Genomic DNA, 72,089 nt, shown 5'->3' with positions numbered 1-72,089 from the left:
ACCTTGATCATCAGTAGTACGCAAATAGGCCACTGAGCCATACGCTCTTTCTGATGCATCGCAAAATACGTGGAGTTCCCGGATGACACTCGGGTAATCAGCACAGGCCGGGGCATAAGGTCGAGGAAAGTGCATCTGAAGGAGATTAGGAATCTCTCGTATCCATGCTAGCCACTTCTCTCTTAGCTGTAAAGGGTTTATTGGATCGTCCCAGCCCAAATTCTGCTTCCAGAGGTCTTGGATGAGAACCTTAGCCCGGGTGGTGAACGGGATGATGTACCCCAGTGGGTCGTACTGGCTGGCCACGGTTTTGTATACGTTCCTCATAGTAGGCTCTAGGGACTCGGTTGATCGCAAGTTATAACCTAGGGTGTCATTGAGACAGTCCCACCGTAGGCCCAGAGTGGGTTCTTGTAGGTCTGTACGAGCTTTTGTCAACCACAGTTCACTGTTAGCAGACCTTGCTTCGGCGGGAAGGTGTTCGATGACAGACGGTACGTTGCAGGCCCACTGTCTCAGGTCGAAGCCTCCCTCAGACAGTAATTGACGAAGTCCATCAACTACCTCCTTAGCTTCATCAGCGTTTGAAGTGCTGTACAGGCAGTTATCAACATAGAAGGAATTCTCCACTATGTTAACCAGACTGGCCTGGTCGTTCTGCTGGATTTGAGCACTGCGCTGGAGGGCGTAAATGGCGCAACACGGGCTGCATGTAGTTCCAAACGGAAGCACCTGCCATTCATATATCTCAGGCTCCTGGTCTCTGCTCATGTTCCTCCAAAGAAACCGTAACAATGGTTTGTCCCTGGGCAACAAGCGTACCTGATGGAACATGGCTTTTATGTCCCCACTCACAGCCACTGTGTGTTGTCGGAACCGCAGGAGCACACCTAACAGCGAGGATCCCAGCATCGGCCCAGGAAGCAGCTGACTGTTCAATGACTGGCCCTGGTGTTGGAATGAACAGTTAAAGACGATCCTGTTCTTGCCATTATGTTGCACAATATGGTGCGGGATAAACCAGGACTCTGAGGTATTGTGTGCTTCTTCTGTGGTTATTTTGGCTACATACCCAGCAGATTCCAACTTGCGGATTTCAGTACAGTAGGCTTTTGCTAGTTCTGGATCTCGTGCCAATCTGCGCTCTGTACTGCGAAGACAAGGAAGAACAGCGTTCTTGTCGGTATGGAATATTGTCATGGGCAGGCGTCGGAGCAATGGTGTGGCATAACGTTGAACACCATCTACGTTTACACTGGTGGTGGCGTTTTGGAGCATAGCAAGAGCGTCTTTGTCTTGCTTGGACCTGGTGACCATCTTCTCATTGTATGGGAAGGTGTCTAGCTGCCAGAGACGTTCGACGTGCCGAACCAAATCATCATGAAGTGGAGTGGTGTTGATATTAAGGCACTGCTGATAACACCGTGAGGGCTGCTTGGGGCTCATTGGACCCTGAAGAGACCACCCCAGCTGTGTTCTGATGGCTATTGGACCTCCGTCTGGTCCTCTGCATACAGGCTGTATCGGCGTTAAGAGGTGCGGCATGTCAGAACCAATGAGGAGTAGTGGTTTGACTCTGTCAACAGGAAGAAGAGGAAGATCTCTCAGATGACGATAAGCTCGTTGGAGTGCAGCCACTGGGTAGTTATGATCTGCAAGACTCAAACCGGGCGCAGTAAAGGCATTGGAAATAGTGAACCTCTGCATGGGTTTGGTGACCGCTGAAACCTCAAAGGAAACGGACGAACCGTTAAGTTCTGCATGAGATTGCTGAACAGTCTGTAAATGAAGTAACTCTGGAGTGCAGAAAAGCTTGAGCTGCTGCACGACTGGGGAAAGCACGAGTGTTCTCTCTGATCCATCATCAAGAACCGCATATGCCTCCATCGTGTGATGTCCATTGTGCAGGAGGACCTTGACGACCTTCAGCATGACTCTGGGTGTACGGTTCGGTCTGTCCAAGTAAACTCGGGTCGATGGGAGGCTAACAGTGAGGACAGCACTGGTGGTGTCTTTGATAGAATCGTGTAGAACTGTAAGATGTAGCTCTTTACAGATTCTACATGGACGTTTGAGGTTACAAGACTCTACAGCATGTGACCTTCCACATCTCCAACATCGTTTACCATCCTTAATCCAAGATACGATCCGAGAGGTAGTCAACTTCTTAAACGCCTCACAAGCGTTAAGGTAGTGATCCCGGTTGTCACAATGAGGACAGTATGGCTTGGGCTTGGAGCTGGATTTAGGGGATGTCGGCTCAGAAGTCCTAGCTACACTCTCACGTGTCAGAAGAACTGGCCTTGGCTGCCCTCTTGGATGAGGTGGTATTCTAGCTCTACCAGGGGGCTTCAGAGCTTCACTTTGGAACATAGCTGCAGCTCTGCTCGAAATTCGTTTTGCTTGGGATTTAATCTGGAGCCAGTCTGCGAAATCAGGTAGTGTGTAAGTCTTGTCGGTGCCAGTCTGGAGAATACCCCGATTTAGGCAGTATTCGACAAAACTGTCGCGATAAGCTGGTGGCAGTTTACTCAAGAGACGGTCTACATGTGAGCCACACAAAAGCTCGTACCCATTCTGACCTTCAAGTGTACTCAGCATACCCACTAAAGACTGTACTGACAAGGCGAATGAGTCAAAGGCATTGGCATCACCCAGCTTAAGAGGTGGGGTACTCAAGATGGCACCCAACTCAGACTGAACAAGCTGTCTTGGTTGTCCATACTTATCCTGAAGTGCATGCAGAGCAGCAGTGTAAGGCTGGGGATGATACATGAAGGATTTAGCGAGCTGATGAGCACTAGGAAGTTCCAAATGACTCAAGAGAACATGATATTTATACTGTTCACTGATATGATGGTGCTTACTCAACAAATTGTCCAATGCTAACTTAAACAAAGCAAAGTCACTCTCAGCACCACTCGCAAAGACTGGTAACATGGGTCGTGGAATGCCATATGCTGATGCAAGCAGAATCTCTGGACTCAGTTGAGGTGAGTAGGCAATTGAGGGGGAAGGCTCAGATACTTTAACGTAATCAGGAGCATGACGTGTTGTCGTTGATGCTTGGTGACTGAAGACAGGGAACTGCGACAGACCTGGAAGTGTGGTCACCGGCGTTGTGGCTGTTTGTTGTAGCCTGTAGCGAAGGGTAGGTAATGTGGCAGTAACAGGCTGCTGTGTCACACGCTGCATGTTGCTGCTCATGGAGTAAGCAGCGGAGGTCGGGATGGTGAACTCTACTGCCGACTGAGAGGCCACATTCGATGCTAATGACACACGGTGTACTGGAACCGCAGTAGAAGCCCTTGGTGCTACATTAGGGACTGACGGTAAGAATGCTTGTGGTGGTCTAGGTGACGCTGCAGTGACCTCAGGATCAGGCAGTGCCGTAAAACAGGGCAAAAGCGTTGATGTCACAGCGGGTGACTGGAAGGAGGGCTGCTGAGGTTCGGAAGGCATGAGCTGTGGTGAACAAGCCTGGCTCCGTGCTGCAAGCTGTGGAGCGTTTGGAGAACCAGAGTCTGTAGGAACTGGAGTGGTTGCTCTAGAGTCTTCAGAAAGCATAGAGGATACAAACTTAGCTACTTCGAGTTCAGACTCTGCATCTTGAAGCTTGCGCTGTAATTCTAGTTTCCTCAACAGAGCCTCCTTCGCGGCTATCGCTTCCTCTTGCATTCGCTGAGCCTCTTTAGCTTGTGTCTGCAGTCTCTGATATTCCAGATCAATCAATGAGTCCTCTTCTACCTGCTGTCGTAGACTGTCATACTGTCTTTGTTTGATCTTCTCCTCCAACATAGCAGTCTGGACGCTAGAAAGCTCTGGTGGGATGTAAACGCCATCGGATGTAACGGAACGCCTACTTGTCTTGGATTGAGAGCTGGCACCACTGCGTGACGTTTTCCTCGAGCTGCTTTGGGGTTGACTAGGACATTGAGAGGAAGCTTTTGGAGAAGGGTCACCAGCAGGATGGTAGCCAACCTCGTAATCATCCAGATGTGTAGGCAGATTAATCTTGCGTCGAGATCTGGACATTGTCTCTGATAGGTCACTTTCCGCTTTGTCCATATTGGTTCGATCTTGCTCTCAATCCGGCTCGAAGGACCACTTTTGTAGCGAAGGCGTGCTACTTTATAATATGCTGATTGAGGCGGCCAAATATGGACACGATTCCGGTCAGAGAATCAAGAGTCGGAGAATAGATTCCTCACAAAGATGTATTTATTAACAGTCTTTGGTTTGCCATCTGTATTAATGGTCTAAAGGAACAATAAAGAAATATAATTACAATATTATTCTGATAATAATTTACGCACTGGCATTAGACAAACAAATACAATAAACAAGGATTAAACACTCAGGTCTGCATCTCTAACCGTAATGACAGTATTATCAATGCAAATAGTCATAATAAACCGAGCAATGATGCATTATTAGTGTAAACACATTGGTGAAGCAGTTTAGAATACTGACAATGCTAATACTGATTAGCGTCTTTCTCTCGCGGCAAATTACGGCCGCTACGGCGCTCAAAACTCACCGATGATAACCACAGAATGATCGCGGGACATCAATAACATATCCAATAAACATACATAAGCAGATGTACTTACATCAAGGCATAAACGCATTAAACAGAAGCTTAAACAAGCGTGAAGAGATGAACATTCACCACATTGACTTCCTGCGTGTAACACTCTAATCTATCCGTGTGACGACAACTTTGGTTCCTAAGACAGTCTTTCGTACATCCCATATATTGCAAAAAGTTGCCCTGTGTGAACAAAAGCCAGGGCCAATGCTGTGAGAGCTTTAGGTGCCTCACCATTGATTCTTACTCACCGATAATTGTGTGACGGGGACATTGCAGAACACGTCCAGAGAGCAAAGAGAGAACAACAAACACAATCTTGGGGAAGGGATGTGTATTACCCTGTAAAACTCTTTGAGTAAGACAAAAGTAAGACTTTTCATGACCAATTTGAGACTTCCAGTGGATTGTTCATCTCCTTTATGTTTCCTCTTCTTTGCTCATTCTCTTCAAGATGTGACGGTACAGTAAACAATACATGTTTACTTTTACTTTTAATTTTAACGGAAAGGGTGGAGTGGTTAATTAAGACGGAAAGGGAAATGGAGGCAAGGTCTATTTAAGCAGGTAGAAGGACACTTCACAAGGTATGCAAGTTGATTCGTGAAAGAGAGTGAAGGAAAACCGTGTGGAATGGAAGATGGCGTTTGTTCGAACTGATGTTACCCCTGCAAGCTGTCTGATGCAACGTGGAGTCTGGCGATTCCCTAGTGGCGCTCTTTAAAGACCGTCTGCTGTGTGGAAAGCTGTTCACAAGAGTCTAAAGTCCATTAAACTTTCTTCCTGGAGTCTGGCGAAGTCCAATCTCTCCTCTCCAGTTACGATTCCGTACGCCAAAAAATGGGTCAGTGTGCCCGACGTGCAATCTCACACTCATTTACACATTATCAAACACCAGAGGTGGGACAAAGTCATTTTTATGCAAGTCACAAGTAAGTCTCAAGTCTTTGCCCTCGAGTCCCGAGTCGAGTCAAAGATGAGGCAAGTCCCGAGTCAAAAGTCAAAGCCAACAAGTCTCAAGTCGAGTCCAAAGTCCTACCATTTTAGTTTCGAGTCATATCAAGTCCTCTTACCACAGAAATAAAATTTATACAAATCATGTATGTCTGTAAGATTTGTATTTATTTAAACCTCTTTTTATACAATGACATTAACCAAATACAGTAAAAAACTGAACATTTAAATTTTCACAAAAAATGTTTGTATTTCAACAGCATATTGCACTAGAACAATGCACAGCAGCTTCAGTCCTGTATTGTATTGACCTCATATTGCAAAACAGTTTAACTTTCAAATAGACATGGGTCCTTTTAGCCTAAACTTAGGGCTAACTTAAACATGTCATCAATAAAATCCTCACTCCTCAAAATTATCACTTCTGAAAAACTGGACCAACGTGATATGAAAGAGAGAGAGAGAGAGTTTGAGTTTTACAAACACTTTATTAAAAAACAGTGATTTAAAAAAAAAAAAACAAGCAAAAAAAAACCCAACAAAAATCACAACGCAAAATATGATTTTAACTAACTTAATTCACGTATAAAAACCAACTCATCATTGATTACAGAACACATCCCAACATCACAGCACCATTCAATCTCAAAAACATTAATTGCATTCATCATTTTGTAATAATTGAAATCAACAAGAATTCTTGATTTGAACATATTCTTAAAAACAGATACAATGTGTTGTCCGTTTCTCTATTCAATTTCATTTCTTCTGGAAATATAAATCGCAAGTTTGGCTTGACCTACAATAAAGTTCATTAATTGACACTTATATTTCTGTAGTCTACTATACTTAAAAACCAAAATAAAACATTGCTTTGTAAAAAAAAATCCCTAATAAAGAGAATAAAAATTCTAAAAGATCAAAGAGTGAAGACAGTCTGTCACAATTCATAAAACAATGAAATATTGTTTCTCTCTCGGCACAGAAAGGACAAATATCATTTACAGTGGAATTCATTTTCGTCACAAAAGCGTTAACGGCTATTGCACCATGCAAGATTCTCCATTGGAGATCGCCTGCCCTTTTAGTCAATGGTGGTTTGTATAGTACTCTCCACTCTGGTTTCATTTCCTCTACCACTCCCAGTTTGTCTCTCCATATTGTGTCAACTCTGTCTTTTAACGTATGTTTATTGACTACCTTCACAATGCATTTGTATATCACTTTTCCTTTGACTGTACAAAAATCAACATTTTCAATTTTATCCAAACATAACATTGGACTATTATATGAGGATTTTTCAAGATCAGGTATAATTATGATATCTGGTAAAAAGTCATAAGCGTCAGGGGTAATATCACCCATACAATATCTTTCGAGTAGAGTTTTTTCCTTGGATTTTAAAACCCCATCCAGTTTGTTCAGAAACCTTCTTACAAATCTCACTGATCTTATACCCAGATTGAAAGCAACAGTTTCTGCATTTTTTAGCCCAGGACCCGTTTTGTCCACAATGTCTTTCAACTGCAGTAATTTCTTTGACACAAGTAAGTCTTTTAGCCCTGGAAACTCATCTCCTGACACATCAAGGCGACTTCCAAACACCACAGGTTCCTCAAGCAACCAAAAGAGAGATGTAGCGGACTCTGTCCACTGATGTTTAAAAAGCCTCCACAATTTAAAAAGACTTTTATAAAAAGAGGGTAGTCCAGTCATATCAAGATGAGTATGATCCATTAAGAAAAGAGCAACATGAAGTCCCATTCCATTCACCCCATGCAACATGGTTTGTGCTAAAGGTTTCCACACCAGATTTTGAGGTCCTGTCAGCAATCGCTGAATGAACTGCAACCGATAAGTCGCTCCTCTGCTGACCAGATTAACCAGACCTTGACCTCCTTCCTCTCTTGGCAGGAAAAGAACGCTTTGAGGTGTCCAGTGCAAATTGTCCCTGAAAAAGTTAACTATCTCTCCTTGAAGCTTTGGTAAAAGTCCAACAGGTGACACCATTGACTTTGAGAATACTCTCAATGTTACGGTACATGGCCCCAATCATGTTTATAAAACTCTGACTAAAACCAAAAGCATCTAAAACATCTCTCAAATATTCATGTTCTACACGGTCAAAGGCTTTTTCCTGGTCTAATGAAATTAGACCACAATTAACACCCAATATTCTTGCAACCTCTAGAACATCTCTGACCAATGATATATTATCGAAGATTGACCTATTGGGTATACAATAATTCTGGTCAGAATGTATTACTTGACCCAGAACTTCACTTAGCCTTATAGCTAGAGCCTTTGATAATATTTTATAATCTGAGCATAAAAGAGATATTGGTCTCCATTTACTTATGTTTTGGAGACCCCCCTTTTTCGGCAAAAGAGTAATAACAGCTCTTCTACAGCTTAACGGTAACAATCCTATATTCAAACTGTCGTTAAAAACCAAAAAGAAATCTTCACCAATCACTGGCCATAAAATTTGATAAAAATCAGCAGGAATCCCGTCAATGCCAGGAGTTTTTCCATTTTCTATACTCATCATAGCTGAGCACAATTCATTCTGAGACAAAGATTGTTTAAGCATTAGACTCCTCATCAATCTTTGGAAGATCATTAAAAAAAGTAGATTCTTCGTCTTCTCTTTGAGACCGCTCACATTTGTATAAATTGGAGTAGAAAACTGCAGCGTGTTTGCGTATTTCACTATGCTCAACAAGCTCTTTTCCAGTATCAGAGAGTAATGAGTGAAAAATATGGATTTGGCCCTTTTTGCTTTCTAAATTGAAAAAAAAAATTTGGATGGTGCATCCATTTGTGAGATGCTTTGAAAACGGGAACGAATTAATGCCCCTTGTGCTTTCATACCCAATAAGTCTGCAAGCAATTCTTTTTTGTATTTACTACTTTCAAAACATTCACCATCTCCTGTAGATGATGTTGTGCTCAAAAGCTCAATTATTTCATGTTCTAGTTTTTTCAATGACTGGGCCATTTCCTTAGTGGCATTACGAGTGTACACTTGACACTGTTTAATGTGTACCTTGCCACAAACCCACCACTGTTGCAAGGAAGTATAAAATCTTTTTTGCTCTTTAAAATTTTCCCAAAAATGTCAATACAATTTTTATCATTTAAAAGTGACGTATTAAAATGCCAATACGCACTCTTCAATTTCACAGAATTAATGAAAATATTACAAATAAGAGAGCAGTGATCAGAAAAACCGACTGGAATTATTTTACATTCCCTAGCAAGATTTGCTTGAAAATTAAACACATAAAGCCTATCCAGTCTTTACATAGAAATAAGATTATCTCTACTATGTGCCCAAGTATATTGTCTTTTATTGTGATGCATATTCCTCCAAACATCACATAAATCAAATGCTCTTATCAACTGTATAAGAGCTTTTTGTGAGGCAACATGTGGCTCTAAATGATTCCTGTCTAATTTATCATTTTCAGTGCAGTTAAAATCTCCACCAAGGATCAATAATTCTAGTTTAAGTCCTTCCTAATCTTTCAGCCCCTTTTGTGGGGGCATAAATATTTAAAAAAGTCATTATAGTGTTTTCAAACTTAGCTTTAACTATTAAAAGCCAACCTTTAACTATTTCTTCTATTTCACAAGAAATTGGTAGTGATTTCTTTGAAAACAGAACAGCTACTCCTCCACTATTAGAAGACATGGCTCATACAAATCTGCCCATCCCATTCTTTTTCCAGTCAACCACATTTTTTAAGTCACTATGTGATTCTTGAATAAAAGTAACATCAATACGCTTCTGTTTAATAAATTCAAACAGACACATTCTCTTCTGACTTCTGTCTCTAGCACCATTGAGAGCTCCAAATTTAAAATCTCCCATAGAAAATAATGGTTTTAAAAAACAGAAGTAATTCAAAGAAACAGTCAGCAAAGCAAAGACTTCTACCAGAAAAAAGAAGTTACACCATATCTTGCTTTTCATCATTAAGGATTTGCTTTCTAAGTTTACTCACAATTTTCTTGAGACGGTAAACTTCTTTATCTACAAATGTGCCTTCTTTCATTAAAATGTTTACATCATTTATCTACAAATGTGCCTTCTTTCATTAAAATGTTTACATCATTAATGAAAGTTGAGCGATCAGGGAAGTAATCTTCAACCTGAACTCCAGGAAGGCCTTTCGTTTCTTTCAAAAATTTGCTAATTTCCTCAACTTTATATACGGTTGTCTGATTTTCATTTTCAGTTTGCGATGAAAGATAAGAACAATCAGAGGTATTGGAATCCGTAGAGTCACTTTCATTATCTGAGACTAAACTTTCAGACTCACTTTTTTCTTTTTTTGCTTGTTTAATCACCTTACTCTGACAGACTTTTTTCCTTTTAGCAAGGATTTTGAAGATAGACTCAGCTTCCATCTCCAATTCAACAACACCCTCACTGACCTGTCTATCAGTTGTTATTTTATCTGTATTTACTGTGATGTCATTGCTTGAATTAGCCGTCTCAAAAATCATGAGATCATGTACAGAGCACAGACCTGCAGTGACCTCAGCCATAGTGGGTTTATTTGGCTTATTCCCAGCAGACCCATCAGAAACTGACTCAACAGCATCAGGTGCCACAACATCCTCTGTAACAGAAATGCTTCAGAATGATCACTCTGAGAGTTTGTCTGTACAGTAACATTTTCATCCGTTTTTTCAGTACAAGCACGTATCAGATGGCCAATTTTGCCACAACCAAAGCATTTCATTATGCTTTCAGACGTTGCATACACTGTATAGTTAAAGTCCTCGACTTTAACATTAAAGGACAGGTTAAGTTTGTCAGCATTGTTTTTCAAAATCATGTAGACCTGTCTCCGAAAAGACAATAAAAATAAAAATGTAAAAATGCAGAATGTTTTCTGTGATGGGTAGGGGTAGTGTAGGGGGATATAATGTACAGTTAATCAGTGTTTGATTTAAAATAAAATATGATTGATGTTTGGTTATTGACCCTGAATGAATTTTAATTTTTTTCAGATCAACATATTTAATTCTTTAAAATATTTATTTTGAATCTTCCCTCTCTCTCAGTCTGCACTCCCCTCATTCACCAAAATCCGGTAGCATTGAGTTTTAAATAGAGATATAACCTGCCTCTCTCTCTGTCTCTTTGCCTCCTGCTGTGTGCGTGTGTGTGGAGCGGGGGATGGGCAGGTGTGTGTGTGTGTGTGTGTGGAGCGGGGGACTCGCGGGTGTCAGCTAAAGCATGCTTCTCTGGCTCTGTGTGTGTGTGTGTGTGTGTGTGTGTGTGTGTGTGTGTGTGTGTGTGTGTGTGTGTGTGTGTGTGTGTGTGTTCTGGTATTCATCACGTTGTGGGGACATGAATCTGTTTACACAGTCACGTCATGGGGACCTCTTGCGTTGTGGGGACCAAAAATGAGGTCCCCATAAGGGAAACCATTAAAATGAGTAGAGAATCTGTTCTGAAGGTGGTGGGCGGAGTTTTAGCTTTGGCCCATAACACACGTTTTTGAGGTAGTGTGCGTGTGTGTAGGGAGTGCTCAGTTGCGCCCCCAAACCTTTCTGACTGGTAATGCACTCACGTCTCCACACACACATTTTCCAATTATGGTTAGGCTCCGCCCACTTCCTACGCATCGTTAAGATCGATTTCAGCAAAGACATACGTATTAAATTGACACTTGACTTCACAAACTTCATTAAACAAGAAGAAGAAGAACAATACTTCACAAAAAGAAGATTACATGCAGAAAATGCCAAGGGACGAAGAGGAAAAAGGTGAAACACAAGGTAAGCAGCACATATGTTATTAAGTTAGTAATTACTTTAGGTAACGTTAGCAGGCTAGCTCACTGATGAGGCTAAATGTGGCCTGACGATATTAGCGATCACATAATCATTCAATTTAATGTTAAAGACTACATTTTAAATGAAAAGCGTCGCCTAATGTTTAGACTGAAATGATTGCTATTGGAACGATTCGGTTAATATTAAATTAGTTTCTGTCTAGTTCGCGTTAGTGTTGGAGGGGTGGATTATTTTATGCTTTATATTAAAGAAATTTTATATTTTTGTCAGGGCACATGTTGAAATCATATTTTTGTCAGGGCACATGTTGAAATCATATTTTTATCAGGGCACATGTTGGAATATAATCTCGCGGGGGGAGGGGGGGTTTGCACTCGATGTCAGGCTCCTGTTTATAGTGTTTGACTGTAATTATGAAGAATTAAAGATCAGTATTTGTTTATTTACATTTAAAGTGAATTTGTAGACTACATATAATCCACAGATCATTACCAAAGGGCTTCAGAGAGAAATTAAGTAAAATTAAACAACTAAAATGGTAAGTAGCTTTATGAATAAATTATTAAACTTATTTTTAGTTAAATAAATAGTAGTTATAAACCAGGGTTTGTAGGTGAATCGTGCAGAAGAATAAGTTAATCATTTTTAAATAATTTCTCATGGCTACTGTACAATATATAGGAACATATTTTTATTTGTGAGCGATTAGAGTCTAAGTGAACATAGTGAGTTGATGCCTTTAAGGCTAGTGTTGTGCCAGACATTGATTATCCTTGTTCTATTGTCATTGCATACATTGTGATAAAATGACCGTGTGTACATGAGAGTAATACAGTACAGTGTTACATTACAATAACATTATTATCTGCTTATTGAAAATACTAGTTTAATTTTGCATGTCTCCCCATTTTCACACTAATTCTTTACACATCTTTTTCCAAGTTTGAAATGCCACCACGAATCAGCCCCCTTAAGGATGCCGTGCATCATGTGGTTTCAAAGACTGACAAGACATTCAAATTAGATGTGAAGTATATAAATGCAGAGAAAGGTAAGGTGGTGTATGGTGTGATTTATCAGTCATTAAAGGGGGGGTGAAACACTCATTTTCAGTCAATCTTGTGTAAATCTTGAGTGTCTATAGAGTAGTATTGCATCTTTCATATCTCCGAAAAGTCTTTAGTTTTATTATTTTTATAAAAGAAAGATACGCTGTACCGAGTCTTTCCGAAAAAAGCTGAGCGGCTGTGGACGTATCGTTCAGGCAGAGCTAAAGAATGACGAGCGCACGCAACTCTTGTGTTGAGCTATGCATATTTACAGAGAAAAACAATGGAATCGATAGCTAACAATACAAAGACATTTGAAGCATTTTTACTCACCGCCTGCTACCAACACACGACCGTGAACCTTAATCGCTGGGACCGCTCCATCTTTCAGCATTAGACCAGCTACAAATCCTGAGTTGAACTGGGGCTTGTTTATAAACCATCGTCGCCGAAATTCAGGGAACAAACAAACACTTGCACAACTCCTGCTCCGAAAAAACAAACTCCATCCACTGTCCCATTAACGCTAGGTTCTTTGGGAAGCTGTGCAGGGTTGTCTTGCTTTGGTGACATTGTTGATTCAGTGAAGTCCTGTGACTGCAGTGCAGCCGGCTTAAGCGTTTGCTCTCGCTCTAGTCGCGCGCGCGCGCGCCTTTCCAAGGACATTCCGCCCCATGTGACGTCACACTCGAAAAAACTTTCCAAAACTTATGAGAAACCGGAAGGAGTATTTTTGGCACAGAAATACTCCATCAATCGTCCAACTTTAAAAAAAAAAACTTTGTCCATGTTTAGGATGGGAATCCAAGTCTTTAACAGTGTAAAAAGCTCAGTATGCATGAAACAGCATTTCACCCCCCCCTTAATTACTATCATATGCATGTCCTAACCATAATCTTATGAGCATCTGGGTACATTACTTAGGCACCTGTTGCAGCTTATTTAAAATCAGCTAACTATTGATGTATTTTGTGTTTGTGTGTGTAATTGGTGTTCTTTATCTGCAAGATTTTCTTTTTGTGAATGTTTTTTTTCTGTAATTTGCAGGACGAGGTCTATTTGCAAAGGGTTCCTTTTGCAAAGGAGATTTTGTTGTTGAGTACAGGGGAGAGATGATAAATGATGCAGAACTGCAGAGGAGAAGAAAGCGTTACCACGCGTCCTGTGCTGCGTTTATGTTTGATTTCAAGTGGCGAGGGAAAACATGGTGGTAAGATGTCAAGTTGAACAAAAGCTATATACCTTATGCTATACTATAGTAAAAAAAAAAAAAAAGACTGAGAGTATTACTCATTTTCTTATGTTTTCATATTTTTAAGCATTGATGCCTCAAGAGAAGATGAATCCTTTGGGCGGATAGTTAATGATGACCACAAACATCCAAATTGTAAGATGAAGAAAATTGATGTGAATGGAAAGCCCCACCTTTGTCTTTTTACCCTTCATGACATTAAAGAAGGAGAAGAAATCACCTATGATTATGGAGGAGAAGACTACCCATGGAGAACACAAGTATGTTGCAAGGCACTGTGTACATAATAGCTCATTGTTGCAACGTGTCAAGCAAGTTGGTTGTTGATTAGATTAAAATTTGAATCTATTCGAAATATATTAATCTAACTTACCCGTATTACTATTTTAATACAAATTGTAATGGGTATACACCAATAAATGATATCCAAATCTCAGAAAGCTTCAATCCAAGTTAAGTGACTTTTAGGTGAATGTTTCTCTTTTGCCCCTAAACTTTATACGTTTAAGTCAGGGTTTTTGCTGCATAGAGAAATATGAGGCTGCCGCCTCCGTCAAATTTCGTGCCGCCTCCGTCTGTCGACAACTCAAACAGGCAGTCACTTGCTCAGATTAGGCATGTTGTGATAATTAAATAATCATCAGAAATATATATTGTCACATGATCCTTCAGCAATCAATATTAGTATATTATGATTTGCTGGTACAAAGTTCTAAATACTAGTCCTACTAAATACTATTTGTGCAATAAGTATGGTCCATTAATGACCACTTAAAACATTTGTCTTCTAATATTTGTATTATTATTTATATTACAATTAGTGTAGTAATTAAGGTTAAAATGGAGAATTCCACTGCAAAGAGGCAAGTTAGAGTCATTTTGTGGCTGCATGTAATGCCATTATTGGTGCATGCATGCTCTTTAATAAATATACATGTAGTCTAGTTGCTCAAAAAAGTATTGCAGATCATAACTGCTTACTTATTTGTGAAATTTTAAAATGTTAATAATAGTGAATAGTAATGAATGCAAGTAAATATACTTTAACCCCTCAAAAAAGTTTAAAATAGTGCTAAAAGGCAAACTTATTTTTCCTGATGTACAGTAGGATATATACATATGAATTCATACTGAATAAAGATCGAAATCGATATTTGTGCCCATCGTCTCATAAGCTAATGTTGATTTTAGGCATCTATGCTGTAAATCCACCAGTTAGCTATGGTGTTGCGGCACATACATTATGCAGGTTATATAAATTTTATGCAAGTTATTTTGCCACACAATATATTTAGAGTTTTCCTTTAACTAAAACTAGACTAACAAAAAATATATAATATATATATTATATAATATATAATATATAGATATGTGAATGACTAAAACTAACAAGGACATTTGGCACAAGACTAAGACTAAATTAAAAATAGGTGACAAAATTAACACTACCACCTCCGCCTCATTTTGAGCCAGGAAAAACCCTGGTTTAAGTTATATGTGGCATACAATGGCCATATTGCATTTCACGATCACAAACAAAATCCAGTGGTTACAAACAATGATCCATGTCCTAATATCTTGTCATATGACTGTTGTCTGTTACAGATGTGCAGCATTGCTGTTAATACCAGCGCAGCAGGTCACGGTGATCCTTCTGTCCGGTACGAGACTCAGATGGACGAGGAATCGGCTCAGATCAGCTCTCCTCAACAGGTACGTTCATGTTCATCACTGAAAATGTAACTCTTTGCCCTGTTTTAGTGTTTTTAAAGCATATTTTGATGCGTATCTGGTGTAAATCCCCAAACCCAACAGTTTAATGACAGGTGTCCAGTGTCTCAGTGGTAGAGGAGAATCTAGGGCCAGTTTTGTCCTCCACAGGGATTTTTTCCGGGTTAATAGTTGCTTTAAAGTGGACACTCACGACGTCCCCACAACACACTTTCAGTCAGTGTTTGAGTTCAAACTTGTTTTTTGAACTGGATGAAACTGGTCCCCATAAGGAACTTTAACAGTGTGTGTGTTTGAGGTCCTCATGAAGCCTGTTTTATTCCAGATGTGTGTGTGTGTGTGTGCAGACAGAGTTTGACTGGACAGTAGTACATGTTTAAAGATGAAGTTGCTCTGTCTTTCTCTCTGAAGTCATGCGGTGTCGTCTTCAGACTTCTCTCTTGTGTTTCCATGTCCTAATATCTTGTCATATGACTGTTGTCTGTTACAGATGTGCAGCATTGCTGTTAATACCAGCGCATCAGGTCACGGTGATCCTTCTGTCCGGTACGAGACTCAGATGGACGAGGAATCGGCTCAGATCAGCTCTCCTCAACAGGTACGTTCATGTTCATCACTGAAAATGTAACTCTTTGCCCTGTTTTAGTGTTTTTAAAGCATATTTTGATGCGTATCTGGTGTAAATCCCCAAACCCAACAGTTTAATGACAGGTGTCCAGTGTCTCAGTGGTAGAGGAGAATCTAGGGCCAGTTTTGTCCTCCACAGGGATTTTTCCCGGGTTAATAGTTGCTTTAAAGTGGACACTCACGACGTCCCCACAACACACTTTCAGTCAGTGTTTGAGTTCAAACTTGTTTTTTGAACTGGATGAAACTGGTCCCCATAAGGAACTTTAACAGTGTGTGTGTTTGAGGTCCTCATGAAGCCTGTTTTATTCCAGATGTGTGTGTGTGTGTGCAGACAGAGTTTGACTGGACAGTAGTACATGTTTAAAGATGAAGTTGCCCTGTCTTTCTCTCTGAAGTCATGCGGTGTCGTCTTCAGACTTCTCTCTTGTGTTTCCATGTCCTAATATCTTGTCATATGACTGTTGTCTGTTACAGATGTGCAGCATTGCTGTTAATACCAGCGCATCAGGTCACGGTGATCCTTCTGTCCGGTCAGAGACTCAGATGGACGAGGAATCGGCTCAGATCAGCTCTCCTCAACAGGTACGTTCATGTTCATCACTGAAAATGTAACTCTTTGCCCTGTTTTAGTGTTTTTAAAGCATATTTTGATGCGTATCTGGTGTAAATCCCCAAACCCAACAGTTTAATGACAGGTGTCCAGTGTCTCAGTGGTAGAGGAGAATCTAGGGCCAGTTTTGTCCTCCACAGGGATTTTTCCCGGGTTAATAGTTGCTTTAAAGTGGACACTCACGACGTCCCCACAACACACTTTCAGTCAGTGTTTGAGTTCAAACTTGTTTTTTGAACTGGATGAAACTGGTCCCCATAAGGAACTTTAACAGTGTGTGTGTTTGAGGTCCTCATGAAGCCTGTTTTATTCCAGATGTGTGTGTGTGTGTGTGCAGACAGAGTTTGACTGGACAGTAGTACATGTTTAAAGATGAAGTTGCTCTGTCTTTCTCTCTGAAGTCATGCGGTGTCGTCTTCAGACTTCTCTCTTGTGTTTCCATGTCCTAATATCTTGTCATATGACTGTTGTCTGTTACAGATGTGCAGCATTGCTGTTAATACCAGCGCAGCAGGTCACGGTGATCCTTCTGTCCGGTCAGAGACTCAGATGGACGAGGAATCGGCTCAGATCAGCTCTCCTCAACAGGTACGTTCATGTTCATCACTGAAAATGTAACTCTTTGCCCTGTTTTAGTGTTTTTAAAGCATATTTTGATGCGTATCTGGTGTAAATCCCCAAACCCAACAGTTTAATGACAGGTGTCCAGTGTCTCAGTGGTAGAGGAGAATCTAGGGCCAGTTTTGTCCTCCACAGGGATTTTTCCCGGGTTAATAGTTGCTTTAAAGTGGACACTCACGACGTCCCCACAACACACTTTCAGTCAGTGTTTGAGTTCAAACTTGTTTTTTGAACTGGATGAAACTGGTCCCCATAAGGAACTTTAACAGTGTGTGTGTTTGAGGTCCTCATGAAGCCTGTTTTATTCCAGATGTGTGTGTGTGTGTGTGTGTGTGTGCAGACAGAGTTTGACTGGACAGTAGTACATGTTTAAAGATGAAGTTGCTCTGTCTTTCTCTCTGAAGTCATGCGGTGTCGTCTTCAGACTTCTCTCTTGTGTTTCCATGTCCTAATATCTTGTCATATGACTGTTGTCTGTTACAGATGTGCAGCATTGCTGTTAATACCAGCGCATCAGGTCACGGTGATCCTTCTGTCCGGTACGAGACTCAGATGGACGAGGAATCGGCTCAGATCAGCTCTCCTCAACAGGTACGTTCATGTTCATCACTGAAAATGTAACTCTTTGCCCTGTTTTAGTGTTTTTAAAGCATATTTTGATGCGTATCTGGTGTAAATCCCCAAACCCAACAGTTTAATGACAGGTGTCCAGTGTCTCAGTGGTAGAGGAGAATCTAGGGCCAGTTTTGTCCTCCACAGGGATTTTTCCCGGGTTAATAGTTGCTTTAAAGTGGACACTCACGACGTCCCCACAACACACTTTCAGTCAGTGTTTGAGTTCAAACTTGTTTTTTGAACTGGATGAAACTGGTCCCCATAAGGAACTTTAACAGTGTGTGTGTTTGAGGTCCTCATGAAGCCTGTTTTATTCCAGATGTGTGTGTGTGTGTGTGTGTGTGTGTGTGTGTGTGTGCAGACAGAGTTTGACTGGACAGTAGTACATGTTTAAAGATGAAGTTGCTCTGTCTTTCTCTCTGAAGTCATGCGGTGTCGTCTTCAGACTTCTCTCTTGTGTTTCCATGTCCTAATATCTTGTCATATGACTGTTGTCTCTTACAGATGTGCAGCATTGCTGTTAATACCAGCGCAGCAGGTCACGGTGATCCTTCTGTCCGGTCAGAGACTCAGATGGACGAGGAATCGGCTCAGATCAGCTCTCCTCAACAGGTACGTTCATGTTCATCACTGAAAATGTAACTCTTTGCCCTGTTTTAGTGTTTTTAAAGCATATTTTGATGCGTATCTGGTGTAAATCCCCAAACCCAACAGTTTAATGACAGGTGTCCAGTGTCTCAGTGGTAGAGGAGAATCTAGGGCCAGTTTTGTCCTCCACAGGGATTTTTTCCGGGTTAATAGTTGCTTTAAAGTGGACACTCACGACGTCCCCACAACACACTTTCAGTCAGTGTTTGAGTTCAAACTTGTTTTTTGAACTGGATGAAACTGGTCCCCATAAGGAACTTTAACAGTGTGTGTGTTTGAGGTCCTCATGAAGCCTGTTTTATTCCAGATGTGTGTGTGTGTGTGTGCAGACAGAGTTTGACTGGACAGTAGTACATGTTTAAAGATGAAGTTGCTCTGTCTTTCTCTCTGAAGTCATGCGGTGTCGTCTTCAGACTTCTCTCTTGTGTTTCCATGTCCTAATATCTTGTCATATGACTGTTGTCTCTTACAGATGTGCAGCATTGCTGTTAATACCAGCGCAGCAGGTCACGGTGATCCTTCTGTCCGGTCAGAGACTCAGATGGACGAGGAATCGGCTCAGATCAGCTCTCCTCAACAGGTACGTTCATGTTCATCACTGAAGTGTTGCACATTTTTACCGTTGCAAATGTGGCAAGTATGTGTATTTTGTACATTGTCAACTGCTTTTTGTCACTTAAAGGGATATTTCATCCAAAAATGAAAATTAGCCCATGATTTACTCTCCCTCAAGTCTTCCTAGGTGTGTATGACATTCTTCTTTCAGACAAATAAAATCTGAGTTATTACAAAAGTCCAGGCTAATCCAAGCATTAGAATGGCAGTAATAGTTGCTCTGTTTTTGAAGTCCGTAAAAAATGCATCTGTCCGTCAAATAACTGCTCCACACGGCTCCAGGGGTGTTAATAAAGGCCTTCTGAAGCGATTCGATGCGTTTGTGTAAGAAAAATATCCATACAACTTTATAAAGTAAACTTTCGGCCGATCGCCTTCCCTGTTCAATTTATGGAAAAATTGTTGAAAGTTTTTGGGTGAACTATCCCTTTAATTAGAAGCGCCACAATTTTAAAATCGTCTTCTGTTAGTTACATAGCGACGAAACAGACATTTAGAAGTTTATTTTAAAATGCAAGTATTGAAACAAAACAAAAAAACCTCTGTAAATTTGCATTTTTGCAATGCTATAATTGTCCAATTGGATGATCAAAAGTTCTACACACACTTGCAGTCTTATTTTTGAACCTCAAATACTATTTTATAATAATTCATGTTGATTATACTTTTTGTTTACAGATTGTGACACAGCTCCAAAATGAGGTTTTTGTACCCAGACTGAGACGGACTAAAAGTGTCATGGTAAGTCTTCTAGTAATTGGCCCTTGACTATCCTGAAATTATTATTATTTTATGATCATGCACTTACTTTGCGTCTGTGCTTCTCAGTTCACTCGTTTTTGACAAGCTTTGGAGTTTTTTCATCTTTTGCACCTAGCTTATAAATTGCTAATAACAAAAAGTTAAATGTTCACTGAGCGTTTTCTATGCGATCAAGTGTTTAGATGTCCTCTCGATCAGATTATAAAAAGAATCCAATCCAATAGAAATTTTATTTGGATCTAGCTCAATCGTAGCAATTAAGGTATTTTACATAAAGGCTTTTCAGTTGGATCGAGCCATCAATCGAATTACTAATGGAGTTTGGTTGCATGCAAACGTAGCCATTGTTATTTCATATTGATCAGGGATTTTGCTTAGAGCTGCCATCAAAATGTATTCTCATTATCAATTACTTGGTGACTAGTGTAACTTAATGCAATAAGAATATATTATTGTGAAATCATTTTGACTATAAAATATTAGAGAATCATCAAAAATGGAATACCTAAACAGTTAATTGATTATCACAAATAGTTGCCAATTTATGTCTGTTAATTTACTGATCAATTAATTGTGGCAGTTCAACCCATTTCTAATTAACTTTTTTTTTTTAGCTAAAAGACACAGATCCTCAAGATTCTGGTGAGCTCTTTGATTCTACACCCGAGAGTTCAGATAATTACGTTCCCGATACCACTTCCGACAGTGACAGTGATGTTAGCCTTGCTCTAAACCCAACAAAACGTCAACTTCTTGATGAACTGGATGTTGATGAATCTGGCTCAGTGAGCTCCCCTGACTGTGATTCCACAACCACAGACAAAGTGAACAGCCTTGCGTCTGATGCACCTGGAACAGGAGAAGAACCCAGTTCAAGTCAGAACACAATAGACAGCGTGGTTGTATGTGAATACCAAAAAAGAGATGGCGGTAGAGTGTACAACAAGAGACATTACTGCTTGTATTGCTCTAAACCATACGCTAAGATGGCAAGGCATCTAGAAAGTTCACATGAAAATAAATCAGATGTTGCTCGAGCTCTAAGCTTTCCAAAGGGTTCAAAGGAGAGAAAACAACAGCTGGGTTATATTCGCAACCGAGGAAACTATGCCCACAATGCTGCTGTTATGGAATCAGGAAAGGGGGAACTGGTGCCATACAAACGACCACCTAAAAAAGTGCAGGGAGAAGATTTCATGCATTGTGCATACTGTCAAGGACTTTTTACTAGAAGGGTCCTGTGGCGACACATGCGTTCTTGTAAACTTAAACCCCAGTCAGTCCTCCTCAAACCAGGAAAAAATCGTGTTCAGTCCATGTGTACATACACTGGGCCTGTGCCTTCAAACGTGACCAAACACCTGTGGGGAGTAATCAGTGCCATGAATCCTGACCCAATCACAGATATAATAAAAAATGACACCGTAATTACTGAATTTGGGCAGCGCTTGTTAAACAAAGGTGGGCTATCAGACAAAAACAAACAGTGTGTGCGAGAGAAGATGCGAGAATTGGGACGGTTGATTCACAATGCGAGGAGAGTCACCTCTTTAAAAACAATGGAAGATTGTGTAAATCCAAAGAAGTACATGAAGACTGTCAAGGCTGTCAAGTATACGTGTGGGTATGACAGTGAAACAGACAAATTCATGATTCCATCGCTTGCAAACAAGCTTGGTAATTCCCTGGTCAAAGTAAGCAAACTCTTAAAAGCTCAGGGCTTAATCTCAAATGATGAACAGCTTGTGAAGAATGCCAGTGAGTTTCTTGAAGTCCATGCGAACAAGTGGAATGAGCTGATCTCGGCTACAGCATTGAGGAACATCAGTGAAGCAAAGTGGAATCTGCCCACTATCATGCCCTTTACTGAAGATGTCCAAAAAATGCATACCTATCTCAGTGAAGTGCAAGACGAGTGGTTCAAATTACTTTCCGAAAGTCCCTCTACTAAAGCCTGGATGGAGCTGGCGAAGGTATGTCTAGCCCAGATGATTCTCTTTAACCGGCGCAGGGAAGGAGAGGTGGCCAGCATGCCTCTGTCTGCATTTCTATCAAGAGACACTTCTGATCCGCATGAGGATGTGGACTGGGCACTCTCTGAAGTAGAAAAAAAACTCTGCAGACACTTCACAAGGGTTATCACCAGGGGAAAGCGTGGTCGACCAGTTCCAATACTTCTGACTCCAAAAATGCTGTGTGCCTTAGAACTCCTTGTTAAGCAGAGAGAGGCTTGTGCAGTTTTAAAAGACAATGCCTATATGTTTGCGAGACCAGAAGCCATGACACATTTCCGAGGGTCAGACTGCCTCCGTGGCTTTGCAAAGGCGTGTGGTGCAAAGTGTCCCAAGTCACTGACATCTACCAGACTGCGAAAGCATGCCGCAACCCTTTCAACAGTGCTGAATATGACCGACACAGAGATGGACCAGCTGGCAAACTTTCTTGGACACGACATAAGAATACATCGTGAGTTCTATCGACTCCCTGAGAAGACCCTGCAACTTGCCAAGATCAGCAAAGTCCTAATGGCCCTTGAGCAAGGAAGATTAGCTGAGTTCCATGGCAAGAACTTGGATGAAATTGGGATCGATCCTGATGGTGTGTTATTTTATTTGTCTTTCTTTGATTTTCTGTTTACCATGTTTTCATATACCATGTGTTTATGATCCATTATATACCATTGTTAAGCTGCACTTTCAACTTCCACAGAAAAAGTTCTTGACTGTGATGAGGAAGAAGGGAGCATACAAGAGGAACCCTGTTCATCTACCGTTGACGGTTTGTATTTCTGTCAAAATATACACTACTTAATTTTGCATAGTTTGCATTCATACTTTTCAGTTACGTGACTTGTAAAGACCTGACAGGCAAAAACATTGTTCCAACATTGAAGATGCTCCAGTACGCCTAGGATTGGGTAACAAACTGATACTTTTAAAACGTACCGGTGCCTGAACCAATACTTTAAAAAAAAAAAAGAGACACAAAACAAGGTGGATGAGATTAAAGAATGTCTATTTATTTATTTATTATTATTTAAAACTTTATTACAAGTTTAAAGTATACTTAAATATATAAATAAATACAAAACACAGTTTACTTAAAGGTCCCATGGCATGGCATTTTTCTATTATTTTATAATGTTTCCTGAGGTGTACTTATATTGTTAGAATGACTTTTACATCATAAAATGTCATAATTTAGAAATAAAAGGCATTTTTTCTATACTGCTGTTTGCCCTGTGGCTGAATGCCCTGCTTCAAGAGGTGTGTCTGCTGTGAGACTTCAGTAAAAACGCCCACTGTTGTGATTGGCTGACATCTTTGCATTTTAAATGAGCGGAGGGGGCGTGGTTTAACTTGGTCTACGAGGCACGAGCAGGCACGAGCTGCTGCCAGAGAGACGGATGGACCTGAGTTCACTTCACATCAGTTCTCAGCATGTCTGAACTGTTGTAGTTACAGCATATACTTCAGGTTATTAGTCTATTTCTAGTCGGAGGGACTGTCACTCATGTCAGAAAGTTAGTAACTTTAGTAAATTATGGATCAGCGCTGACTGGAGACGCCAACCGTTTAGAACGATTCAGTCCGATTTGGTGAACTGATTCGGTTCACTAAAAAGAACAGGTTCAAAAGAAAGATCGTTCGCGAACCGGACATCACTAACGTACCAGAGACGGAGCTCAGCGATCGCTAACAAAGTTATTTATAGTACCTACTGAGTTATGAGAGCGCTGTCAGTCAGCGCGAGTTTATTGTGTTTGTATCTGAGAGTTCTGAATAAACACGAGTCCCAGTCACACCGAGTCCGTCTTCATCATTATTACCAACTTTGTAACACATGCAAAGTACCATTACAGCTGTCGAGATGAACGAGTTAAAAGTAAGTGTTGATAATAGCATTATTTTTAAAATAAAATAAGTGTCAGTGCACAGCGCAAACAAAGGCAAGGCAAGGCAAGGCAAGTTTATTTGTATAGCACATTTCATACACAGTGGCAATTCAAAGTGCTTTACACAGAAATGAAATAAAAATATTACAGTTATAATAGGAATTAAAAGAAATAAAAAATAAAGAAAACATTGAAAGATAAAAATAAAGAGTATAATTAAAAATAAAAACAGGGTTAAATTTAAGCATATAAATTAAAATGCAAGCAGTTCGGACAAAGCACGTACAGTGGCACAGTGCTCATTCAGTAAATGCACAGCTGAACAAATGTGTTTTGAGTCTGGATTTGAAAGTGGCTACTGTTGGAGCACATCTGATCTGTTCAGGAAGCTGGTTCCAGCTACGGCTGGCATAATAGCTAAACGCAGACTCTCCTTGCTTTGGGTGAACCCTTGGTATTTCTAATTGACTTGATCCTGATGATCTGAGTGATCTGTTGGGTTTGTATTTAATCAGCATATCTGCAATGTATTGAGGTCCTAGGTCATTTAGTGATTTATATACAAGTAATAGCACTTTAAAATCGATCCTAAATGTAACTGGAAGCCAGTGTAAAGATCTGAGGACTGGTGTGATACGGTCATATTTTCTGGTTCTGCTCAGGATCCTGGCAGCAGCGTTCTGTATGAGCTGCAGCTGTCTAATGGTCTTTTTGGGAAGGCCGGTGAGGAGACCATTACAATAGTCCACCCTACTGGTAATAAAAGCATGAACGAGTTTCTCTAAGTCTTGCCTGGAAACAAAGCATCTAATTCTTGATATGTTTTTGAGATGATAGTAAGCGGATTTAGTTATTGCTTTGACATGACTATTGAAACTCAGGTCTGACTCCAAAATCACACCAAGATTCCTGACTTGATTTTTTGATTTCAGGCCTTTAGCCTCAAGATATGCATTCACCTTGAGAATTTCATCTTTGTTTCCAAATGTAGTAATTTCAGTTTTGTCTTTGTTTAACTGAAGAAAGTTTTGGCACATCCAACTGTTAACTTCATCAATGCATTTACATAGAGAGTCAATGGGGCTGTAGTCATTAGGTGATAGGGCTAAGTAGATCTGGGTGTCGTCAGCATAGCTGTGGTAAGCCATTTTGTTATTTTTCATTATTTGGCTGAGTGGCAGCATATACAGGTTGAATAGTAGTGGTGCAAGAATTGACCCTTGTGGGACTCCGCATGTCATGGATGTCCACTCAGACTTATGGTCACCTATACTCACATAATAACCTCTCCCTTCTAAGTATGACCTGAACCATTTGAGGACCATTCCAGAAAGCCCAACCCAATTTTCTAGCCTGTCAAGAAGTATTTTGTGGTCAACAGTGTCGAATGCAGCACTGAGGTCCAGTAGTACCAGAATTGATGTTTTGCCTGTATCTGTATTGAGGCGAAAATCATTTATAATCTTTATGAGCGCTGTCTCTGTGCTGTGATGCGGTCGGAAACCAGATTGAAAATTGTCAAAGTATCCGTTTGAGTTCAAGAATTTGTTCAGCTGACTGAAAACAACTTTTTCAATGATCTTGCCTATGAAGGGGAGATTTGAGATTGGTCTGTAGTTGCTCAGTATGGAGTTATCCAGATTTCTCTTTTTCAGGAGAGGCTTTACTACTGCGGTTTTTAGGGAGTTTGGAAAAGTCCCAGAAAGAAGTGAGGAGTTTACAACTTCTAGGAGATCTGCTTCCAAACAGTTAAACACACTTTTGAAAAAAGAAGTGGGGAGTGTGTCAAGGGCGCAGGTTGATGTTTTAAGGTGCTGTACTGTTTCTTCTAAAATTTTACCATCAATTGCTTCGAAATCAGTCATAGTAACTTTCTGAGGCTGTGGTCTGATCTGATTCACCCCAGAGAAACTCAAGGATGTGCTAATCGCATTTCTGATATTAATGATTTTCTCTGAGAAGAAGGAAGCAAACTCACTACATTTGCTGTCTGAGAGCATTTCACTGGGAATGTGACTCGGGGGGGTTTGTTAGTCTCTCTACAGTAGCAAAGAGAGTGCGTGTGTTGTTTATGTTTCTGTTTATAATATTTGAAAAGAAGGTCTGTCTAGCTTTGCCTAGTTCCACATTGAAAGCACGAAGACTGTCTTTATAGATCTTATAATGGACTACAAGTTTTGTCTTTCGCCACATGCGTTCCGATTTCCTGCATTGTCTTTTCATTAATTGCACTGCTGTTGAGTTTCTCCAAGGTGCTTTTTGTTTGCCACTCTTTTTTCTGACTTTCACAGGAGCAATATCATCAATTACACCCTTAACTTTTGAGTTAAAAGAGTCAAGGAGAAAATCAACAGAGTCTGCAGATATGCTTGGTGTTAGAGATATAGCCTTCATAAACAGCACACTAGTGTTCTCATTTAAGCATCTCTTTTTGACAGAGACAGATCTAGTTTCAATGGCAGGAGAGATTGATATATCAAAGAAAATACAGAAATGATCAGACAGTGCCACATCCTTAATAACTATTGATGAAATATTTAGACCCTTACTGATAAGTAAATCTAGAGTGTGTACACGATCATGTGTGGGTCCGTGAACATGTTGTGTCAAATCAAAAGTGTTAAGAACAGTCATGAGATCTTTTGTTGTACTGGATTCAGCATTGTCAATGTGAATGTTAAAATCCCCAGCAATAGCAAAACAGTCATACTCAGATGAGATTGCTGATAACAGCTCTGTAAAGTCATCAATAAAGGCCGGAGAATATTTCGGAGGCCTATAAATAATGATAAGCAGGATGCGTGGAGCACCTTTTAGCACAATGCCCAGATATTCTAGAGACAAATAGTCACCAAATGATACTTGCTTACATTGATAAACATCTTTAAATAGAGCAGCGACCCCCCCCCCCCCCCCCTTCTGACTGGTCTGCAGACACTCATAAAAGTAAAGTTAGGAGGGGCTGTTTCATTGAGGACTGTTGCACTGCAGCTGTCTTCTAGCCACGTTTCATTTAGAAGCAAAAAATCTAGGTTGTTTGTGGATATTAAGTCGTTGACTAGAAATGATTTGTTTTTAAGTGAACGGATGTTTAAGAGTGCTAACTTAACAGTATTAATTTTATTTTTTTCCCCCATAGTAATCTTAGTTTGACAATTAACAGGCAGCAGATTAGATGGGTTTGCCATACGGCCTGAGAAAGCCTTGGACTTTCTATCACGTACCAGAACAGAAATAGAGAAAGATAAAGGCACACTGGATTCACGCATGTTTTGTAAACATTTGATAAGATTGCTGGTGACTTTGCGAGGACCCAGAACACGTCACTGAGAGCTGGTATCAGTTGTTTTTGGTGCAGATGGAGGAGGGTGTGTGCCCTGACGTTGTGACCGAAGAAATCTCACAGGAGGAGGGGCAGAGCGAGCTGGGCCCACAGTCTTTGGTGGTTGTGGGCCTTGACGCTTTTTGGTTGATATCTGGGGGCTCGCAGCGATCGAGTGTGATTGTCTGTTTCCAGTATAAACAAAATCCATTTTCTCTGTGAAGCTCAGAGGCGGGGATGCTGTAGAGCGGAATAACATGTCTGGTGAGGGGGGCTGTTTCTCTGGTGTTACCGGAAGCTGCAATATGTTATCGTCCGGTTCAAGGAGTGACATTTCTTCCAGCCTATTGCTTATATTACATATAAGTTTTAAAATTTCACCAGTGTCACTCCTGATGGTCCCCATTTTTACCAGTGCCTCCACAGACTCCACAGTATGGGCTGAGATGTTACTGTTTAGTGCCTCGATCTGTGTCATTTGGAGCAGTTCTAATTCGTCACAGTCTATCTGTGGTGAGCTCTGAGGGCGGGGCTCAGCTGGGAGTGTGTCCATGAGAAGTGGTTGTTGTGGCTGCGTGGTGTTATCATTGTCCTTGTGGGGTGTATCAACCGCATGTCCATTCAGATGCTGAAATGAAGTCCTGTGATCGTACTTTACTGGTGTGTGTGTGCCATCCAGGTTGAGTGGGTTAGCACACACAGCTGAAGGATGATGAAGGGAAAAATAAATATTGTCCTTTAGCACTCTTGCACCGAGTTTGTTTGGGTGGAGGCCATTTGATGTAAACAGTTGTCTCTGACTCCAGAAGAGATTAAAATTGTCGATTAAAGTTCACTCCCTTCATGTTGCAGGTTTTTTGCAGCCATGTATTAAGCCCAAGTAGCCGTGAAAACCTATTTGTTCCTTTTGCTGGAAGTGGTCCACTGATGAACGGCTGAACTTTCAGTTTCCTAAGTGTTTCAAAAAGTTCATTAAAATCCCTCTTTAGAAGTTCTGACTCCTCTCTCTGAATATCGTTCTTTCCCACATGAATGATAAGTCGATTTGCAGTCTTGTGTTTCATCAGAATGTTCTTAAGTTCCCTGTTGACATCAGAAACTGTTGCTTGTGGAAGGCAGCATGTAGTTGTATCCCTGCTGCTAATGTTTCTGATTGTTGAGTCGCCCACTATCAGAGTCCTGGGCTCGGCTGCGCTCTGAGCTGAGGGCCGCTGTCTGCTCGACCTTGAGCGCCTGTTAGCATTAGTGTTAGCTGCGGGCTGATTCAATCTGTGTTCGGTCACATTTATCACGTTTGGGGATTCCTCACCCACATTCATTAGCTCTTCAAATCTGTTTTCAAGATGTATATTTGGTGGTAGAAAACTAGTGTTTGCAATCCTTGTGTCTGGGGTAGAGCATGCTACTGCGGCAATATGTGATGCTCGTGACAATCTGATGTCTCGAGTGCCTTTGGGTCTCGCTCCCTGTTTGTTCCATTGATTAGTGTGTTGATCAGTTACTTGTTTCTCTACATGTTGAGTAGCACTACATTTATGGGACTCACCGGCAGTGTGCAGAGGGCGATCATGATGAAGCTCTGCTGTGTGATTCGTCTGGTTGGATGGTTCCGTAAATAACTTTGTTTCAAGAACTGCAATCCTTTGTAAAAGTCTGTGGCAGTTTGTGCAGCAAGTAGATTCTAGAAGAGGCATTTTCTTATCCTTTTGAATGTAGGCAGCTGTGTTTTCTCTTCTCCGGAATGTAAGCTGGAGGCAGTGGGAGGCTGGTCGGTTGAAATATTCCGCTTTTTGTTTAGGAATTCAGTCACCAGAGTTTCTAATTTTATCATTGGAGTCAAGCTTTGTCGTTTGAGCAATGTGCTGATTTGCTGAAGTTGTAAAATATAGAAGCGATAGAGCAAAGCGCGGAGCAGTAAGCAAGAGCGTCCGAACAGTAGCGAAGCAGGAAGTAAAAAAGCCAAAGACACAACAGCAGTAATCGAATGTAATCCAGTTTATTGTGGGGCTAGGCTGGCTAGCCCGAATATGCTCACGCTTACTCCCTTCTGCTTAATCTTACGCCGCGTTTGGTGCCTCCGCTGTCGGCGTGTGTGAGGCCGATGTTGAGCAGAAACTCATGACTGTATGCACATTTTAGAACCGGTAGACGCGACGAGGACGTACAAAAACACTGACTCACAAGATAGAAAACACGAAAACACCGTTCTGTCTGGAGAGAGAGAAGCCGCTGCGTGTGCACGAAAAATAAATAATTAGCTACACATCAGAAATCACTGATCACAGATCAGAAGGAACTGAAAAAAGACTTCTGTTTTCATCTGTACATCCAAACACTGAGAAACTGCCAGCATTCACTCGTTCACAAGGAATGATCTCTCGAGCGTTTGCATGGGCGTGCCAGATTCTCTGGGCGGAGGAAAGGGAGGTAACCGTTCCTGTTTGGACGTCAAACCAGGAGACTTCAGGATTGGCTCGTCTGGCCTGTCATTTTCTCAAAGGCAGAGAAAGACAGCCAGAACTCGTGTTTACACCGATCAACATTTCTATCTACTTGGGGACAATATTCAGGCTAGGGGAACTCATATTAATGTTGAAAAACCTCATAAAATGAAAATTTCATGCCATGGGACCTTTACTAATACTAGTGAACTAATTTAACACTAAATAACAGTTACAGTAATAACAGCAGTCGTCTGTGTTCTTGGTCTGCTACAAACCAGCTTCAGCTTTATTGCAGAAATATGACCATATTCTCTGGCTAAATATTCTAGAACGCATCGCCTTATTGTTTCCATGGCGATGCGTCGTGCTTCTCACATGACACACAGCAGCCGTGATAGCTCAGCTATATCGGGTTTATTTCGTTTTTCTTTTTTATTCAAAATATTCACAAACTTGCTAACTTTGTCATGAACTATCTGATATTGGGATTTTCAAATGTGTGTTAGTTGATCTATACTGCGCGATGGGCGGCGCCATATTAGTTTACGCCTCAGAGAATCGGATTTGTCGGATTTACATCACGTAAATTCATTCACGTCTCACAAAACACATGAAAGTAAGTGACCTGAACTGGGAGAAAAATAGAGTAAACTATAGAGTCACTATATAATGTGTATCTGATATGAATAAAACACGTAGTTTATAACTATATAACTATAAGAAGTTATAACTGTCTGAAAGGATTGTTTTTGCCGCTTCCATAGACAATGAGCATTTAAATGTCTGAAACCTAAAATAAACATTGTGGTTGAAAACACTGAGTAGTTGTGATATGTGACGAGCGCTGAGCGTGTCTGTCTCTGGCTCGGCGCCAGCCAAAGTGCGAAAGCACGTTTGAATTTAAGTGGCACCGAATGAGGCATTGAAATCTGCGTTCTGATTTGGTCCGGTACATACCGGTTACATAGGTACCGGGTTTCGGTACCCCAACCCTAAGTACGCCGAGCAAACACTTTTTTGATGAAACTGCTTATTATGTATCGAATGCCTCCAAGCTATTCTTCAACATGTTTTACACTAAACATTCATTCTGGAGTGATTTTTCTTTTTGTGCTACCATAAGATTTGTTTCATTAGAGAAACGTGTACATTTGTCGTAAAATGCTAGCTGATCCACTCTTCTCATGTTGGGTGGGTCATGGCACAGAACGAACCATGTCAAATGATTGTTAATATTACATTTATGCATTTTGTTACATTTACATTTATGCATTTGGCAGACACTTTTATCCAAAGCGACTTACATTGCATTCAAGGTACACATTTTACATTTGTCAGTTCTTGCTTTCCCTGGGAATTGAACCCATGACCTTGGCGTTGCTAGCGCTATGCTCTACTGTTTGACCAACAGGAAAGCTGTAGCTCAAACATTATTTCAATAATATTATTTCAATAATATTGAAATAAAATGGTTAAATACTCAGTTTACTTGAGCTTATGTTTGATTAAATGTCCGCTAGAAAGATTCATGATGTAGATGTAGTTCAATTATACTTGCAATAATGAACACAATTGCACTTTTATGCAAGAATTATTTAAAATCATTAGTGTGACAAATAACACATCAGTTGTGTATTGTCAGCATTCTAGAGTACCGGTTTATATATTTCTGAAAATGTTATTATATAAAATAATGTTGACTTATTTTCCATAGAACCATCAGCAGAGGTGGCACTTCCTCCTTCCGAGAGGAATGATATGCCGCCACCACCCAAGAGACGCAAACCACCATCAGATGAAGAGATGCCTTCAAGAGTCAGTGCTGTGAGGCCTTCTTCCAAAGGTTAACTCTTCACACATTTCTCTTTAGCATGTCTGCTTCTTTCTGTAGATGTACTGTCAGTTTATAGACTAAACTCAATGATCATTTTAGGCCAGGGTATTTTAGGTCAATCAAACAGTGATTTTTACACTAAATGTAATTCTATTTATAGGTAGAGTGCACATAATTTTCCTTGCACTGTAGATGCTGACATAAATACTAGGGCTGTCCTCAACTAAAGATTTTTCTAGTCAACTAGTTGTCGTTCATTTAAGCCAGGGGTGGGGAACGTTGATCCTGGAGGGCCACTCTCTTGCAGTGTTTAGTAGAAAACACTCATCTGCCTGTAAGTTTAGTAATCCTGAAGACCTTGATTAGCTTTAGGTATGTTTGATTAGGGTTGGAGCTAAACTTCCCCTGTGACTAACGACTAATTACATTTTGGTCGACCAAACGTCTTCTAGTCGGCTACCAGTTAGACCACTATTAGGGGGCAGCTAGGGCTGTGACGGTGGAAGTTTCTTACCACCACGGTGGTAATGGACCAACTTCCGGCGGTGGTTAGGTGCGCCAGCGCACGTGTGTGTATATATATAATATATATATATATATAGAATATTACAAATATAAATGAGGCTCAAACATCCATTGAAGCATGCGTGTTTATTTTAGTACTGCAGACAACACACTGCAGCCTGGTAACATTTAAATAAATATTAGTAAATCATGGTAGGCTAATATAAGTTTAGGCTTTGTTTGATTATGCGCTGCGAGAGAAAGCGAAACTAAAAATCTCTAGCGTGTATGAAATGCGCTATACACATAAACTTGACGCATCTTAAAGGGTTAGTTCACCCAAAGAAAATCTTGGTCGACTGAAGTCCTGAAATTTTCGACTAAAAATGATGTTAGGAAAAAAAAAACTTTACATTAATTAGCTGCGCGCTGTGCGCAGTACTTGGTAGCCTTGATGTCTGCCTAAATGAATTCTAAATAAACATAAACTAGTAGGCTATTTGCAGTATATTAAATGGTTTTGCACTGAAATGAGTCTGACACACGAGTCTGTCGGCTCTGACAGCGTGGCATCACATGCACCTGCGCAATATCACAGCCTATGATTTCCCAAAATATAGTAACTTACTATGTTGTCAACTAGTGATATCATCACAAGAACTTTTGAGGAATATGCAACATAATTTAGACAATTGTTTTTGTCATATGTATTATAATAACTGACAGACACTAATATTTCAGCCGCTCTGTGAACATAGGATCAGCTCAGCTTCACGGCTGAGACACGAATAGACTATTAACTTAAAGCTTTTACTCGTAAACACAAAAGGCACGTCCACTTTAATAAAAAAGGAATATTTATTAAACAAGCCAGATCAAGAGCAGAAACAAAATAAATTGCATAACTGAAAAATAAAGCATAGGCTCAAAACTAATACAAACAGTGGCCACACACATTAGGCTCCAAATAAAAAAACATTGAAATATGGCAATTCTGATATGTTCATATAGCCTACTCAAAACAGACGGGGCAACCTAACGCAGACAAGTTAGCTTACCGTCTTTAGGGGATATGACATGTTTGTCGAGCTGTGATATGCAAACTGTTGCTTGCAAAATTAGCATTGTGTCTTTTTTTTCCCCATTTTCTATTTTTTTTTAAATGTTGCCACACTGCCGATGTCTTTGTTGACATGGTAGAAGAGGACTGACTAGGAAAACGCTCTCACAATTAAATAAATAAAACACAGCAAAGTAGCCTAACGTTACTTCAGTCTGTCTCTCTTCTCCAGTGGGTTGGGCTAATCCAAAATAAGTGAAAACAATGGGGGTGTTCTGAAGACAGACTGTTACCTGTGAAACAGGGGTGCTCTGAAAACACCCCCATTAGCAATTAGTGCTCTCCACCTGATGAAATGAACACGACAAAACTGATGAAATGAACGCGGCAAAAAATCGACCAATGAGAATTTTGGTCGAGCCAGAACGTATCGACTAATAATCGACTAATTGACTGGGAGATTACAGTCCTACATCTTCAGAACACAAATTAAGATATTTTAGTGTAAATCCGATGGCTCTGAAAGGCCTCCATTGGCTCAATGCACTTTACACTCTCAAGACCCTTAAAAGACACTAAAGACGTCGATACAAAGTCCATCTCACTACAGTGGTTCTACAATAACTTTATGAATTGGCGAGAATAGTTTTTGTGCGCAAAAAAAACCTAAATAACGACTTGTATAGTGATGACTATTTCAAAACACAGCATCATGAAGCTTCGAAGCGTTATGAATCAGTGAGTCGATTCATGATTCGGATTATGTGTCAAACCGCCAAACTGCTGAAGTCATGTGACTTTGGCGATCCAAACTGCTGAATCGACTCACTGATTCATAACACTTTGAAGCTTCATGATGCAGTGTTTTCAAATCGGTCATCACTATATAAGTCGTTATTTATTTTTTATTTTTTGCGCACAGAAACTATTCTGGTCTCTTCATAAAGTTATTGTAGAACCACTGTAGTGAGATGGGCTTTGTATCGACGTCTTTAGTACCTTTTAAGGGTCTTGAGAGTGTAAAGTGCATTGAGCCAGTGGAGGCCTTTCAGAGCCATCAGATTTACACTAAAATATCTTCATTTGTGTTCTGAAGATGAACGGAGGTCTGACGGGTGTCCAACCACATGAGGGGAAGGACAGAATTTACATTTTTGGGTGAACTAACCCTTTAAGTCTAATAACAAGCACACACTGTGTTCAGTACAATTTGAAGTAAAATGTATATGCCCTACACCGTTTTGTACTTTACCACAGTAAATGACATGACCCCTAATTTAAAGCAAACAAAAGGAAGACCTGTTTATAATCCCATGTGAGAGACGTAAATGAAGATTTGGGAAAATAAATAAGAGATTCCATGTCCAGCAGAATAAAATGGAGTAAGCCTATTGTTAAATTCGTGGAAAATCGGGTGACCAGATCACAAAACGCAAAGCTAAATTTGGCTCAGCTCACAAAGCCTACCTCTCTCGTTCGGCATGAATCCATATGTTTCCATGGGTGCGATGTAACATTTAATTGCAAACCCATTATTTATTTTGTAAACAAAGCTTTGTGCTTCACTCGTGTCACAATATTCACGTCCAAAAAAAGGTGTTTTGGCCGACCACCGCCAGTGCTACTCAGCCCCCGCGGTGGTGCGGTTGTCACGTTTACCGGCACAGCCCTAGGGGCAGCCCTATTAAAAACTGATAATAGGATTCAGAACTTCAGATTGGAATTCTAGCACACACTTTTTATCATTTCAATTATTTTCTGTCCACTTTTAGGTAAAACTACCCAGAAGAAGACACCCTGGCAGCAGACTGAGGTGCAGGCGGTGGAAAGGCACATGAAGCGTTTCATCACATCATTCACTGTACCAGCAAAGAGCGACTGTGACAAATGTTTAAAAGCTGAACCAGAAGCGCTGAAGAACCGCGATTGGAAGACCGTAAAGTTTTACATATATAATCGCATTACAGCTTCCAAAAAGAAATTGCAGTGCAGATAATATGAAGAAACAACTCACTGACATGTCAGGTTTCTTTAGTTGTAGTTTGTTTAAATTCACATGTCTGTGAAATGAAGCACATGTGGAAGTTAAAGTTATTTTTAGGACTGTCAAAAGATTAATTGCGATTAATCACATCCAAAATAAAAGTTTGTGTTTACATAATATATGTGTGTGTACTCTGTGTTTATATATAAATAATAATTATACACACACAAGCATGTATATATTTAAGAAATATTTGCATGTATATACTGTATATACATTTATATAATTTATATTATATATAAATATAATAAATTTTTCTTAAATATATACATGCGTGTGTGTTTTTATATATAAATAATAATTATACAGAGTACACACACCTATATTATGTAAACACAAACTTTTATTTTGGATGAGATTAATCGCGTTTAATCTTTTGACAGCCCTAGTTATTATTTTTCTTATATATGATTTTATTTTTTATACTTTTTATTAACAGGCCAGTTTTGAGGTTTAACTTCATTTGAGTTCTGGAGTTTGGACTCAATAAAAGACTATTTCTGCAGTTGTAATGTGAATAAATGTCTTGAGGTTCAATTTGTAGTAGATTTATTATAGTGATAAGTATCAGGTGAATGAGTAGTAGATGATGCTGGGTGGTTGGCTGTGGTTGAATACTATGTAAAGAAAATAACAATTATAGAAATAATAGTTTGACGAGGAAAGGTTTAATCGTTTTACTTCTGGGTTGAAATACCCAGATAATAATTCACTTCTCTCTTACAACCCTTTGTATTTGAATGGAGCACTTTTTTCTCTGCAACATCAATCACACTGATATCCCAAACAAACATAGAATCAATTGATCCAACCAACAACCCTCAGGCCCGGTTTCACAGACAGGGTTTAGATTAAGCCAGGGTTAGACGTTAGTTCAATAAAGACATTTAAGTTGCTTTTATAATCATGCCTTAGAAAAAAAACAGTACTGGTGTGCATCCTGAGACAAAACTGACACCGTCTCAAAGCATATCTAACATATGCCAGGTAAAACAGCTCAAACATGCATATCAGTCTGGGACTAGCTTAAGCCTTGTCTGTGAAACCGGCCATTGGTTGATTCAGTCTAGAGTGAAGCTTTGCGCATCTAGCACTATTTGCAGGCCTCACTACATCTCCAAATTGAGACATTTTCAACATTTTGAACTTTTGTACTGCTTCTGTTTATTTTAATAATACTTTTTTGTAGATTAAACCATTTGTAAGGGCATATGCAATTTGAAGATTTACTTCAAACAAATGCCTATTAATTGTTTTAGTAATATATTTGTTGTTCTTGCTAGGTCCCCACAAATCAAAAGGGAAGTTGTGTGAATTATGCAAATGAGGTCCCCACAAATCAATTGGGAAGTGTGTGAATTATGCATATAAAATGCAAATTAGGTCCCTGTAAGACATGTTCACTCGATTTTTCATAGGTCCCCATAATACATGGTCAAGTCATTACTTCATCATTTCAGATATCTGAAGGCGTGTATAAGTTAACACTGCTATGGTAAGTATCCCTAATTTTTTTCATACCTCTAGAGCCTTTAGAAAGGGTGGTCCCCACAAGTGATGATCATAAAGTTGGTCCCCATCCAACATGAAAACCAGTATGTGTGTGTGTGTGTGTGTGTGTGTGTGTGTGTGTGTAAATGCATTGGTTTTAAGGTGTGGGGTGGTGAAGTTCTTCCAGAAGAGGTAAGTCTTCAGCTGGATCATCTGCGGAGACGTAGTGTATGGCCTTGATGTAAGGCCCAGCAGTAGAAAACTGCAGTCCAGTCTTCAAGTTTCAAGTTTGTTTTTATTTATATAGCACATTTAAAAACAGCAAACATGGCTGACCAAAGTGCTGAACAAAACACAAGTTAAAGAGACGAGGGCAAAACCCCACATTTATGACATTAGCTTTTCATTTATTGTGAGCTTAAGAAAAAAAAAGGTTTTAAGAGAAGATTTAAAAACGTTAAAGACTGTGCCGATCTGATGTAAACTGGAAGGCAGTTCCACAGCCTAGGGCCGGCAATAGCAAAGGCTCCGTCTCCTCTGTGCTTTAATCGTGATCTGGGGAATGATAAAAGTCTCTTATCACCAGACCTCAGATTTCTTGTGGGATTGCAGGGTTGCCAACTCTCACGCATTTGCCGTGATACTCACGCTTTCAGGCTCTGTCTCACACTCTCACGCTGCCCAACTTAGGGTGTACTCACACTAGGCACGATTGCCTTGTACCGTGCCCGAGCGCGATTGTCCCCCCTCCCCACTCCCCCGCTGGCCTGCACTCACATTGCACTTAACGTACCGGGCCGGAGCACGCTTAAGTCATTCACAATGCAACTTTTTGTTTTGAAGAAGACAGGAAGAAAGGCGCTTTCGCTAATAGACTGCCTAATACATTTATAATTTATGCCGCGCAGCGATTTTCACTTGATTGCACTGCACATATCAGAAGATTATTACGGAGGCAGCTGACTTTGACGGAGGAATTTGCAGCTTTACCCGCAAACTTCAATTCATGTTCATCAATAAGGTGAGAACCAGAACCATTATAAACCTAAATATAATTGAATTAATTGAAAAGTGTATCCAAGTAGTAATAGTTTGGTGTTTGCTGTTGTAATGTTGATAGTAGCGCGCAGCTGTTCCGTGCTCCAGCACGGTTAGCGCTCACACTGCATGCGAACCGCGCCCGAGTCCAACTGAACCGTGCTCTGGCCCACCTCTTCCAAGCGGGCCAGGGCCGGCTAATCGAGCCGCGCCCGTGCACGGTTCAGATCACTCACACTAGTCAAACGAACCGCGCTTTGGTGGTCAAACGCACTCGGGCACGGTTCAAACTGGCTAGTGTGAGTACACCCTTAATCTCACGCCAAATTGCCAAACCTGCTTTTGATATTAAACAAAGTCTAAGCTTTTAGTCTAAGATTTTTTACTTTTTAAGTTTTAATGCGAAATTCAAACAATAAATCGTGTTTTGGCGCTAATATGGCATAACAATTAAAGCGCGGTCACGAGCTTCACAGAGCTCAATACTTCTAGCGCTGTGTCAATACATTTGAATGGCTTGATACACAACAGCTCCACTTTACAGGAGTTTGCAGCAAGTTTTGATAAACAGTACAGCATAGTGTGCATTGATTATTACGTCAACCATACAGGATCGTTTTATAATGGAGAGTGATGGAGATGCAACAATGTTAACATTAATGTTAATGTTTATTATTGTATTTAGCCCTCGGGTATTTCTTACTAATTGCTCACACTCATACTCATTGATGGTCAAATGTGACCATACACCTTAACTATTTTTCAATTGAATAAATGTTCTATATTTTAGTTCAATAATATTTATTGAATATTTTGATATATGTTGGTACTAAATACTATTTGTGCAATAATTATGGTCCATTAATGACCACTTAAAATATTTTTCTTCTAATATTTTTTTAATTTATATTACAATTAGTATAGTAATTAAGGTTACATTAGAAAATTCTTATTCAAAGAGGCAAATTAGAGTCATTTTGTGGCTCGAAAAATAATAATTTCCATTTGTAATGCCATTACCCACTGGTGCCTTTATGGCTCTTTAATCAATATACATGTATCTAATCTAGTTGCTCAAAAAAGTATTACAGTTTTGCATTTTAATACATATTTAGATATGATCAAACCCTAGATGTGCTCTGGCTCCTTTCTACACTGCCAAAGCAGTGCTGTTCCCTCTGCTCCCACAGGAGGTCAGTTTCACTGGCTAATTTCTCCACTGCCACATCAGTGCTGTTCCCTCTGCTCCCGCAGGAGCTCAGTTTCTCTGGCTAATTTCTCCACTGCCACAGCAGTGCTGTTCCCTCTGCTCCCCCAGGAGCTCAGTTTCTCTGGCTAATTTCTCCACTGCCACAGCAGTGCTGTTCCCTCTGCTCCCCCAGGAGGGAAGTTTTCTCTGGCTAATTTCTCCACTGCCACATCAGTGCTGTTCCCTCTGCTCCCGCAGGAGCTCAGTTTCTCTGGCTAATTTCTCCACTGCCACATCAGTGCTGTTCCCTCTGCTCCCGCAGGAGCTCAGTTTCTCTGGCTAATTTCTCCACTGCCACATCAGTGCTGTTCCCTCTGCTCCCGCAGGAGCTCAGTTTCTCTGGCTAATTTCTCCACTGCCACAGCAGTGCTGTTCCCTCTGCTCCCCCAGGAGCGAAGTTTTCTCTGGCTAATTTCTCCACTGCCACAGCAGTGCTGTTCCCTCTGCTCCCCCAGAAGCTCAGTTTCTCTGGCTAATTTCTCCACTGCCACAGCAGTGCTGTTCCCTCTGCTCCCCCAGGAGCGAAGTTTTCTCTGGCTAATTTTCTCCACGGCCAATGCAGTTTTGTGTCCCCCCCCAGACCTGCGGTCTGCAGGTCAGTGACTTACTCAACAACATCGTGCTCGCAGGTTAACCCCTCCTCCCTACCCTGCCCGGAAACAAACACCGCTAGATCCACCAATTACGTGCTAAATGCAGCAACCGCCAGCGCAAATCAGGGATTAAAAAGGAGAGTCTCCTCCTTCAAAGAAAGCAGGCAGCCCTGCAAACATTTTTAATTCTGGTAAATGTACCAAACAGCGATGCCAGTTTATGCACATTTGTATTTTCCGTGGCTGTGCCCATGCCCGCATTAATGTCCAGTGTATTTAAATATTTCACACATGGACTTTGAACAAGCTCATCATCCGGATTCCGAATTTACTAACTATCTGCTGTCAGGCCTCAAAATATTTTAGAACGCATCGCCTTATTGTTCCATAGCGACGCGTCATGCTTCTCACATGACACAAAGCTGCCACAATAGCGCTGTAAGACAGTTCAGCTGTATCGGATTAATTTTGTTTTTTCTTTTTTATTCAAAATATTCACAAAATTGCTAACCACGTCATGAACTATCTGATATTCTGATTTTCAAATATGCGTGAGTGAATATGTGTTAATTGATCTATACTGCACGATGGGTGACACAATGTTAGTTTGCGCCTCAGAGAATCGGATCTGTCGGATTTACATCACGCAAATTCATTCATGTTTTGTGAAATACACGAAAAAAAGTGTATAAGTGTTAAAGACTTCTCAAGCTACCCTTTCCGCATCGGGGAAGCAACTTCAGCAGCTCAAAAAGGCCTCTCCCAACAGCAGATCCAAGCTCTCAGGAGATGGTCCTCAGATGCTTTCTCAAAACTATATCAGGACCAACTGGTACCACATCATCAAGCCCTCCAAAGTTTCCACGCAGTGAGTCAGTGGAAAGTTTCCACGCAGTGAGTCAGCAGGAAGTTTCCACGCAGAGAGTCAATGGAAAGTTACCACGCAGAGAGTCAGCGGAAGTTTCCACGCAGCGAGAAAGTGGGTAGATTTCCACGCAGTGAGAAAGCAGATAGTTTTCCACACAGTGAGAAAGTGGATAGTTTTCCACGCAGCGAGAAAGCGGATAGTTTTCCACGCAGTGAGAAAGCGGATAGTTTTCCACGCAGTGAGAAGTGGAAAGTTTCCACGCAGTGAGTCAGCGGGAAGTTTCCACGCAGAGAGTCAACGGAAAGTTACCACGCAGAGAGTCAGCGGAAGTTTCCACGCAGCGAGTCAGCGGAAGTTTCCACGCAGCGAGAAAGTGGATAGTTTTCCACGCAGTGAGAAAGTGGATAGTTTTCCACGCAGTGAGAAAGTGGATAGTTTTCCACGCAGCGAGAAAGCGGATAGTTTTCCACGCAGTGAGAAGTGGATAGTTTTCCACGCAGTGAGAAAGCGGATAGCTCATCACGCGGTGAGAAGTGGATAGGTTTTCACGCAGTGAGAAAGCGGATAGTTCTTAATGCAGTGAGAAGTGGATAGTTTTCCACGAGAAAGCGGATAGTTTTTCCACGCAGTGAGGCAATGTCCACACGAACACGGGTATTTTCAAAACCGCAGCTTTTTCTACGCGGTTTGGCTGTTCGTCCACACGCAAACGCAGTATCCGGTTACTGAAACCGGACTTTTTTTATAACTCCGGCCATGGTGAAGTTTTTTAGAAACTCCGGTTACAGCGTTGTCGTGTAGACGGTGAAACCAGAGATTTCGGCTTGTTAATTCGAAATGTGCGCCGTTATCGCTTTTGTTTATACATGAGTGGAGTCTATGCAATGGCGGACGTAACTTGTAATAAGTCTGCTAACAGCGCTTATTACATATATACAGATGCGCAGTTATCTCATTGTATTGCAGAACAGAGGCGCCAGAATACAATAATACAACATAGTAAGGCAAGTGTGTGAAGCTTCAGTCCACTTGAGCTTTGCCCCTGTCACCGTGTATATACAGTTACCTGTCACTGATTCCAAAGTAAACTTATAGAAGGGTTTCACTGAGCCCATGGCATCCCTCAGTGCATCGGTGCCGTGGATGGGACCCATGTGGAAATCAAGCAGCCAATCATAGCGCGGTTTTGCGTTTTCATGTGTTTCATGTTTTTCACGCAGTGAGAAGTGGATAGTTTTTCACGCAGTAAGATATTGGATAGTTGTCCAAGCAGTAAGAGGGTGGATAGTTGTCCACGCAGTAAGATGGTGGATAGTTGTCCACGCAGTAAGATACTGGATAGTTGCCCAAACAGTAAGATGGTGAATAGTCTCCTCAAACAAATAAGTTGCGACACAGCGAGAAAGTCGAAGATTCCAGCATGGAAACGAATAGTTTTCCCACAGCAAGAAAGCGGATAAAACCCTCTAGATTGATAGGTTCCACTAGGGGAAAGTTCCACTTAGTAAGGAAGTGGATAGATTCATTGCAGCAAGAAAGTGGAAAGTTTCCATGCAGCAAGGAAGGGGTAAGGCAAAATCTCTAAATCAAGATCTCATATTTCTTTTTCCCATTTTTCTTCCAGGCGGTCTCCAACATACAAGGCTACACCCTGCTCACATCAAGAACCGGGCGTGAACTAAAAGGGGATGCCCACTGGCAACACAAGCCACTCACGGGCCCTCCCGTTCAATGTTCCCTCCCGTTCCCGGCCCCCTCTCTAATGCCAGCCGCCAAGCTCGGCACGTCTTGGGGGGTATTTAGCAGGCGGCTGTCCTATGCTCTTTAGCTTTTTGGGGGGTACTCCGGGCCTAATTCTGAGCTCGAAGCCCTCCCCCCCGGACAGCACGCCAAATACGCATTGAATTACTCTCTATAAATTATATGTAAGTGCGAACTCGTGAATTGGACTTAAGCAATAGAGTATTTGGACAAGCCATAGTAAAGAGAGTTGCAATAATCCAAACGAGATGTAATGAGCGCATGGATAGCAATCTCTAAGGTTTTCTCAGAAAGAGAAGATCTAATCTTAGAGAGAAGTAGCAGGAAAAAACAAGGGCTAATCACCGCATTTATTTGAGGTTCTGATCCCAGAAAACAGCCAAGTTCTTAATGCAGGATGAAGTAAGTGGAACAAGGTAGTCCAGGTCAATGGCCCTCATGGAAAATCTGGGAGGAGAAGCAAAGACTATAACCTCGGTTATAGATTAATTCAGAAATAAGACATTTTAAGAAAACAACCACATATTCACTTCATCTAGGCATGCAAAAAGAGATTTCAGAGCAGCATTTCAGAGGTAAATAAGTTTGGGTATCATCCGCATAGCAGAGAAATGATACACCATCTTCACAACTGAAGATGGAGCCCAGAGGAAGTAAATACAGGGAAAAAAGAATGGGTGCGGGAATTGAACTCAATCCACAGGAGAGTTGTGGAGGCAAGGAACAAAAATGACACAGTCTAACAGAGAAACTTCTATTTGTTAAATATTATTTAAACCAACTGAGGGCAGTTCCCTGAATGCATTTTTTTGTCATTTCAGTCTTGAAAAGCTTGGACGAGGAGTTGTGCAATTTATTCTGATAGGAAGGATCTGATTTTCCTGATGTTGTAAAGTGTGAACCTACAGCCATAGCCAAAAGTACTGACAGTGACCATTTTTGTTTTGCAAAGTTTGTTGCCTCAGTTGTTGTAGTGTTGATTCACATTGTTTCTAGATGCATTGATCTAGATGCTAGTGCATTGATCAGATGAATTGCGAATCATTACAGAAAGCATCATTGGCCAACCCCTCCCCCCATCATCAGCGCACGGGAAAGTGTGAACAAGTACTAGTCAGGTGAAATCACTATCATTCTGATTGGATTATAAGAGTAGGCTAAATGCTATAAAATGAGGGAAGAAGTGCTTCCAATCATTGTGTACTTGTGTTAGCAATAGTTCCCTCCAAAGAAAGATGTACAAATGAAATTATAAACTGTCTACTTTTATTTGTGTACACTCACAATAACAACAAAGGCTGTAAATTCAGGCTATTGTGTAATTGTGTTAGCAATAGATCCCTCCAAAGAAAGCCATCATCACTTAGCACCAAAATGGCCACACATGCAAGAAAATAGCTGCAAAGAATAAAGGCCGCTACATACTCCGCAAGAACAGAGAAAAAAGTTCTCGTAAAATGACATAATTTTGTTCTCGGAGCCTTGGTTTGAGAGCTCTCGCAGCTCGTTCTCGACACATCGTCTGAGCAGAACTTTTTTCTTGTGAGTGTCCGAGAACTATTTTGTGATTGGACGGAATTTTAAAGTGAGCGGGGTTAATGCGGAGAAACTGTGATTTTCAACACCTGCTTTTCTCGTGAAGTATGGAATGTCCTGGCCAGAACAAACTTTGTTCTTGTTGTTGCCACCTCGAGAAAACGAAAAAATGTATTTGTTCTTGCAGAGTATGTTCCAAGCTTAATGCACTTGAAAGAACAATTTACTGGATCAAGAACTCAAGGTTCAACTGCAGTGAAGACGACTTCAGGACGTCTCAGAGTGTCCAGCATGCACATCTACTCTTGAGGCGTCAGCTACAGGATCCTGTCCCCACCAGTGCAGAGCTTGCTCAACATTATCAGCAGGGAGTGTGATGCATCTGCACACACAGTGAAGCCAAGACCTCTGGACAACAACCTGGTGTGAAGACGGGCAGCAAAGCCACTTCTCAATAAAACATCACGGTCAGACTGAAATTCTGCCAGAAGTACAAGTGTTAGGCAGCAGAAGACTGGTGCAGTTATTTTCTCTGAAAAGGTAGTAGTGGCCTAATGGTTAGAGAGTCAGACTGGTAACCTGAAGGTTGTGGGTTTGATTATAATATAGGTGAGGGAGTGAATGAACAGCACTCTCTTCAACCCTCAATACCCCCGACTGAGATGCCCTTGAGGAAGGCACCTAACCTCCTAATCGCTCCCTGGCGCCACAGCAAATGGCTGCCCACTGCTCCGAGTGTGTGTGTGTGTGTGTGTGTGTGTTCCCTGCTTACAGCTCCTAATGTGGGACTAACTTGCATGGGTTAAAGAGGGCAAAGTCCCAGTATGGGCTACCAAATTTGGCCTTCACGTCACATCATATCATAATAAAGTGGCTCGGATAACATTACAGTGGGGAGAACAAGTATTTGATCAATCGCTGTCCATCGTGTCCGATGACGACTTCCTTCGAATTAGATTTCTCCACAGTCCTATTTTTTGCTTGCCGATCCCAGCTGCCTAGTGGGATCTGTTTATGCTTGAGATTTCGTTTAACTGTGTCTTTAAAGCGCAACTTTGGCCTGCCTATGCCACGGTGCCCTCTCTTTGAGCTGGGAGTAGATGAGCTGGGAGTTGATAATATGCTTTGGTAGTCAACTATTGTCCAGTCTGCTTAGATGGCCAGCCCATCTCAGATTGCGCTGTATTAAAGTTTTGTACATACTAAGTGTGTTGGTTTTGTCTAGTAACTCTTTGTTGGATATATGGTGCCACCATTTAATGCCTAAAATTTGTCTCAGGTGTCTCATCATGTAGGTGTTTAGGTTGTATGCTTGGGTCATATAAACTGTCCAAGATTCTGCTCCATATAGAAGAGCTGGGAGAACAATTGCACGATACACTGCACATTTTGTATTTATGGTAAGGTCTTTGTTGGACCAGACTCTTTCTTTTAGTCGGCCAAATGCCTGCGAAGCTTTAGATTTGCGTAGATATAATTCGGCATCTAATTTGTTATTGTAGGTGACTATTGCCCCGAGGTATTTGAACTCTTTGACTGTGGCTAAATTTTCGCCTCCAATCTGGATGTTCTGGCTACTTTCGACGGTGCCTTGGGGTGGCTGGAACATTATTTCTGTCTTCTTTATATTTATCTTGAGTCCATAGGTTGTTGCCGCTGTGGCAAAACGAGTGATAATTTCCTGTATATCCTGATGCGAGTGGGCAACAAAGTCGATGTCGTCGGTGAACATAAGTTTCCAGACAAGGAGAGGCTTAGTTCTATTTAGATACACTGCCGATTTTGCAGGTTTGCCCACTTGTAGGCAGGTCTGTAATTTTTATCATAGGTACACTTCAACTGTTCAAAAATCCAGAAAATCACAGTGTATGATTTTTAAGTAATTAATTTGCATTTTTTGGCATGATATAAGTATGATACATCAGAAAAGCAGAACTTAATATTTGGTACAGAAACCTTTGTTTGCAATTACAGAGATCTTACGTTTACTGTAGTTCTTGACCAGGTTTGCACACACTGCAGCAGGGATTTTGGCCCACTCCTCCATACAGACCTTCTCCAGATCCTTCAGGTTTCGGGGCTGTCGCTGGGCAATACGGACTTTCAGCTCCCTCCAAAGATTTTCTATTGGGTTCAGGTCTGGAGACTGGCTAGGCCACTCCAGGACTTTGAGTTGCTTCTTACGGAGCCACCCCTTAGTTGCCCTGGCTGTGTGTTTCGGGTCGTTGTCATGCTGGAAGACCCAGCCACGACCCATCTTCAATGCTCTTACTGAGGGAAGGAGGTTGGCCAAGATCTCGCGATACATGGCCCCATCCATCTTCTCCTCAATACGGTGCAGTCGTCCTGTCCCTTTGCAGAAAAGCATCCCCAAAGAATGATGTTTCCACCTCCATGCTTCACGGTTGGGGTGGTGTTCTTGGGGTTGTACTCGTCCTTCTTCTTCCTCCAAACACGGCGAGTGGACATGCGCTGGCTTGAGCAGGGGGACCTTGTGTGCGCTGCAGGATTTTAATCCATGACGACGTAGTGTGTTACTAATGTTTTCTTTGAGACTGTGGTCCCAGCTCTCTTCAGGTCATTGACCAGGTCCTGCCGTGTAGTTCTGGGCTGATCCCTCACCTTCCTCATGATCATTGATGCCCCACGAGGTGAGATCTTGCATGGTGCCCCAGACCGAGGGAGATTGACCTTCATCTTGATCTTCTTCCATTTTCTAATAATTGCGCCAACAGTTGTTGCCTTCTCACCAAGCTGCTTGCCTATTGTCCTGTAGCCCATCCCAGCCTTGTGCAGGTCTATAATTTTATCCCTGATGTCCTTACACAGCTCTCTGGTCTTGGCCATTGTGGAGAGGTTGGAGTCTGTTTGATTGAGTTTGTGGACAGGTGTCTTTTATACAGGTAACAAGTTCAAACAGGTGCAGTTAATACAGGTAATGAGTGGAGAACAGGAGGGCTTCTTAAAGAAAAACTGTCATGCAAAACAATGCAAATTAATTATTTAAAAATCATACAATGATTGGCCTCCGGCGTGTTGACTCAGATTGTTCGAATATTGCACTTTAATAATTATTTAATCAACATCATCCTCAATAAACCCGTCTCCAGCATGTTGCCCCCGGTCCCTCGAATATTCTGATCTATTATGACCTCTGAGCTGTAAAGCTGCCAGAATAATAATAATAATAATAATAATACGCTGTTTGTTAATTGGCCAGAGGAGAACTGGCACCCCGACTGAGCCTGGTTTCTCCCAAGGTTTATTTTCTCCATTAGGTCACCTAATGGGGTTTTGGTTTCCTTGCCACTGTTGCCTCTGGCTTGGCGTGCTCAGTTGGGGACACTAAATTTTTCAACTAAACATCGAAATAAATCTATTTAACAAACTAAATTAACTATTTAAACTAAATTACTGATCAAATTATTGATCTAAAGCCCACACTGTCACTGTATGATAATTGAAATGAACTGATGACATCAGCGTTTTTTCCAGAATGGCTATACAGCTGAATAAAATTATGCTGCATTATTTTCCTGTTTAACACTGTAAAGCTGCTTTGAAACAATCTACATTGTTAAAAGCGCTATATAAATAAAGTTGACTTGACTTGACTTGACAATGTGATTTTCTGGATTTTCAGTTTAAGTGTACCTTTGATAAAAACAGACTTCTACATACTTTGTAAGTAGGAAAACCTGCAAAATCAGCAGTGTATCAAATACTTGTTCTCCCCACTGTACGTTGAAATTCTGGATCCATGGCCAGGCAATTCCTGGATCTTAATCCCATAGAGAACCTGTGGTCAACCCTCAAAAGGCAAGTGGGCAAGCAGAAGCCCACCAATTGTGATCAACTCTCAATAAAGCAAGAATGGATCACCATCATTCAGGATTTGGTCCAGAAGCTGATATCCAGCATGCCAGAGCAAATTGCAGAGGCTATGAAGAAAGGTCAACACTGTAAATATTGACTCTTCTCAATGCTTTTGCTAATAAAAGCCTTTAAGAGTTATGAAATGCTTCTCCTTTTTTTCCAGTATACCATGAAAATGTGAAAATCTGAAGCAGCAAATGTTGTGAAAACCACTGATTACACAAAAAACAAAGATTACCAAACAAGCTTCAATTTCAATGGAATTTATTTCTTTGTCCATAAATATATTCAAAAAGGGTACCTGTTTAAATCAAATAATAATAAAAAAAAACACTAAATAAAAAGTTTATTTTTATAGATCAAAAGGTAACAAGTTCAATAATCACAGTTCACAAATGACGCTACAGCCGAAATCCCAGCTGATAAGAGTTGACTATAACTGGGCGTCCACACTGGCAGATTTGTGTGTCCACATACATGCCAAACTTTTCATAAAACAAAAAGAGGAAAAGAAAAATACATTATTGAATACACATTTCGTGGTTGAAAAACAAAACAACAGGCAATCTTAAACGAAAATGCATTAGACTTCAATCAAAACACGTATAAGCAATAAACCAATGTGCGGATGTGAATGGAATGAGTGTGTGTTTGATAATGTGTGAATGAGTGTGAGATTGCGCGTCAGGCACACTGACCCATTTTTTGGCGTACGGAATCGTAACTGGAGAGTAGAGATTGGACTTCGCCAGACTCCAGGAAGAAAGTTTAACGGACTTTAGACTCTTGTGAACAGCTTTCCACACAGCAGACGGTCTTTGAAGAGCGCCACTAGGGAATCACCAGACTCCACGTTGCATCAGACAGCTTGCAGGGGTAACATCAGTTCGAACAAACGCCATCTTCCATTCCACACGGTTTTCCTTCACTCTCTTTCACGAATCAACTTGCATACCTTGTGACGTATCCTTCTACCTGCTTAAATAGAGCTTGCCTCCATTTACCTTTCTGTCGTTAATTAATCACTCCACCCTTTCCGTTAAAATGAAAAGTAAAAGTAAACATGTATTGTTTACTGTACGGTCACATCTTGAAGAGAATATGAGCAAAGAAGAGGAAACATAAAGGAGATGAACAATCCACTGGAAGTCTCAAATTGGTCATGAAAAGTCTTACTTTTGTCTTAGTCAAAGAGTTTTACAGGGTAATACAATGAAGAGACCAGACGCTGACTGTATCTGTGCTGGGGTGAGATGGTGTCCATGATGAAGGGATGAAGGGGAATAGGTGAGCTTGATTGATGGCAACATCCACTTCCACCAACAAAGGGAGATAGGGGTTGGGATGAATGTTGGTGGATTGCAGTGGCTTTCTGATACATTATTCCTTTTAGCTGGAGAGGCCGCATCCCTTCCCCAAGATTTGAGCAAAGATTACGTTTGTTGTGATCTCTTTGCTCTCTGGATGTGTTTTGCAATGGGCAAAGTCCCCGTTACACAATTATGGGTAAGTAAGAATCAATGGTGAGGCACCTAAAGCTCTCACAGCATTGGCCCTGCCTTTTGTTCACACAGGGCAACTTTTTGCAATATATGGGAGTTTTTGCGATATGTTTTCGTTTTCAATTCACAATTCTAATTTGCACAATTTGAAGGGTAATGGAAACGCAGCTACTGATGACATAAAACCATACTTCTTTGAGCGAATCCTTGTGGTTACTTTACTTGTGAAGCATTTATAACACATAAACGATTTCCCCTCTTTTGCAAGAACTCATGTGAACCTTAAGATTTCTTTTGTGACTGTAACTCTTCCCACAATCATCACATGTGAACGGTTTCTTTCCAGTGTGAATTCTCATGTGATACTTGAGACGTACTGCTGTTGCGAAACTCTGTCCACATTTATCACATATGAACGGCTTTCCAGTGTGAATTCTCATGTGGACCGTAAAGCTTTTTTGATGTGCAAAACTCTTTCCACAATGAGAGCAAGAAAAAGGCTTCTCTCCAGTGTGAATTCTCATGTGGGCTTGAAGGCTTCCTTTTTGATTGAAACTCTTTCCACACTGTTGGCAGGTGAAACGTTTGTCTTCACTGTGAATTCTCATGTGGACATTAAGGTTTCCTTTTTGATTGAAACACTTTCCACACTGTTGGCAGGGGAACTGTTTGTCTCCAGTGTGAATTCTCATGTGGACATTAAGGTTTCGTTTTTGAGTTAATCTCTTTCCACACAGTTTGCAGGTAAAACAGCTCTTTTTGGTGTGAATTCTCATGTGGACATCAAGGTTTCGTATTTGAGTGAAACGCTTTCCACACCGTTGGCAGGAGTAAGGCTTCTCTCCAGTGTGAGATCTCATGTGGACTTCCAGGTTTAGTTTTCGACTGAAACTTTTTCCACACTGAGCACAATTTAAATTACTCTTAGATTTGGTCTTCTGAATATTTTCCATCTTAATGAATTTCTCTCCAGTCATGAAATCCTGATGTTTCTCACACTGATCTTTATCTTCTACATTATTCAGTTCCTGACTCTCCTCTTTCAGCGGCACCAAGCCTAAAGCGAAAAAAGACAAATACAAGTTAACACCAGTTTAATGGCACAGAACTACAGACATAAAAACCAACACAAGGCATCAAAACCTACAGAAATAAGTTTACTGAAGAGGGGTTTAATATGGAGTCGGCCCACCCTTTGCAGCTCTAACAGCTTCAACTCTTCTGGGAAGACTTTCCACAAGGTTTAGGAGTGTGTTTATGGGGATTCTTCTGGAAGCGCATGTGTGAGGTCAGGCACTGATGTTGGACGAGAAGGCCTGGCTCTCAGTCTCCGCTCTAATTCATCCCAAAGGTGTTCTATCGGGTTGAGGTCAGGACTCTGTGCAGGCCAGTCCAGTTCCTCCACACCAAACTCGCTCATCCATGTCTTTATGGAGCGACACTTTGTGCACTGGTCAGTCATGTTGGGACAGGAAGGGGCCGTCCCCAAACTGTTCCCACAAAGATAGGGGCATGAAATTGTCCCAAATGTCTTGGTGACGCATTAAGAGTTCCTTTCAGTGGAACTAAGGGGCCAAGCCCAACCCCTGAAAAACAACCCCACCACATTTTACACTTGGTACAATGCAGTCAGGCGAGTCCCGTTCTCCTGGCAATTGCCAAACCCAGACTCGTCCATTGTCAGACAGAGAAGCGTGATTGGTCACTCCAGAGAACACGTCTCCACTGCTCTAGAGTCCAGTGGCGGCGCACTTTACCCTACTGCATCCCACGCTTTGCATTGCACTTGGTGATGTGCGGCTTGGATGAGCTGCTCTGCCATGGAAACCCATTCCATGAAGCTCTACACACTGTTCTTGAGCTCATCTGAAGGCCACAGAAGTTTGGAGGTCTGGAGCTCTTGACTCTGCAGAAAGTTGGCGACTCAGACATATAGTGTGGCAGGAGAGTTGCGTGGTTGTCAGCTGTCAATAACATATTATTGACTAATAAAATAACTAAATGTCTTGAGCACATTTTGTATGACTCCCTAATCAAACACTCCAGATTCAACTCATTAGTAGAGACTTCTGAAGTGGATGTACTATAATCAAGTATATTGATGGCTCAGTGCCGGCACTCCCACAACGTGCTGTGCGTAGGACACCAGGTACTGCTATTGGGGCACTACAAGAAGACCCATTGTTCTGAGTTGGTTGCAGAGTGCCTGAGAAAAACACGTTGTCCCGATTCAGTATCTGCGGTCAGATGATATGTTGTAAGGCTGTCTGTCTCTTTTATCTTAGAAAACCGAACTTTCATGTCCTGTCAGCCGCTAAACTGTGCTCGTAGCGCACACTGCAGCACGCGCTGTATACCACTTCATATATTAAGCACAAGAGAAACTACGATCATGCAAAGTAAGTCATGAAATAAAAGTAAAGTACCAATAAATCACGTAACAGGTACGCTGTGTGTTAGCTGGGAAGGATTTGCATTCATTCTGTGCTAATCAGGAGCAGTGGTATGATTTATTAACAGTTCATGTTGTTTATTTGCCATGGTAACTGTTGTTTCCATAACCCCAAAATGCCACTTTATTTTCACTTTATTTTGTAAATAAATTATAAATTATCTTGTAAATTTGAACTTTACTGTGTTACAAAAACTTATAGGCATATTTATTAATCACCAGTATTAGTCATATTCATACAATTTATGTGTTTAAGTAGGCTAAAGCGGGATATTACTTGTGTGTGGTCATTAATTTTTGTGAAATAAATTTGCCTTTTTGTTTTTTTTAAACTAGTCTAGACTAGTCTACAGTGGAAGCATATTTCATTTGAGTTTACAGGTTTGCTAACTGCTCTAAAGAAAAAGTGAAGCCAATGTATAAAGTTAATAAAGATTAAGTTAAGTTAAATTATTGTTGTTGTTATCATTAGATTAAAAGTGAATCATTGCTGGTGCCCTGCCATGAACCCTGACCCACAGCAAACCGAACCGGACCGTGGCATTGGTGTATCGTTACACCCCTAGAGTTTATGTAAGTGCGGCGAGTACACATATTTTGTTTGTGACTATACAGAGAATAATAACAGCCGACCCCTGTCTTCTTCCTTGCCCACCCTACAAACCTGTTACAATTACTTTTTTTGTTTTTTTTGTTTTTATAATCCCTTGTGTGTGTTGTTATATTAACCTATTACTATCATTAAAATAATATCCCTGGGCTTGAAATGTATTTTTTTACTTGGTAGCACTGGTGCTTTCAACTTCAAAAAGTTTGGATAAATTTACAGCACAAATTTAGGAGCACCACAACTAAAATGTTCATATATATGATTCAACAGAGCAACCTTGTTACAGTCAGTAACATTATCCACCCTCAATCTCCACTTACACTAAATCAGAATCACTCTTGTGTTTTGGTGATTCCCTAGTTATTTTTTGTTACTGACGTTTTAATCAGTCCGGTCGGCGAAGTTAAATCCTCCTCTCTTCATCTCTGTACATGTTGTGCGCTAGTTAGCACCCTGTCATGTGACAACAGAGCCAGTGAAAGGAGAGATTGACGGCTAATATTAACCAACCTAAAGTCTGCTTTAAAATTAAGAGCATGAAGAAGTTGAATTTGTTATTTATAGGACGGTGGACCGGTCACTGTATCCGCTCACAGCGGGCTCACACTGTGCAGTTACTAGCGGACAGTGTGTAAAGAAATGAAAACAAGTCACACCTCAAACATTATTTGCACTCGCACAAATACATTGTTATGTTTCCTGAGGTGTACTTATATTAATAGTATGGTTTTTAAATAATAAAAAAAATGTCAATTTAGAAATAAAAAGCATTTTTTCTATACTGATATTAGCCCTCTGGCTTGAATGCTCTTTTTGAAGGGGCGTGTCTACTGTGAGACCCACTGTTGTGATTGGCTGACATCTTTGCATTTGAAATGAGTATTAGATTATGTGGCGGAGGGGGCGTGGTTTAGCGAGACACCGTCTGACTCGGCAAGCACTGCCCAAACGGTGGATATAACTGCGAACCGTACACGTGTGCCCGCCCTTCAAATATCAATTCGAGAGAGTGAACGCACATCAAGAAAGGAATATTATTTCACTATTTAAGATATGCTTACGTTTTGTAGCCTGTCTGAAAAACACATATCCCTGGGACGTTGTGCTTTGCGAGCCCTAGCCCATAAACATGTCAGAGTCTGATCCCAAATCGCAATGAACAAACAACACCATAAATAAAGGATTCTCCAGCCTGTGACGGCGTGCTAAGTTATGTTCTGTTAATCACATAAACATAATAAATAGATATCAAACGATCTTTAACAATGCAATACTGTCACATATTAAAAACATGTTTTAACATTCATTCATGTAATCTCATCCTGTCTGCAAATCCAGTCTCGTTTACAAACGAATCCGTGGTGAAATGAAGGAACAGACGCAATGTCTTCCCCACGTGAGCTGGATATTCATTAAAAATTAAGTTAATCTATGCATTCATAATATTGGAATCTGAATGAAGCTTATGCGATATGTTTACTGCTTAGTTCAGCTCTATGTGTAGGCCTGTGTCATGTTAGTGTTGTTTTTCTGTAGAGGCGGTGCTTCACCACACGATGATGTCAAGGTTATGTTAGGTAACCGGAGACGTTCCCTTTCGAGTCGGTCTCTCGTCACTGCGTCACCGATAGGTGTTGCTATGGGGATATAATAAAATCCCGCCATTTGATGGCTAAGGTCCAGATCAGCTGCAAGCCAATCCGTAGACCTACCTAAAGAACTTCACGCAATGGAGACCTAAAGCTCAGCGGCACAGCGGCTATAAGGATGTCGGTTAAGGGAAAATAAATTAAATGAACATCCCTAGTTGGATGTGTTACTCTCATCCTTCTCTGAGGATGGTACTCCTCTGGTAGTTTTTGCCCCATTTTGACATATATTAGAGTGAAATCTTATGAAATCTGAGGTGGAGGATTCCCATAAAAGCGTTCAGTTCCGCTAAAAACCCAAAAATTTTAATTTGTTCCGTGTTTTCCCGCTCGCTCCGCAGCATCGCGCTCAGTCTGTGGCAGTGCCCGCTCTCAGGTCGATTACAAACTACAATCCACATTACAGACAGTGGTTGATCTGCGGAATTAGTAATTTGGAGTTTGTTTTTGTATTTTTGTCTGTAATATTTTGCTCCTGGTCTTTTAATAATGCTAACACAACTTGTGCAAAATATCCACATTCTTGGAAGATAATTAATTGTATAAATCAAATTATTGCACCTGATCTGATCTAATATAAATAACACCAAATTTGCTGTTGTCGACACTTTGTAGACAAAAAAAACAATGACTTCACAAAAAAGAAGAGAGAGCAAAGGGAGGCTTATGCCCTTCGCTGGATTCAAAGCTCCAGCAGGTAAATCATTATATAGAGTATTATTACAGTTTGTCACACTTTAACTCCTGTAAAGTATATTTCCCATCATAATCAATTGTCTGAGTTAATTTTAGTATCTATAATAATGTAAATATACATTATGCTATTTTATTAAGACCATATTAATAGTATACATAATTAAAAAAGGTTATATAAGTTGTAGTGGAGTACAATGGGGCTAAAGGAACACCCTAAGAAAAATGGGCTTTTAATCATGTCTAAATTAATACTTGTTCAAAAAAATCTCTTTAGCACAGTTTGCAGTATTTTCTGTTTATTTTGATGAATAAAACAAGTCATTTTTGTTCAATAAATATAAAAATATGTTAATATAAAAGTATATTTTAAAAATACATTAAAAAAATTTAAGTAAAGATTCTGAAAGCATTGAATGAGATCCCATAATAATTTAATAAAGCTTTACAGTACTAAAAAACAATAAATATATTTTTATTATATGATATGATTATCTTTTTTTTTTTTTTTTTATCTAATGATTTCATTATAAATATGATGGTGGACTAAGGTGGACACCCAATCTAATATATGACATTTACCATCTGATTCGAACCATGTCATGTTAAAAAATGGAAAACTATTTATTATCATTGTGCCTTTTACCCCAAATACCATACTTTTACATATTCTTCTGTTATTGAAAAACAGTTGCTTTATTTACTTTGAGCAAAACTGAAAATCATAAACAAGACATTTTGTCTCAAAATATATTCAATTATTTTTGCAATTATCATTTGCTACTTAAATCTACAACATAAAAAAAACATTAAATATGAGATCAAATTAGCACAAAATCAACTTTTTGGAAGCATAATTACAACAACTTAAGTTGAACTAGCACTAAAGCCTAACAATTGTATTTACACAATTAAAAGGTTTGATATTCAGTCTTTACATTAAGATGATACTCAACCCCCTTATAGTGCCGTTTTTTTGGTTTGGGCCACTGCGTCTCCAAATGTCTGTGCACAGCCCTGATAGAGTCCATATAATGCGAGTGTAGATGTCCTCTAAAGTTCATGTGCAAACACTTTATTTCCATTCTGGTCATGTGATCTCAACACGTCGACCGTCTCCATGTCAAATAAAACTGCTTTAATTAGGACACGTGTGACATTCTTCAAATATATCCTTCATTTCTGTAGAGGATCACAGGACTGAGTTGAGCTTTGAGAATGACACTAACCTGTTTGCTCCTCAGTTTCTTCAGGTTTCACACTGAACACTTCTTCAATCTTTATGTCTTCACTCTCCTGTTTAATCAACGCCATCTTTATAACAGTGTCACGTGGATCTCAGAGGCTTCTCCAGGAGTTCTCCTGTGTGTTTGGACAAAGTCATGTTTAAGAGGAGAATAATAATTCACAGAAAGAAAAATAATTGGGACTCAATTAGTTTAGTAGTCAGGCAAATAGTTCATGGCCTTAAAAATAGCCACAAAAAACACTACAAATTAATAAAATAACTAATTACAGACACGTCATATTAATGTATGATTTACATTGGGTGTTTAATGATTTGTACATATTTATGGATACATGTATTGTCATGAAAACATTTATGGTTTGCTTATGTTTGAGCGGCGATTCAAGCTTCGAATCAGTGAGTCATTTGGCAAAGCATTCGATTCAATTGACTCGGAGTTTCAAAAAGCTCAGTTTCTTCATGTCTGAATTAGTGTTTATCATGAGCGGATTCACGATATAGGTCGCGATATGAGACTCACCTTTTGTTACTAACATGTGAATATACTTCACTTATATAAATTAACCATGGTTTATTATAGTAAAAGTGTAGTAACCATGGCTAATTGACTACCATTAATATAACCACAGTTTTACCACAAATACCATGGTTAAACTACGGTTAGAGTACAAAAAACTATGGTTAGAGTACAAAAACCATGTTTAATTTGTGGTTACCATGGTTTAACTATAAAAACCATGGTTTTTTTTTTTGGCTTTATTTGTAGTAAAACTATGGTTCATTTTCGTAAGGGCTTTACTCACAGAAATACCGCACTAATGTTACATGAATTGCATATTACAAAGATATGTTCAATAATACATCAGTTACACCTCTTGTAAAAGCTATCAAACCGGTGTGTATCTATTTAAAAGCGAAAAACCACTAACCTTTCTTCAGTCTAACCACCATAACAGTCACAGGAGCTCGGCGCAGCTTTATGATGTCATCACAGAGCAAAATAAAAGTCCTGTTCACTCATTTTTCTTCTTCTTTTTCTTTTTATGGCGGGTGGCACCAACGTTAAGGTGCATTATCGCCACCTACTGTATTGGAGTGTGAACCAGAGTTTACCCATTTCATATACTAAATAAATAAATAAATAAATAAAAAATAAACCCTAAATTCTCTTAATCAACTCTGTTCTCTTGAGATAAAAAAAATAAACTCTCTAATCCGTAACTAAATATATTTTTAAGCTTTAGATCATCCACTCCCAACTTTCTGAGTTCATTCTTCATTGTTTCTCGTTCATTAGTATATTTTTGACAGACACATATAACATGTTCTACTGATTCCTCTAGTCCACAGTACTCACATAATCCTGTTGGATGTTTATTTATTAATTTTAAAGTTTTATTCAGCATGGTATGTCCCACCCTTAATCTTGTTAGAATAGTTTCCTCTTTGGTATTCTTGTCTTCCTCACTCCTTCTACTTCCCGTTGTAGTTCATAAAGCTGACGTCCTGTATTTCCTGTATCCCATCTTTGTTGCCACTCTTTAGTGATATATGCTTTAATTATTGCTTTTGCTTCAAATTTACTAAATGAGATATTCATAATATCCTAATTTTCCAAAGCCTGCTTTGCTAATCCATCAACCTTTTCATTTCCCTTTATCCCCCTATGTGCTGGTATCCACATGAATCTTATCGTAATGTTCATATTTTTAAATCTGAACAAGTTTTCACATATCTCATTTACTAGATCCTGTCTACTGTGAGATGTGAATGATTGCAATGACTGTAATGCTGAACATGAATCTGTACAAATTATAATCTTTTTGATTCCAGTATCTCTACAGTGTAAACTGATAAATGATCTGATGTTCTCCTATTAATAAAGACGTTTAAGGATGGAATACTAAAAGCAAAACCTGTTCTCCCTGCATCAGTATATACTGGAGTAAATGCTTGATAAACAGTTTGTGGTCTATCTTTAACAATAGCTGCAATGTCTCCAGATTCTTTAAATACCGTCATTAATTCTAACATATAAAAATCCAAGAACACTGCAGGAAACATCCAAGGTGTAGTTATTGATAAAGATACTGTAGGTATGTATCTTTTCTGACTTAAAACCATTTCTCTTGCTTCTTTGCCACTATTCCATGCAAAACACTTCTGTCTAGATCCTTCCTCTTCCCAGCAAGGAAGGAGTCCCTTTACTGTTGGATGACGGTCTTCTGAATGGCCTTGAAGATTTACCCAGCAATTGATCATTAACTTCTTTCGTCTGATTTGTAACGGCATTTCACCAACCTCAACCTGAAGAGCAGATACAGGAGTCGTTTTAAAAGCACCACAACAAAGTCTCAAAGCTTGAGCTTGTATCACATCCAGCTTCTTCAATAGAGTTTTTGCTGCTGAGTCATAAACAATACTTCCATAATCTAATACTGATCTAACCAATGCTATATAAATATTTCGCTCCTCATTCTGATCCTCTTAGGCATCTCATCACATTTAAAATATTTTTACATTTAGTGTCTATCTTTTGTATATGTTCTTTCCATGATAATTTAGCATCAAACCACACACACCCAAAAACTTAAAAACTTGAACTTGTTCAATAGTTTGTCCATACATCTTTATCTGTGTGTCAATGACTCTTTTCATAGTAAACATGATTGTTATTGTTTTATCTACTGAAAACCTGAAACCCCATGAATATGATCTTTCTACTACTTCTATTGCCTCTTGTATTTTTCCTGTTATATGATTTATATTTTTCCCCGTTTCCATAATGCCTCATCATCTGCAAACAATGATCGCCCAATGTCTCCTTTTACTTGAGAAAATACATAATTTATGGGGGGGGGGGGGGGGGGGGGGTATTACAAAACATCTGCCAACTCTGTCCTTTTGCACTCCATATAATTTTCCTAACCTTTGCTTGCATTTGTTTATATTGAATTAGGTTTTGATAATTATGAGTTCTTCTTAATACTCTTAAAGCTTTATTTCTTTCTTTAACTGCTGCACTTCACTCCTTTGTCCACCAAGGAACCCCCTTCCTCTTCATTTGTCCTTTACTTTTAGGAATTAATTAATTAGCAGCTTCAAGCAATACTTTTTCCAATTTCTAAACTTCCTAAACTTTTAAACCCACTCTTGTTCGGTTAAACATAGTTCAGACTGCATGATTTTCAAACTCGTCGGATCACTTTTCTTTTCACATTGCATGACTATCTGGGCCAGCATTCAGTCACTACTGTGTTCATACTGTCACAGGGGGTTTCACACTGCATCACTGTATAAGAGAAAGAATCGCCGACTGCAGTGCAGAAACTTGCTATCCAAATTGTCTGTCCACTGATTTTCAGCAAAAAGGAGAAAACCTTTTAAGTTGGCTATTATTAAACCACTTATAAAAAAAAATGCAACTTGATCCTACAGAATTAGTCAATTATAGACCAATCTCAAATCTACCCTTTCTGTCAAAAATACTAGAAAAGGCAGTGTCTTCACAATCATGCTCCTTTTTAGAAAGAAATTATATCTGTGAGGATTTCCAGTACTAAGACTGCTCTCATCAGAGTTACACATGATTTCCTCTTATCATCTGATCGTGGCTGTATCTCTCTATTAGTGTTACTCGATCTTAGCGCTGCATTTGATACTATCGACCACACCATTCTTTGAATAGACTTGAAAATTATGTAGGTATTAGTGGAATTGCTTTGTCATGGTTTAAATCATACCTATCTGACTGTTATCAGTTTGTAGCAGTAAATGAAGAGATGTCACACCAATCACAAGTTCAGTATGGAGTACCACAGGGCTCAGTGCTAGGACCGCTGCTCTTCACCCTGTACATGCTACCACTGGGAGATATCATTAGGAAGCATGGCGTTAGTTTTCATTGTTATGCTGACGATACTTAGCTCTATATTTCTTCACGTCCTGAAGAAACTTACCAATTCACAAGAGGAACATTGGATGACTAGTAATTTCCTGCAACTTAATTCAGAATTTTTGTATTATTTTTTTATTGTTGGACAAAAAAGCTCCACAAGTAGTAACCTAGAATACTGTCTAACACTTGATGGCTGCTCTGTCAAGTCCTCGTCGTCAGTGAGGAACCTGGGTGTGCTCTTTGATACCAATCTCTCATTTGAAAGCCACATTTCTAGCATCTGTAAAACTGCTTTCTACCATCTTAAAAATATATCTAAATTACGGCACATGCTCTCAATGCAAAATTCTGAACAGTTAGTTGATGCGTTCATGAGCTGTAGATTATTGTAATGCTCTACTGGGTGGTTGCCCTGCTCGCTTAATAAATAAACTCCAACTGGTCCAAAACGCAGCAGCTTGAGTTCTTACTAGAGCCAGGAAGAATGACCATATTAGCCCAGTTCTGTCAACACTGCACTGGCTCCCTATTAAACATTGCATACATTTTAAAATCTTGCTTATTACTTTCAAAGCACTAAATTGTTTAGCTCCAGTACTTGAGCGAGCTCTTAACACATTATACTCCATCACATCTACTGCGCTCTCTAAACTCTGGCCAGTTGATCATACAGAGAATATCGAAATCAACTGCAGGCGGTCGATCCTTTTCCTATTTAGCTTCTAAACTCTGGAACAGTCTTCCTAACATTGTTCGGGAAGCAGACACACTCTATCAGTTTAAATTCCCATAACAATCAGTCAATTAGACTCCCCCTGAAATTGCCTTACGACACAGCATCCCAATAAATCTGTCTCCAGCGTGATGACAGACAGAACAAGACATTATCAAGTTATCACACAATTCTTCTGGCAGGATCATTTTAGCAAAATATCTCAGCTTTCACTGATTGAATCCAGGGGCCTATACCATGAAGCTGGTTTAGCTGGCTAGCCAGATATGTTTAGGCTTAGTTTGTGCCAATCCTGGGTTTTAGATGTATTCCAGAAAGCAAGGTTAACTTACCGTCACATACACCTTGAACTCTCGGTTGATTAACCCAAAGCTTGCTTACTCCAGGCATGCTGGTTCCAAAAAACGAGTCCAGGAGTAAGTTCAACCAACTCAGAGTATGTTCCTGTTTAACACAGGCATTCTCAACAGAGCGACGAATTGATGATTCACCATGGAAACAGACGCTAAGAAAAAGCGCCCCATTCCACTTCCTATTCTTTTGTTTAATGGCGGTTTACATAACCTACTTAGTGCACATCGCCACCTATTTGGTAGTTATGCAATAATTTTTTCGTTTAATAAGCAATCTTTAAAAAATTATATTGCTTCTTTGATGCTAATTAATTAAATGCAGATCCATGTGTGAGATGACAATAAAATAAATATATTTTAATTGAATTAACATTTAAACTTATTTTTAATGTATTTTTTATTCAAATTCTTTGAAATTATTATATAATATTGTATATTATATAACTGAAACAAATTTTGTTATATTAATAACTATATTAATGATATTAAACACAACTGAATACCTCTTAAGCAAACTAACCCTGGATCATGAGCTGCTCTGGAGCAGGCTATGTTCAGAGAGTGAGTTGCTATGGTTACTTACATACCCTGAAAGTTACCTCCGTTTTTGGAACCGAAAGTTGAGGTTATCCGCTAACTTACTCTTAAACACACCCGTTTGTGTTTCTGTCACTTAACCTGCCCTGGGGGGTATTCCAGAAAGCAGGTTATGTTCTGGATAAGAGATCTCAAACTGAAATGAGATTTTCTTAAAGTTGTCCTCTTTCATAGACCTAGATTTGTTGAAATTTTTAAAGGGGCTATATGCAACTTTTCCCCCAAAATAAACGCAACAATAGCCTTTTTATTTTACCATTTATGACTCAAACATCTCCTGATGAGCATACTGACACCTTGTCCGCTCACAGTGGGTGCACCTATAAGCCTGTATCCTATTTTTCCTATTTTCTGGCGGGTCGTTTTTTCCCCCGCTGTCTGCGGATGTGACGTCACCACCGCTGCGAGAGCGAGCAGAAAATAAGAGCAGTTCTGTTTTTTGGCCACAGGTGTCAGTCGCGAGTTTAAATTTCAGAAAAACGCATATAGCCCCTTTAATATTTTTCAATCATGTAATATTCTGCAGAAGAGAGAAGTGAATCTCAATGCTTCTCTCACAAGAAGTGAATCTCAGTTGCACTGATCCACAGCCTGTGATTGGCTGTTCACTACTGAGGTCACTAGGGTGACCACCCGTCCCGCGTAGCGCGTGCGCGCACAGCGTTTGAAGCACAATTCATGCGCCCCGCTAATTGAGACTGTGTCACGCATAATCAATGCTCAAAAACTTACTTGACAGTTCAGCACGCTACTTTTGCCACACCCACCCCTCAGTTGAACTGCTGACTAGGTTGTTGTCAACTTTTTCGCTGTTGTCATGACAGCGCACGCATGTGCATACCAAACACACTGGGAAATAACTTTTAGATGTGCGTTTTCCAATTGGAAATGGAGAAAGTCTGAGGCACCGCCATCATCAATTAAAAAGAGAAGGTGTGGGTACAAGAAAGACTGTGAAAATGAATATTTGTGGCTGATAGGTGTTGAGGGGATACCGAGAGAGCTTTTTGTGACCTTTGCAAAACGTCCTTCTTAATCGGACATGGAGGGGAATACGATGTCAAACGACACAGACTCACGGAGACTCACAAGAAACGTGTCCAACACGCTACATCATATCGAGCAGGAGATTGTGGCACAGTTGTGGTAGGAAACATGTTGTGGAAATAATTCTATTCGAAAAATGAGGAGGAAGGAATACAAATTCAAACCTTTGAAAAGTCAAAGTATCAAACATGATTTTATTTCTTGCAAGAAATAGGCAGTTCACATACAGAGAATGTCTGTCATGAGAAGGGCAAAGTTCTCTCCTCGGGGTACCATTATATACCCCCTTTACATCCTGCGTTGGTTGTATCCAATCTTGTTCACCTTAAAAGGAAACATCTTTATTCAAAACCCCTGTTCATCATAAATTCTAACTAGACAACACAATACCCCTGTCTGCAGAAGTTCCTGTTTTTAAGCTACATCATTTTCACGCATCCTGTCTATTTCTAGTCTAATTGCAGCTACGCACATACTTGTCACACCTAGAGTACGATATGTCATCTTGACCTCTTGCACTACTCAGCTTCCTTGCAACTGAGCACTCTATCACTCAGAACAATATATTCCCGCCAGCTAGTTTCCATTTATCACCCAGAACAATAAGTTCCTGCACTTAACGTATGCATTTCATAAATCTTGGTTACATTTCTTTAATAATGATTAGTACAAATACATGTTCAATGTTAATAGTTCAATGTTAACAAGTGATACACATCTAGGAATAAAAGGTTAAGGTTCACATCTAAGTAAAAACACCTCTAAGTAAAATGAACACTTCTAAGAGTTAAAACCACATCTAGATGAAATAAAAACACATCTAATAGTAAAACACATCTAAATGTAAAATTTCCTTCACAAACAGTAGCCCTGTATATTACTGTTATCAGACATCCCAACCTGAAAAAAGTCATTTCAGGGAGGTATCTCTCCAACCCCCCCCCCCCCACACACACACACACACACACACACACACAAAAAAACATGAAAGGAGGAAAGGTATCCCGAATTTCACCACAGAACATTACTTTACTTGTATAGTATAATATAATATATAATTAATATATCATTTCTATAGGTCTATGCAATTATTTGTTAAATTATGTAAAATTATGTAGATCACTTTTACTATTTACATAAGCTGCTTATACTATTTATGTAAACTGCTTTTATTAATATTTCATTGCAACTTTAAACAGGTCTAAGGAGTTTGTTGTTTTCATGTAGCCTTGGCAACTAGCCGACCTGAAAAAATATGCACATGAAATGAAACTTGTTTAACTCAACCATAACATGTCAGTTACAAACTGTACAGCGTGCAAGATTGTCATTATATTTATACTTAAGTTTTTTGGGGCACTCTCCCTCTGCCATGGCGCTCCAGTTTCTAAATACACTGAACTGATTCATTCGGTTCGGGAGAAGAGATAAAAAGCCCGCCCACACTGACAATTGATTGGTTGACTTACCGAAACAAGCCAATCAGGATGCTCTCCGTCTTACATGCGCTTCATTAGGTGCACACTAGCAAGGTCTCTCGCTCTCTGCCGTGCGCGCGTGCACAGTTTGTGTCTCGCATGCGCGCTCTTGCTCGCTCGCTCTAGATTGCGGGAGAATTTAACTAATTTGCGGGCATCAGGGAGCCGCTATAAATATGCGGGAGACTCCCGGAACTTCCGGGAGACTTGGGATGTCTGTGTTATTGTTCATACTTGTGATGATATGTTACACAGGTGTTTATGATTGGCTGTAACTGTGGGGTCCAGGGTTGCTGGTTAACAGGGGCGGGGCTATGACAAACCAGGAATATCACAGAGAGTTGTTCAGCTGCTGCTGCTGTGTATGTTAAATAAAACTGAGACTGAGTTCACAAAGTTGTCTGCTCAATATATCATGACATGGTGTCAGAATTAAAAGATCTTCACGCACTCCTCTGATCAGCGAAGGAGAACGGAAGGAAATGTCGAAGTTTAACGCTCCTGAATCCTTCGATTTCGCACAGCCATCAAGTTGGCCGGCGTGGAGGCAGCGCTTTGCACGATTCAGGGTTGCAATGAAACTCGACAAGGAAGACGGTGAAGTGCAGGTGAATTCATTACTGTATGCAATGGGTAAACAGGCGGAACCCATTTTCAGCACATTTACGTTTTCTGCCGAGGAGGAAAATGAGTACTACAATGCAGTAGTTAAAAAGTTTGATGAACATTTCGCGCCCAAACGCAATTTGATTCATGACTGCGCTTGTTTTCACAAAAGAAATCAACGAAGTGGTGAAAGTGTTGAAGCATTTGTCAGGAGTCTGTATGAGCTTGCAGAGTTTTGTGACTATGGGGCTACTAAAGATGAGCAGATTCGCGATCGCATCGTGATTGGAATCCCTGACAGCAACGTTTCTGAGAAGCTGCAGCTAGAGCCAGATTTGACGCTCGAGAAGGCCATACAGATCGCTCGCCAGTCAGAACTGATTAAAATGCAAAGTGCTGATATGCGAGGTGCATGTGAAGCTCTGAACCAGGAGAAGTGGTTCTTAAGTAGCACCAAAACATTGCTGGTCTAGAAGTGAGAACCGCTTGTGTCAGGGGCTGGGGTTACCGTGACCAACAAGACCAACACAAACTTGTGACTGCCATTTTTGAAATAGCAGCTAATTGAGCTAACAGCTGCTTGATTGTAATGTCTGTCTATACAAATTACAGCGAGTTGCATGAATGCATTGGATTCGCTGTTTTCATGCCGATGTAGGATCTCCATGAGCTTCAAAAGTAACGCAACGTTCACCATTGTTGATGGAACAGATGCATCGAGATGCATCGGCGCTGCGCAGACCAATCGCCAAATGATGACATCAAAGTACAACGAAAGCCTACGACTACCGCTCTTGCGGTATTTTGATATACGCTGATTGGTCTGCGCAACGCTTTTGTGTTTCCCGCTGCCTCGCTAGTGTTGCTGAGAAAGATGAGACGTATACAGTGATGTAAGACTGGCTCTGTGGTGGCTCTCTAGCCCATGGAAAGGCAAACTGGTTCTTAGAAGGCTCGTCAGTCGAACCAACTAAGAACTAGCACTAGCTCTGAACTAGCACCCAGTTCATGCTGGTGGAAAAGGGGTAATCGAGAGGAGCCAGCTGAGGTGGCCCAGGCATCTGTTTTGGACGCCTTCCCAGGGAGGTGTTCCGGGCACGTCCCACCGGGAGGAGACCCCAGGGAAGACCTAGGACACGCTGGAGGGATTATGTCTCCTGGCTGACCTGACAGGGTATTTCCCCCGGAAGAGCTTGTGGAAGTGTCTTGGGAAAGTGAAGTCTGGGCATCTCTGCTTTGACTGTTGCCCCATGACACGGCCACGGATAGGCGGAAGAAGATGGATGGACATTAAAACTATGACGACTTTGCCTCCTCATTTCAGAACACCACTGTAGAGAACAATAAACTGGGTTAGATAATGTATTTTAACATAAATATTGCAGAGTTACACCTTTGAAAATGCTGAGCCATTTAAACGTGTCTCACATTGGCATAACTTTTCAGGTGTATCTGTGAGATGGCAAAATAATTTCTAACGCTGATCAAAATTAAGTAATTTTCCCTCAGAGTGAATGTGTAGGTGATGCTTTTCTAAACCTCTTGCCACCCTCAGAACACTAAAGTTTCTTTCCAGAATGAGTTTGCAAATTATGTCTGTGATATGTGAAACTCATGTCACACTGAGGACACTTCTAAGGTTTCTCTCCAGTATGTCTTCTTATGTGAGTCTTATGCTGCGTTCACACCAAACGCGAATAGAGCGTCAAAATCCCGTCTACCGCGTCTAGTTTGACACGTGAACATTTTGAATGCATTCTGGAAGCGAAATTGACGCGCGTTCAAAGCGGAATTCACTTCTTGTAGGAGGGGCAAGTGCTAGGTGCTTGTCTATTTGCAAGATGGCTGATGTCGATCGAGCATTCATTGAGAGAGTGACCGTTCTGTATTTGCTCTGGAGAGCAGAACAGCGGCGTAGGGGTCAGCGTCGCCGTACTTGGGTCCACCAGACCCTCCGGAGGCGTACCCAGTTTGGCGAGTTTCACCATTTGCTCCAGGAGCTGCGCCTGGATGACGGCCGCTTTCAGCTGTACTTCCGCCTGTCCCGCGGCCAGTTTGATGACCTGTTGACCCACATCGGACTGAGGATCACCCTCCAGGACACCAACTACAGGCGCTCTATCCCAGCAGCGGAGCGCCTGTCCATCTGTCTTCCGTTAGATTAGATTAGATTCAACTTTATTGTCATTACACAAGTACAGGTACAAGGCAACTAAATGCAGTTTAGGTCTAACCAGAAGTGCAATAGCAGCAAGTGCTGGATATACAATGGTTGCATAAGTGCAGGACATGGATATGTACTGAATATATATAAATATATATATAGAGAGATGGTTATTACTATAAACAGAATTTGCAGGTGAATATGTACTATCAAAATAATATAATATACAGATGGCTATTACTATAAACTGAATTTTACAGATAGAGGTATTCAATGATATGTTAGGCTAAGATGAGGAATATAGCAGTGGATTAAGGTAATTCAATGAAGAATGGACAGAAGCTATCCGAAAAAAAGTGTAAAAGTGCAGTGGAAAGTGATTGCATATTACAGTTAGAAACAGTTGTTACTGTAATAAACATTCGGTAGTGCAAATTGACATTCTAGTAGTGCAAATAACAAAGTGAAGTTAGTAAATGTATAGTTAGTTAAATGTAAATGTTAGTAAATGTATATGACATTTTAAATACAGTATATGAAATATATGCTATCCCTCATGAAAAAAGACTGTAGTATATTGAGGTTAAATGTATTTTCTAAATACTAGTGTTTTTTAACCATACTACATACTACAGTACATTTTTGTATTTGCTACACTTTGTTACTTTACTGTGGTATAGTTACTATAGTATGGCTCAAAGACACCATAGTATTACTGTAAATGTACTGTGATATACTACATTATTGTTACATGTGGGAATATATGCTATGCTATTAATGTTTCTCAAACTGTGCTACGGATACCACTGTTGGTGACTCAGGAGGTGTTTGTATTAAGTCCTCATTTGCACCTCATTTTGTTCTGGTTTTTAATCGTGGTTCAACCCTGATTTCTTGTTTAGACCCTGATCAGTCACAGTTTAATCAGTGTCAATTTTTCATGTAGGCTTCCTAAAATTGAAATAAGTTGTACTATTGCAGTTAACGGGTAACCTACAGTTTACAGTTGTGATACTGTCATGTCTCTATCTGTAAGCAATATGGATTGGTTGCTTATTGGTTATTGGCACAGTAGTGATTTTAATACACAGATTCAAAACTGTCAAATTACTAGCAAGCCAACACATATGGTGCATTTCAGTGAAACAGACCGCTTATTGTATGTAATTGAATATGTAACTACAAGTGTACTTCTAATAATATTTAGAACAATGTTTTAGGTTTCTTGCCACTGGGGACTCATTCAGGACCATAGCGTCCAGCTATAGGGTTGGAGTGTCAACGGTGTGCCAGATCGTCCCCAGGTTGTGACTGCCATCTGGGACTTCCTGTGGAGGACTACATGGCTGTGCCCAACACCGATGACTGGAGGTCCATCGCAGAGGGATTCCAGGAGCGGTGGAACTTCCCTCTGTGCTGTGGGGCGCTGGATGGGAAGCATGTGGTGATCAAGGCACCCACTAACTCCCGATCCCAGTTCAACAATTACAAGGGAACCTTCTCCATCGTTCTTCTTGCAGTTGTGGATGCGAACTATCGCTTTCGGGTGATGGATATCGCTTTCGGGTGACAGTGGGATTCGGGCCCACTCCGCCTTTGGACAGGCTCTCCGGGCTGGCACACTTCATCTGCCTCCGGACCAGCCTCTACCCGGTGCTGAAGAAAGAGGACCCCAGCCCCATGTCTTCATGGCTGATGAGGCGTTCCCGCTGCGGAGGAACCTCATGCGACCCTTCCCTGGACGCACCCTTCCTCCAGAGAAACGTCTGTTCAATTACCGGCTGTCCAGAGCCCGGCTGGTGGTGGAGAACGCCTTTGGCTTCCTCTCCTCACAGTGGAGGATGTACCGCCGCCTCATCGAGGTACACCCTGAAGTTGCGGAGAAATGTGTGAAGGCCACGTGTGTTCTCCACAATTTTATGTGGTCTTCGGAGGGGAGAGAGGCGCGGGACATGGAGGAGCCACTGCCAGGTCTGGGTCGGCTTGCAGCAAACAACTCCTCCAGAGAGGCACTCCGGGTGAGGGATGTGTTCATGGCACACTTCTCGGCGGAGGGAGCAGTTCCATGGCAGCCAACATTGTAAAATTTGAAGTCCTCCTCATGACTTCCCCACAACGGCTCTTTTAAGAGCCACCCACAAACCTATAAAGAGCATGACTACCAAAACATAGTTCTCCATTATTATTATTATTAGTATGATTCTCATGAATACTATTATTTTTTTTTTACATTACATGCTATATGTTCTGTTTATGTACAATTATTGGTTTGTATTTTGTTTGGTTGTGCCTCTGTTTGCAGGTCATGGCTGGTCTATCTGCACCGGCACTGCGTCTGTACTCCTATTATTAATATAACATGCTAAACAATCCCATAGGTAGACTTTCTTCATCTCATTCAGAAAACTATGACTGCAAGTGTTCAGCGTCACATTCATAGTTCACATAGCTGAACAATGTCATTCCTCCTTTGATGTCCTGATTAATTGTATAGGTCTGTGCCATGTCTTGGGTCAGGTTATTACTGTAAAATATTCTGTAATTTGTTTCGCTTTTGATGATAAATGGAGGCAGCCTCGAAACGTTATTACCCGGTACTGTTTTTTTTCTCTCTTCGTTTCTTCTCACACAACACTGTCCAGACACGAACTATGTTCTTCTACACTAAAGTATGTTGGTTGTTTTTACATTTTAACAATGTGTCATATAATTTATAATCTATCTGTAGATATGGAATAAATAGTATTCAATACAAAATTAATCTGTCATATATTCAAAGAAAGTTATGTGATAAAAAAATTTGCTTTGTTGTGCATTAAATTCACACAAGCCATTTTTACTGATTAACACAATTTATTGAGGCCAAACACAAAATACAATACATAATGTACAATATCTACAAAGTATTTACATATAAAATAACAATATGTAGTGAAATAAATGTGCGTAAAGTATATTTAAATAATAAAATAAAATGAAGTGAAAAATGTGTACAAACTATTTACACAGGAATAAAAAATGGGGGGGTGGTCCAATTGATCCAAATTTAGCACAATGGTGCTGTTTTCCATAGCCAATTTATACATTTGAAATTGTATTATTTCTTTTCTCTGAGGCGGCATGCTCTGCAGAAAAGGCAGAAGGCTGAGGAGGAAGTGCTCATCAGCGGACTGTGGTGGTGCTGGAGGTCGCCTCAGGAGCTCCATCAGGGTCTGCTCCACCTCCGATGGAGCATCCTGGGACCGCTCACAAGGCCGCCGGGGGCTCTCCTCCTCTGTTGCCCTGTAAAATAAAACACAACACAGTGCAATGAGAAGGCAGAACAAAGATACCTGCTTGTCATGGTCACAGTGACGGTTCAAAATTTAAATTTAAATACAACATTTGTCTACATATTGGCCGAATAATATATGTGCCTGTGTGAGTGACGTGCTTACATCCAAGTGTGAATTGGTTTCAACTTGCGTTAACATATATTAAGTAATACTAAGTTTTACTTCAGACATATACATATATAAACATGTAAATGAACAGTAGCTAAAAAGTATGTATGCAGATGATTGTTGGCATACACTGCAATGGAATTGTGTCGCTATTTACAAATACAATGATTATTAATAAGGGGACTCATTCACCAACTTCTGTGACTTTGTGTGAATGACGAGTGGATACTGTGCTAATGTTGAAATATTGCTTGTACGATTTCCTTCACACACCTGTGGGTTCAGCAGCAGGGGCAGAGGGACCAGGGAGTAGGGAGACAGGAGAAGAGGCAGGGGATGTTGGATCAGCCTCTTCATGATCATTTGGCTCTGTCAAGACATTATGAAGTGTTAAAACAACACGTTGGTAAAAGTAGTCACAGAGAGATTACATTATACTGTTGATCTGTAAACAATGACAGCATATATGCCTTGTAATGTGCCTTCACTGGGAACACACCTGCCTCCGTCTCCCCTGTTATTGGTTCAGACTCTCCCTGGTCCTAGGGTGGCTGTCCTCTCTGATCCGGGCCTCAACCCTGTTCAATGTTACTGGTGGTCTCACGTGGGGTGACGAAGGGGTCAAGGAATCCCAGGATCGTTGAGTATTTCCACCTCTTCCCCGACCCTGCTGCTGACCCACTCCTCTTCTCCTTGAGGTACGTGTCCCTGAGGCTTTTCCACTTTTTCCTGCAATAGTCCTCTGAATAAACACAATATGTTGTTAGCAAAAAGTAGCTGTATATTAGTGGAAAAATTGTTGTAAAATAGCGGCAAGCCAGCTAGCTGGTTAAGCAGGGTCAATAACGTGACTCAAAAGTTCAATGTGTATTAACTTACCAGGTTGGCCAATCTCCTCAGTCTTCCAAGCGAGGTCCTTTTTATTCCTGTCTCTGTAGAAATATGAAGTACTATCATATAGTTCAGTGTGACTGGTCACGCCAAAATCAAACGTTCCTCCATGACTCCTTCAATAGATGACAAATTAATTAATTAATGACTCCAGGCGGGCCTGCCAACGTGTATCACGAGCAGGCTCCTGATTGGTTGACGCAGCGCGAATTGACGCCAAAGTTCAGATTTTTCAACTCGGACATCAGCCGCGAATTCAAACGCGTGAATGCACAAAAAACACTTTCTTACATCTTTAACAGTTCAATAATACATCATGCAACACCTCTTAATGATTTCATTGCAGAGCAAAATAAAAGTCCTGTTCACTCTGCAGTGTCTAATATCACAAAAGAGCATATAATATAATGTTTTATTACATGTTGTGCAATTATGTGATGAAAAGATGTAATGTTTGGATGCAGAAACTATTTATATCAGATACCCCAATATCAAAACGATCAAATTGTGACAAATATGATTAAAAAAACATTAAAAAATAGTGTGTGAGCTCCTTAAAGTACTGAAATGCATAGCTATATTCAAGAATCAGTAGAAGATAAAATAACCCTTGTATAAATGATTTCTGCACTCAAACATGACTATTTTAGACAGAATCTCAAATATTAGATGTGTGATACAAACTCATTCAATAGAGTTATCATTGGACAGCATTTAAACATGTATTTCATCTATCAAATCGCAATGAAAATATATTTTATTTCTTGTATGTAGCCTAAACGTCCTAACCGAATGGGACTTTTATTTTGGCGATGCGCTATGACGTCATGAGTCCGCGACGCGCGTCTGTGATTCGGCTGGAGAAAGGTTTGCGTGTAAAGTGATTAAATCGACCCAAACTGTTTAATCTTTCTTATAGTTTTACAGTCGGTGTAAATGAATGAATCATTATTGAATGTAACATCGCAATGCTCTCTTTCTCACATTAATGCACGTTGGATTAAGCAAATAATAGATAAGATGCGTCTTATTTATCTCTATCCTGAATAAGATTATTGTAAACAAGAAATCGGTCAAGTAGTGATGGAGAAACTGAGATTTAAAATAAAGAAATAAAATAAAATTCAGACAGTTATTTTCAGAATTTTTTTTTATGAATACTTTATTTTAATAATATTATAAATGTATTAATATGAATTGTTTCTGCACAGCTAAGGACGTGTCTTACTGTTTACTGTAGTTTATAAATAACTAAACACCAAATACAAATCCTGGAGTGTCAGTATCAGTTTTCAGCTAATTAGTGACCATTAA

At 40.3% G+C, this 72,089-nt stretch overlaps 2 protein-coding genes across 2 annotated transcripts; one reads left to right on the top strand and one right to left on the bottom strand.

Annotated features, from left to right (window-relative positions):
• Positions 1-12,310: 12,310 nt before the first annotated feature.
• LOC307129347 (uncharacterized protein) lies at positions 12,311-34,950 on the top strand (the record flags this gene model as incomplete). The annotated part of the gene is made up of 12 exons (XM_079821675.1): positions 12,311-12,413; positions 13,459-13,621; positions 13,731-13,923; positions 15,269-15,376; positions 15,885-15,992; positions 17,739-17,846; positions 18,991-19,098; positions 19,812-19,874; positions 20,510-22,493; positions 22,605-22,673; positions 31,271-31,399; positions 34,727-34,950. The coding sequence occupies 12 exons, from the start codon at positions 12,311-12,313 to the stop codon at positions 34,948-34,950; spliced, it is 3,360 nt and encodes a 1,119-aa protein (XP_079677801.1).
• Positions 34,951-47,659: 12,709 nt separating this feature from the next.
• Positions 47,660-56,552, bottom strand: LOC307129439 (uncharacterized protein). The gene is made up of 3 exons (XM_079821846.1): positions 56,495-56,552; positions 55,546-55,678; positions 47,660-49,969 (listed from the first exon to the last, which is right to left on the bottom strand). The coding sequence occupies exons 2-3, from the start codon at positions 55,628-55,630 to the stop codon at positions 49,146-49,148; spliced, it is 909 nt and encodes a 302-aa protein (XP_079677972.1). The 5' UTR covers positions 55,631-55,678; positions 56,495-56,552; the 3' UTR covers positions 47,660-49,145.
• Between the last annotated feature and the right edge of the window lie 15,537 nt (positions 56,553-72,089).

This window comes from Gobio gobio, assembly GCF_949357685.1.
Source record: "Gobio gobio genome assembly, chromosome: 7".
NCBI classification, from domain to species: domain Eukaryota; kingdom Metazoa; phylum Chordata; class Actinopteri; order Cypriniformes; family Gobionidae; genus Gobio; species Gobio gobio.
The sequence above is the reverse complement of the archived record's forward strand: the minus strand, read 5'-3'. Positions and strand labels throughout refer to the sequence as shown.

What these genes read in the sequence shown, in the direction of transcription:
- LOC307129439 (XM_079821846.1), bottom strand. Translation starts at nt 55,630, where the DNA reads ATGGCGTTGATTAAACAGGAGAGTGAAGACATAAAGATTGAAGAAGTG. An exon ending in AGAAACTGAGGAGCAAACAG is followed by an intron (nt 49,970 to 55,545) that starts GTTAGTGTCATT and finishes TTTTCGCTTTAG; the next exon opens with GCTTGGTGCCGCTGAAAGAG.